We start from the raw sequence: 71,826 nt of genomic DNA, 5'->3' as shown, positions 1-71,826 counted from the left end.
TTGACCAAAAGATTTATCATTGCATGATTAGGTCACTTCTTTATCTTACCTTATCTAGGCTCGATATTATATTTAGTGTATGCATGTGCGCTCGTTTTCAAGCTAATCCTAAAAAGGTCTCATCTTAACGTGGTTAAGAGGATTCGTAGATACCTAAAGTATACGCCTAGCATAGGCGTGTTTGTCTAGAGAATGTTCCACTCATTTGTGATAGATATTTCAAACTTCATATGATGCCTTATCATATAGATGTATTTCATATATGTGCTTGCCTAACCATCTCAAGATAGTGGTGAACATAGGTTTTCCTTGAGTTGGTGGGCCCCTCATTTCATTCAAGGTATGTAGTTGGGTTCACCATGAATAAGCTTGAGAAGGGAAGTAAAATGATAAGGTAGATTTGTTTTATGTTATGCATTCACTTGTCATATAGTTTGCACTCATGCCTATCTTTATGCATTTGTTTTGCATTGCATGCGCACTCGGTAGTAAGATCACAAAGGAGGATATCACTCTTTAAGAATGTTGTTTGCTCCTAATATGAACATACAACTCTACAAATATGCTTAAATCAATGTTTGTGCTTAATGCCAATTGAGTTATGTCCTAGCGAATTTAGAGTTTTAATCTTTAAGTTCATAGGAAATATAGCTCATATATTTCCTTGGAGTTTTTCTCTCCCCTCTAGCGCCAGTTGCTTAGGTGACTTCCTATTTGGTGCTTTGGTGCAAAAGGAGGGAGAGTTAGCGGTAGTTGAATTAGGGGGAGTGGGAGTAGAGACATGGGGATCTTGGGAGTATGTTGGATATTTATGGTTTTTGATGTATGACGAGCTATTTCGTTCACTTTTGTGGTGTATTTTGCTTATCATTACATTGTGATTTAATTCATGCTTGGCTTAATTCTCTTTCAAACTAGTGTGATAGGTCATTCTAGTGCTAGGCTTTTTATTGCTTATCGTTCTATACCGTTGTATTTCTAGTATGATAGGGTGTATTTTATTCAAATTTCTCTACTCATTTGTGTTGTCATCAATCACCAAAAAAAGGAGAGATTGTAGCATCTAGGCCTCTAGGTAAGTGGTAAGTATTTCGGTGATTAATGATAACTATATCATTGTGACTAACAAGTTTATTTTGAAGGACAATTAAAAGATTAGTTCACAATGTTGTTGGGTAATCTTAGTCCCTTAATTGAATGGTTGAGCAATCAGAGGATGTGAACGCAAAGATTAAGGATTTTCTAGTTCTAAGTGTCACAAGGAGATGAATGACACTTAGAGTAGCATAAGCTCTCTTTTGTTCTTTGATTGTACTATAAAGAGAGGCTAAGTGTAATAGCTCGACCTAGTTGAGTCTAGATTTGGTTGGATGCACACTTGTGAAATTCTAGCACTCGGTAGCTTAGAGAAGCTCATGAATGAGTTAAAGTGAAGATAAGACTTAAAGAAGTTTAAATTGGATAAGTTCTAAAAACTCTATACTCGTCGGATGATCCGGTGATGAAAGCGTTGTACACGTCAGAGCTTTTATCTCATTGCTCTTGTACATGCTTGATGATCCAGTGAAGAGAAGTTGACAATGCTAGAGTAAATTCAAAAGAGGAATTTTGAGTTAAACACGTCAGATAGTCCGGCATACCATTGGAGGCATCGCTGGAGTAAAGTCCAAAGGATTTATTTGTGTTCACTAGAAGATGGACTTATACACACTGGATGGTTCGACACATATATCGAAGGTGTCACCAGAGTAAGGTCTATAGTAATTTCTTTCGGTTCAATGGAAGTTTGACTTAGACACGCATGATGGTCTGATGTATGTATCAAAGGCTTCACCAGAGGATTCAATGTTTGAAAAGGCTAGTAACAGCTAGTTTTGGGTTGACGATTCACACCGGATGGTCCGATGTTTGGAGATTGGGTATACCGGATCATCCGGCATTCACAAAAATATGGGTGGTTGGACAATGACTAGTTTTGGACCTCTAGCCTATATATACCGACTTATTTTATCTCACTGGGTAACCTAGGGATTCAGAAGACCTGAAACACTTAGTGTGTGATCAAGAGACAACGGAGTGCACTAGAGTGATTTACAAAGTTTTTAATTGAAGATTAAGGACATCATTAGTGCAATAAGAGTAGCAAGTGTGCATCTAGATGTAGTCTAGGGTTGATGTGGGTCAAGTGAAGATATTGACTTATCACTCTTGGTGGTTGGCAACATCTAGCCGGTCTTGGTGATTGGAGGTATCTTGATGAGTTCTTAGAGTTCTTGTGAGAGTCCTAAAAGGAAACTTTGTGCTTGGTTTGAAGCCCGCCAATCCAGAGATGGAGAAATGGCTATCACTAGGGAGCACTTAAGTCATGGTAACTTAAGGAGGAGCGATGCTCCACCGAGAATTAGGGGGGAGTTTTAAGTCCTCGATACCTCAAAAAATTCGGTGTCTTCTTGCCCATCTCTTTATTTTCCCGCATTTACTTTCTTGCAAGCTAATGTTCCGCAATTCTCTAGATTGCATATTTTCTTGCTTAGCATTCTATCAAATTTAGTCGTTGTAGTTACTTTACTATTCATCAAGGATAACCTTGTTTACTTGTTCTAGAGTTCGGTTGAAATAGTATTAATTAAGGCCCAATTCATCCTCCCGCTTAGACCATTCGATCCTTTCAAGATATGTTGTAGTATGAAAAAGTGCTTAAGCTGACACCACAGACAGTGCTTAAATTATTTAAGCGGTCTATGGCACTCAGGTCTTCTCTCCCGAACCACCCCTGACACCTGCTCACATCTAGTCTCCTTGTCACCCATTCATCATCCCAACTTGCCATTATTTTGAAACAGTAATTGAAAGCCCTGCAGCTCGCGAACGACGGTGACATCCACCGCTTGACTTTTACTGAGGACCTGCAAAGGCTAAAAAATTACCGTATCACTTTTAAATTAGACTATGACACATTATACCCAAGTTATATGGATCCGAATTAACAAATATGTCAAGGTAGGTACTATGAAAAAAATAGGACTTACCCACCTTGCCGACACCAACTTGCTAAAACATACATATATGGCATATAGCAATATCTAGCAAATTAACCAATAATTCACAAAAAATATAGGAGGGATATGATATATACATGCCTGGTGCTTCACAAACAGACTCGGGATCTTGTTCAACCTCAGCTAATCCTCCGTCACTTGTCGACACGTCGTTCTCTAAACAATAGAATGGTGCCGCGTTAATGACTATGAATGAATGCTATGAGGTGTTCTACTTATGTAGTGCAACATGCCATTAGTGCATCACAACAATAAATTCTTAAATTGGGTTACCGCAAAATGTTTTACAATTTTCATGAATCAATTAAACTTAAACTAAAGCTTAATCCTAACAGAAAGTAAATTATGTGTAACATGAAGGTGAGTATTTTTAATGAATAGGGAAAACTATAAAAAAAATAGCAAAATTGGTTTCACTAATTTTGGACTTGCCAATAATTAATTATGAATTATCAAAGCTTAAACACATTTCATTATCTAAAGAAAATTTCAGTACATATTTCATGGTCCTAACATTTTTAATATGGACAACATGATAATACAAAGGTAACAAAATTGGTTTCACTATCTTTGGATCAATATTTAATTTACTATAAATTTTATAATATTTAGCCAAATTAATAATTGAACAATAAATAAATTTCGTAATTTTCCAATTTAACTTAAATAAAAAAATCATCCAAAAGTCCTAAAAGCTTTTTGCATTGGGGCTAGCTTGCTTGACTTCGGTCAAGTGGACAGAGGCTATGGCCGCACAACGCGGATGCCTACGGTCGGCTTGGTGCGGGTGGTGAGGGCATGGCGGTGCTCGGCCAGGGAGGCACGGCAGAGGAACTAATGCTCACGCACAAAACTGTCTAAGTAAAGCTCGACCAACAGGCTCGAACAAAGCACAGCCGGCGGCGAGCACCATGGCATGGCTACACTCAGTCCGTGCGGACGATCGCGCCAGCAATAGGCCAAGGTCGATGCGATGCACACAACTAAACGAACGAGGTTCAGAGGAGCTCACCTTGTGCTTAAAAGGGAAGGAGGAGCTAGCAAAACGTCGGTCGATGGAGAGGACTCCTCGGCGGTGGCGGGTCAGATGGTAGATAGCGGCTCTTGCACGAGGACAGGGCAGAGGGACGAGGTTAATGGCCGGTCTAAGGTGGGTGGAGGTGTGGTGCACTAAGGGGAAACTGGCTAGGGGCTACTCAGGGTGAGGGCCTAGCTAGCGGCGTGTGGCTAGAGGTGGCGGCGGGTGGCTCACATGGATGGACACGCCGGCCACAGGCCAAGCACAAATTGGAACACGTGGAAGGTTTGGGAAGCAATGTGGAACACCTGAGACCGAACCCGAATTACCCGAAGACCGAAATTTCGGGTATGGGTCCCAGATGATCGATTTTTTTTGTTTTTTCGGGTATGTTCCTCGGGTACCCGAAATATCATTATGTTCTTTTCATTTAGTGTTTCTGTAGAGGAAAAGTGTTCTTTTTTATTTGATGTTATACTGTTTCGAGAAGAGACATATACATATATGTTCCTATAGTGCTTGTTTCCTCATTTAATGTGTGAATTGTGATACATTATACAAGATTATGAGACTCAATTTCATTGTCCATCGGTCAATATGGGTAGTTTAGGACAAACAAATTTGATAAGGTAGTAAACGACAACTTTACTAATGGCATGTGGTAAACTTTTACTTTTTTTCTTTTTCTTAATAACTGCGCATAAATCTAAAACATCGAACCAAAAATAACAAAAGAAGTGCCATATAAGAAATTTAGGTATTTTGGGTATTTCGGGTACCTGAACCAAAATTTCAGGTACCCAAATTTTTGGTACTCGAATTTTTGAACCATATTTTGGGTACTAGTTTTAGAATACCGAAATTCAAAATACTCAAAATACCTGGATCAAAAATTCGGGTATACCCGAACGCCGACCCCTATCTGAGTCCTAGGCCTAGCGGCTGTAGAAAAGGCACGAAAGAGGTAGGCTTCTCAAGTAACCTACCTCAAGGAGGGAGACGCGGGTACCCATTTCTTCCATCTAAAAATGAACGGGCGTAGGCGAAAGAATTTCATTCACTCGGTACACGCTCAACATGGAATCGCCTCGTCCCATGAAGACAAGGCAGTGGGTCTCTACCACCATTATGTGGAGCTCTTAGGCACCAAGCGATGCCAAACTCACTCCATTAACTGGAACCTCCTACAGCTCCTACGTGTTGATGACCTAGACCTTGAGGCAGCCTTCAGTGAGGAGGAAGTCTATTATGCCATTCTTGCAATGCTAGCAGAAAAGGCTCCTAGACCTGATGGTTTCACTGGGACCTTTTACGAAGCCTGCTGGACAATCATAAAGGACGATGTGATGGTGGTCTTCCAATACTTCCACAATTGCTCAGCGCGGGCCTTTGGAATTCTAAACACTGCAAGAATCTCCTTGATACCAAAGAAGGAGGCCCCCACCACTGCAAACAACTTTAGACCAATCAGCTTGATTCATTCCTTTGCCAAATTACTAGCAAAAGTACTGGCTATCAGATTGTCTAAACATATTGACTCCTTTATCTCCCGCTCGCAAAGCGCCTTCATTAAGGGTAGATGCATTCAGGATAATTTTATGCTGGTGCAAAACCGAGCTAGGGCCTATCATCGCAGCAGGACCCTCTCCTTAATGCTAAAGCTAGACATTGTAAAAGCTTTTGATTCAGTATCTTGGGAATACCTCCTAGAACTCCTGCAAGCAAGGGGATTTGGCACGCATTGGCGTGACTGGATAGTCATCACGCTAGCCTCCTCGTCTTCCTCCATTCTTCTAAATGGAGTTCCATGGTAGTTTCTGATGCACATGCATGGTCCGCGACAGGGTGCTCGCTGTCGCCTTACCTCTTCATCTTCGACTTCACTACTAAGGCCTGGAGATTGTCTTGTCTATGAGGACGCTTGGCTTGCCTCCATCTTTCCTTATATGTGGTATGACACAATCCTTTCCTTCAACCCGGTGGGACATGAGCTTGTGATCGTACTCGCTATCTTACGGGAGTTTGGAGAATCCACCAGACTACACATCGACATCTAGAAGAGATCTATCGCTGCTATTAGCTGCTAGCACATAGACTTAGATGAGATCCTCGAGATGTTTCTTGGGATAGTGGCAACATTCCCAATGCAATACCTTGGGTAGCCACTAACTTTAGGACGCTTGTGCCTTGTGCAACTGCAAATAATACTAGGTAAGGCTGCCTGCCGTCTCTTCGGTTGGAAGCCGAAACTCCTAACTACAGCTGGAGGACAGGTCTTAGTGAAGTTGGTTCTATCCTCCATGCCAACTTATCTCGTCATTGCCTTCAAGCCTCCCAAAAAATTCTACAAAGTGCTGGATAAAAATAGTCAGGGGATCTATGTGCGAGAGCTGAGGAATGCAGTGGGGGGGGGGGGCTTCAAGCCTCCCAAAAAAATCTATGAAGTGTTGGATAAAAATCGTCGGGGGTTTCTATGCGCGGGAGCTGAGGAATGCAATGGGGGGGGGGTCTTGTAAGGTTGCATGGAACAAAGTCTGCTAGCCGATAGAAAAGAGGGGTCTAGGAATTCTAGAACTTAAAATTTTAGTCGGACACTCCGACTCCGGTGGATGTTGTTTTAGTGGACCAGACCGGAGAGCCCTTTGATTGGATTCCTGATCCCCCGTGACCTGGGAGACAAGGCCTTTTTCCACTCATACACAAAGATCTCCCTTGGCAATGGGAGAAAGGCACAGTTCTAGTGCTCTAGATGGTTGGACGGGGAGGCCCAGAAAGATTTAGCCTCGACGCTATACACCCACTCAAAAAGGAAAAACCAGACGGTTGCAAACACCCTACAAGACAATAATTGGATTCATGATCTCTGCCACAACCAGACTGCACACCTCATTAAAGAATTTGTGAATCTCTGGGACAATGTCAGTGATGTGCAATTGAGTCAAGTGGAGGACACAATAACCTAGACACTAATGGCGCATGGCTCATATACAGCAAAGTTGGCATACAAAGCCCAATTTGCGGACTTGCCAAGCAAAAGCTTAAAAAAGCCCTTTTGGAAGGTTTGGGTGCCACCTAAATGCATTTTTTTTTTTTTGCATGGCTTCTAATCCAGGACCGCATTTGGACATCACAATGCTTGCAACTGTGCCATTGTAAGAACCAATACTTCTGCCAATGTGTGTCCGCAATCTGGAGACCGTGGTGCATCTATTCGTGGAATGCCTGGCCGTTAAAAGGATTTGGTCAAGTATAGCAGATTGGATACACCTACCTTTTCTACACCCAAACTCATGGACCAGTATGGGATCCATTGAGGCTTGATGGGGCGAACACACCTACAAACTGAGAAGCTTGAAGAAAGACGTCTAGACACTAATCATGTTGATCCTTTAGGAGTAGTGGAAAGAACGAAATCGTCAGATCTTTTAAGGAGATGAACTCACGGTAGACGTGTTGCTACACAGGATTAAAGAGGAGATAATGATTTAGTGTATGACGGGTGCTCATGCTTTAGCGACCATCAGGAACAGTCAAGGAAATTCTTAATTGTGGTTTTTCTCATGTCTTCCTTTTTCTCCTTGGGCATGAGCCCGGGCCAATGGTTTATATATGTAAACTGTAGATATCTTTGATGCCTTTTTCTCTTCTCTCTAATATAATCGTCCACATGGTGACTTTAAAAAAATGCTCATGATTCGGATGTAAGAAAAATCTTTATGCATGCGCGCACATTACTCATGCACGGCGCAGTAGTGTTCTTACTCCTGCTGTCGTTTCCTTTCCTATCTGGGTGTGCTTGAAATCAGTAAGTTACTGCTTAACTCCTAGTAATTCGAGTTTTCTCGAGCAGGTATAGCTATGATTGATTCTCAACAAGTTGTGCAGTTCATCTGAATGTAAAAGTGAAGAATACTAACTTATTTCCAGGTCACAACCAGTTTCCTTGCCAAACCTTGGTTTGGATAATTATATACAGTTCTAAACTTCTAATGTGAAACTAAGCACCGGTCAATGTGTGGCAGAATTCTTAATAAATTTGTAAGCCCATTCTGTGACTAGGACAATACTTGGAATGCCAACAGAAATAGGAATATGATATATCAGCATATCCAAACTGCATTTCTTAGAGCTATACATAACTCGAAGTTTCTATTACTGAATGTTTTTTAATAAGAATATTACTGAATGTTAGTTCTGGTATGGATACTGACACTAAAGACATATACAAGATTTTGTTTATAATACTAATGCAATTAGAAAAATTGTGTATCACTCGAAAGCTACCGATACATCAATGATCTGTTCACATGTTGCGTCCTTTCCTTTGCTACATATAACAGTCGATTTTACAAACCTGTAAAAGGGCTGCGAGACTCCCGAGGAGCAACGGGTATTTTCTAGTAGTAGCACACGACATGTTTTAATAGATGATTAGATGCTCCTATGTCGACTCACATATCTATTAAAAAAATTTACGAACCATCAAACTCCGCTAGCGATGGATACGTCGTTCTATTATTATGATGCATAAGCGTTCAAAGCTGACTAGAAGAATATTTTAAAGCCAAGCCCCGATGCGCGTCACAAGATCGAGCCCGGGCGGGTAGCCCAACCTAGCTCTTGGTCTTGGATGGAAGCCATTACTGCCACATCGGAACGGCATGCCCGTCCACGCGTCATCCCGTTCGGAACCTTTCGCCGATGACATAGCAGGGCCTGGCCCTTATCCGCATCACAACAATCCTGCTTTATTATAGTGTCCAAACCAGCAACTTGTTGCCTTGTCGGCCCTCCGCGCTCGCAACTGGGGAAGGCCGCAACCCCCTCCCTCCACCACCGGCAAATCACACCAGCGAGCAGCGACGTCACCGTCTCTTTACTTAACCAAGAGGGCACGCAGCATTCCCTAGACGAGACGAGATAGGTCGGCAGGGCAGAGGAGCAAGCGTGACTGCGTGAGCGGGGAAGGCTTGTTTGCTGCTGCCAAGAGCCTGCCTGCGTGCGTGCGTGCGTGTCCGGCGGCAGGATTGGGTTGGATTGGATTGGATTTGATGGGGTTCCACCTGCTGGGGATCGGGGCCTTCGCGGCGGCGAGGGTTTTCCTGCAGGTGTTCAATCTCTCGGCGCCGCTGCTGTGGCCGCTCAACCTCTGGATGCCGTCCGCGCGCCACCTGCCCGAAGCATGCGCGGTCTTCTACGGCTTGCTCGCCTCGCACGCCGCCTGGCTGCGCGCCGGCGTCGACGAGTACATCCGCCACGCGCAGCTCAGCGTCTCCTACGACTGAACCCGGACGGCCAAGCGCGTGTAAGGTCGCGGTGGCGGTTCCCCATTTCAGGCTAGTTTAATTTAGGATGCATTTTTTTGTTCTTCCTTTTTTGCGCGTTTGGTTTCTTGGTGTTCTTAGTCTGCTCTGTTGTATCAGTGATCCGCAAATATATGTGATTTCTCTCGGAAATCTTGAATTCCGATCTCCATGAGCTGGCGAAGATGCAATGCTATCTTCCTGCTGTTGTCCCGGGAAAAAAAAGTCCATTTGCTTTGCATGCATGAGTTGTACATATACTACAATTGCTGCAGTTTTTCAGGTGCGCACATGTTTAGTCGTCACCAACCAAGCGTACGAATTGCACTGAACGACAGTCAACCCGCTCGACCCAACTCACGATTTCGTTGCACTCCCTGTTTGGTTTACCAAGTTGCTTTGATTAGGACGCAAACCAAACCACAGCACGGCCAATTAGCGATTGTTGTACTTGACCAACTGTAAAATGGAGGATCAAGTTGCTGCTGTTAGCACACACGGAGACGGGGTTCACGGGAAAGTGTCCACGCTGTTAGATGCATTTAGTCAAGGGATAAGGCTAGATGTGATAAGGATATCTTTGCTTTTTAACGAGATGAGTCATATTTCTATTTGGTTGAATAGATAAGATAAGTTGATTTTTTATTTGGTCAGTGGAATTATAGTGTATAGGATAAGCTAATATTCTATTGGGTTGAATTAATTGAATGAGTTGAATTGATTGAGATAAAAATACATATAAATAGAGCATTGTAAAGAAATACACTTTTTCACCAAATAACTTAGGAATGAAAATAATTTTAGAAATTATTATGCCACATGAAATGAGTATTAGTGATTTTTTTCCAGATTTTTAGAATGTCTGACACCTTAAAATTACTAGAATTTTAGGATTAGTCCTTTTTGAAGATTTTTATTTTGAAATCTACAATGAATATGGAAGTGATTCCTTTTAAAATGAAGTCATAATGAATTATAGAACCTACAAGAAAAAAAATCATCATTTTTAGAGTACATCAACCTCACTATCCAAATAAAGAAAGAAGAAGGAACATTTTGAAAACGAAGTGATACTGTTGATCCAACACTACTGTTTCATCCTCATGCCATGAGGAGTCATGGACTAGGCAGACCGAAGCGGCCGGTCTAGTCCGGCTATTTTTTCTCCGGTTTGTTTTCCAATAGAAGGGAAATATTTTAAGAAGTTGGATGACTTCATCTACTCCTGTTTATGAACAGTCAAAGACTAAAAATTTGTATGACATCAATTCATCCACTTGATAGTACAAACCAAATGCATCCTTAGTGCAGACTGAACTCTTTCATTCTTCGGCCCTGTAGACGAGGGAATGAACGGGTGAATGAATATTAGTTAGGAGAAATGGATGGATAAGATTAGGCATACATGATCAAGTAGATGTAGAGTTGCATTACCTTTGTCCCCTGTTGCTTGCCTGTACTGCATGTTTGTAACATCCCAATTTTTAGTTAAAAATCGAATTTCAAAACTATTTTCAAAATTGTTTCAAAAGAATTAGTTCAAACCCATTTTAAATATATTTCAAATCAAAAGTTAAGCCTTTTTCCCTCTCTGTGCTCAATTCAATCCAAAACCCTTGCGACCCGGCCCATTCTTTTCTTCACTCCTTCTCTTTTCCTTCTCCCCGGCCCGCTCTCTCTTCCTTTGCTTTCTCCCTGCGGCCCAATCCACCGATCGGCCCAGCCGGCATGTCCTCTCTCCTTCTTCCAAATCTCGCCCATGCTAGCGCGCGCCTGCATGAGCTTGCCCAGCCACTGGACCCCGCCGTCGAGCCACTACACTGCTACCCGCCACATGCTAACCACCCGCTTAACTCCGCCGCCCCGTACCTAAGCCGAAGTCACCGTTCACACCACTCTTCGCCGCTCCCCTCTCACTGCCACCGCGCACGACAACCACGACCGAAGCACACCGCCGGTCGAGCACACACGAATTTAAGATGATGTGGCCTCGACTATCGAGCCCAACCTCCCCGCACCGTGTGAAGTCCAAACCTCTACACCGTCGGCCCTCGATCTCCGTTGACAATCACACACACCTTACCGCACGAGTTCCGTCGTGGACCCCCACTATCGGCCGCTGTGGCTCCTCTGCTCACCTATAAAAGCCCTGCCGACTACTCCTCCGCTCCTCACCATCGCTCACCACGCTAACCGAGGCAAGCACCGCTTCACTCCATCTATCTCTCTTTCCCACTGATCTTTTCCCCTCCACCCATGGTGCTGCCGTCGATCCACCGCTAGGAGCTACCACCAACCAAATCGACACCACATAAAGCTCCACCGCACCACACTCACCTTCTCGCCCCTTCTCCTTGGCCTTACCCCTCTTCCCCAAGCTACCACCATGGTCGCACGTCTCCATCACTATTGTCGGCCACCGTGAATGCCCCTCCAGTCGAACCGAGCCCAGAAACACATTCCCCACACCCCATACGTGCTCCCAGTATCCAAAAACCCAACTCCGAGCCACTCTCCATGAGTTTGCTCATCGGCCACCGCCTTACCCATCTCCAGCGAGAAATCGCCTATGTCCCGGCCATCACCATTGACAACACGCCCCCACCTCCACCTCCGCCATGTCGTAAGGATGGCAGTGGGCCATTTCTCGGCCCAATGCAAGGTCGGGAGCCACCGACAGTGAGCTTTCCAGTGTGCTCCCATCGCGGGTAGCCTGTGCCGCCCAATGCCGTTCCGGCCCATGTCACCGTCCACTGTTGTCCCTCTCTCTCTCTCTCTCTCTCTCTCTCTCTCTCTCTATCTGCGCGCGCGCGCATAACACTGACTTGCGGACCCGATCGCAACGGCATTGCTCATCCTTACCTCCCCTCGCCTGGGCCAGAATGGGCCGCCTCAGCCCGTAGGCTGGCCCAGTAGCCATAAAGCTTAGCCTAAGCCCACCTACGGTGCAGCCCACACGTACAGTAACCCAGGACAATAGTCCTTCACTTTTCCGAAAATCCAATTTTGAGGATTATTCCCTGGAATATTTCTCCTTTTTCTTTTTCTCGAATTAAACTCCCGACCAACTTTAGAAGCCCATATCTCCTTCTTTTAACTCTGATTTTGATGATTCTTCCATTGATATTCATCTAAATTGAAATCCTATCTATTTATACTAGTTTTATATTTATTTAAAATTTATTTATATTTTATTTGTATTTATTTGTGTGTTGTGTTGTTGTCTGTGTGCCGTGTTTTAGAAACTGTAGTGTTCGAGGAGGAGGAGCCGGGAACGCAAGATTTCGAGCAAGACGCTCTCGAGGACTTCAGCGATGGCACCATTTCCCTTTGATCATATTCCCAGTTTTATCACCACAACCCGTAGCAGCCGTTTTCCACAGATTAATTGCTTGAAGTATTACTTGTTGGCATAATTTAAACTGTTGAGCTAGTTATGTTCTATTGTAGATTAGCTAGCCTGTTTGTGATCATCCTGATTATAATCTTGGTAACCCTAAAAATTTCATCTTATTTACTTTATTTACGCTAAAACGATTACATTAATATTAGTATGCATGCTTAGGGCGGTAATCTCTACTATTATTTCATGTTTAACCAAATATAGCTTTATGAACTGTATAAAATTTGGTGCTTGGTGTTTCATGAGTTGTTGGATGAGAAAACTTGTTGGATATTGATAACAACTGAGAATTGGTTAGAGCTAGGGTAAATCAGGGTTCTGTTAGTCTTGGATCATTTAAGCACCGAGTTGATATGATATATTATCTAGTCTTCACAGTACAGTCACTCGACTCTGTATATGGCAGGGCTTAGTTTAAACCCCACCAGCTAGCCTACTAATCGTCCAGAGGCAAGTGTGCAACGGGAAACCATAGAGTAGGTGCAAGCAGATGCAGGCTTGGTGACCCGATTGGAGACCTAGTTAAATGTCAGGAACCCCTGGTTAGCTCCCGTGGGTCGCTAGTGAGATAATGATGTGGTAGGTAATAGCTTTATTGAGTCGCACTACCACGACGGTGTTATGTTACCAAACTCAGCTTGTGGGTAAGTTATCACTCTGCAGAGGTAAAACTATTTGAATAGCCATATCCATGGTCATGAACGATATATGGTTTGGTCATAAGAACTAGTTTGGGTTGTGTGTGTTTCCTTGGTGAGTGTGTGGGCAAGGTGGGTCCGTTTTTGGAGAATAAGTCTGGTTGTGTGCCGTGGGTTGTCGTGGACGGAGTATCCGATAACATTAAAACTTAGATCTTGATGACCTTTCGCCATAACTGAACCCCTCTTCAATTAAGAATACTAATATGATGTTTTCACAAAATTGCTTATTGGAAAATACACCTTTGTATGAGTAAACTTTGGGTGTGGATGCAGCTGCATCCCCATAGCTCACGTAGCTCCGCACATTGCTGCTTCCTTCGGGAATGTGGTGCTCGACTGAAGGCGATTGACACCATCAACGACAACAGAACACTTCTTTTTTTTTTTTAACGGAAGACAACAGAACACTAGTCTCGCTCTGGTATCAATTACTGTCGCTCATGCGAGCAGACCACAAGCAATGCACGGTCCGGCCTCAACCTCAAAGTAATCATCATCGCCAGCAGAAAGCTACAATCTGGTCCGTTCAAGTATTGAGACTAACCGGCAGGTGGCAGGAGAATTGCCTATTATATTAAATAGAAGAAGAACCAATGAGTCAAAAGTTAGACATTATACAGAGTTTTAAGAGACGAGGACGGAACCATATTAAGACCCGTTCCCCGATCCTCAAAATCAAAGTTCTATTCACGCGCCAAACCGGGTCCATTCGAGGATTCAATCTCCTCTCATACCCAACAGATGATACCGAACCGAAAACGGGTAAAGGATCTCCAAAAGGCCAACGAAAAACTGAAAGCGCGACTCCTCGAACTGCCAAAGGCCAAATCATCCGCTTGATGGGACCGAAAATTTGTAGAGGTGGTGATGCTTGGCGCGACTCCTCGAACGGATCAGATTGTAGGCCCGTATGGTTGCCCAAGGAAAGAGGTGGTGATGCTTGTCACGCGTTCTACAGGTTCAACATCTAATTATCGCTCCACCAACTTCTCGTGGGGCTGGAATCTCGCGCAAATATCTGACCCAACTCGTCGTGATCCTGCGGTTGTCACAAACCTATTAATGAAATATGTGAGTATACTTAATCTAAACCCTACATTATATTTTATCTTGTTGCTTAGATTTGCACACCAGCTATATTTGTGAAGAAAACATAACTTGTGTACATGGTTTGTTTGTTCCTGTACGGGCCCGGCCCCTTAATCTAATCCATCATCTGAGCTGCTACCTTATCCAATGTTGAAAAAGACGTCGTTTCGATCTGCAGAAATAGAACATTCGTTTATTTTCTTTCAGAGCTTGCTCGTTCTAGAAATAGTCAGCCACTGGGTCCGGCCGGTTGATGGCTACATGTCGGTATTGCCATTACATGCGCCAGATAATCATCCGGTTTTAACTTTTCCATGATCGCACTGATCGACATCTCCTATCCATCACGGGAGCTCATAATTTGCGTGTTTTTTTGCCGCTTGGGCAACGTCATCAGGATAGAATGGGGATCGATAGACGTTAGGTTGGTCGAGGTTGAATATCATGGAGATCGCCAGGTGAAAACTTCGATTGTGGAATGGAGAGTTAGATTCTCAAGAACTCCATCCTGTACATTTGAAACCTTAAGGTGAAACCTTAAGCTTTCGATCCTCAAGTTGCTATTTTTAGATTGACTTCAGTAGACAGTCCAGTCCCTTGTGATGTCCCAAAAATCGTACTGGTACGACAGAGCTTTCGATTGCCGGCCGAACAGATCCTATGACTTCACCTATTTAAAGTCACTGTGATTTCACTTTAAACCGAAAAATGTGATATAATTAATCAAAAAATATTGTACAACTAATCGAAAAATATTAAACAAGTTACAAAACCAAAAAATATTATATAACTAAAAAAATATATTGAACTCCAGTGAAATTAAGATTTAATTTTAGACATCGATCATATATTGCACGGCTCTTACAGTAAAGTCACGTCGTGACTTCAACGACGTGAAGTCAGAGGACCGAACTTGTATTACTTAAACAAATATGTTAACTTATATTACTTACGTCGTTGCACCAGAACGAACTCATCACAGGACCGTTCATTGCATTGTGCAGGCTGAACTCGTCAGGGAAGTAGAAATAACCATCATATGACTTCAATTGCGAGCGACCTATGTCGAAGTGCTCGTACGACCACAGGTTCAGGAGCAACGTATAATATGCGAATGATGTGGAGGCACTGCTCCTGCAGTAGGCCTTGCACAATACCCGGTACGTCTACGTTAGTACCGCGGAGCCCTAACTGTACTGAGAAACCTGTTCCAGGGGGATGTCCGTAATCTGCTATGCGAAGAAGATGAATAACGACCCGAACAGGCACAACAGGTACGCCTCCAGGTGCCATCGCACTCTCCAGTCTTCTGACTCAGGTGTGAGGTGGTCCGCCTAGAACTGCTCGACCTAGGCCTTTGATGGACCATGGTTCAAGAACTTGCTCTGGCTATTTACCCTCAGGATGACTCTATTGAACCTAACAAGCAACTCATCCCTCCACTCGATGTGCAAGTCAGGCCCGTACATCGTAGTCCTCACTACAGGCAAACCTAGTAGCATGGAGATATCCTGCAGTATGACAGTCATCTCACCTATGAGTAAGTAAAAAGTGTGTGTCACTGGTCTCTAGCGGTCATCAAGTGCAGTAAACAGTGCCCAATCAAGAGGAATCCTAGGGGCTTTGTCCCTAGTCGGGTTGAGTAGACGCACCATCAGAAGGAGACCCGATGCACTTAACCTACAAAAAATAAAAAATAAGAGTAAAATATCGAATGATTTAGAACAACAAACATATAATGAACGAACTTATTATCTCAGGATCTAACGTTGGTCAAGCCTCCATAAGTGGTCTGGAGTATGTAAACATAAGGTAGGGTACAGCTCAGTGCTCTCTAAGTGTGTTCGATGCGTCACATCGATCATTGGATTGATGAGCTTCGTACCTAGAAACAAAAAAATTGTACTGCATAATATAATGAATATGACAAGCACAACACAGAATATGCAAATAAAAATTGAATTCAAATGAAATATAACTTAAAAAATAATGCATAAATGAAACACAATATTACACGAAATGTAGTAGCTTGTTTGAAAACATCGTATTGTACAATAAATTATGTACAACAAATAATGAATAATTACAACAGTTCATAATATTACAACAAACAGTTAGAAAGTCTGAATATTATATAACACAAACGGTCCAAATATTACACAACATACTCAGGTTATTCGTTAGTCCAAATAATACATAATACAACATGATCTAAATACAATATAGTCCAAATATTACATCACATACTCAGATTATCCGATACTCCAAATAATACATAATACAACTAATCTAAATATTACAACACATACCCATATTATATGAATATTTACATAATACAACAGTGTGCCAATATTATAAAAATTGAACACATAGTCTGATAAATATTACGACTTTAGGTACAATCTAATTAGTAATACAACGTGAAAACAATCGGATCGTGTTTCAAATAAGTCTGGTTCAAAAGATATATTTTTTTACTTACGATCAACCTGCTCACCTGACACCAAAATATCCACCGGATACTGATGCGATGCCATCAGTATTATCGTTGCAGATCATTGTAACCACATGTCCTATGGTAGTGTCGCGCCCAAATGGTACGGGTATATTAGTGTTTCCGTCGAGACCGCATCATGAACATTGGCCGGACAGACGGTGACAACACAGCGAGTACAGTAACAATAGTTAATTTTTAAGTTCCGTATCTTTAGTTTTTTAATAGATATTATATAAGTATGTACATATGATAATGAGAGTGTACATGTATCTGCGAATTGCACCAATATTTCTAAATAAACAACAGCTCTGTTTACAGTCGTGTTGCGGGTTCGCATGCAGCACAAGCAATGCACGATCCAGCCTCAACCGTGAAGTAATCCCCATCACCAATAACGTAAAAAAATGTTAGCATTCTTCGTGCTATATATCCGTCATTCTTGACCTTGCTTCTCTCTTAACGGTACGAACCTTATTATATATCATCCATTCATTCTTGTGCATGATTGACCAACATAAATACTTGCACGCTGCAATTTGATCCATTTATGGGATCACCACACACTCAACAACAGATCATTTGATCCATTTATGGGATCACCACACACGCAACAACAGATCATATTGAGCCAAAACCAACAGTCAAGGGCGATTTCCGCCAAAAGGCGAGCACAAATTGAAAGACCGGCTCCTCGGACCCAGAGAGTCCAACACGTCCATCTTGATCGGGTCCCAGAAAAATGTAGGGAAACGACCATGTGGCCGCATGATAGCCCAAGGAAAACGAAGTACATGCATGTCGATTTGTGGAGTGTTCCTGATCGACTCGTTTGTTGGTGCTTCCTGCAACTACTAATTGGTGGCGCTAAAATTAATTTGGCAAATATCTGATCGAATCCTTGCTGCAGCTTTCACGAACTGACAAACCAGTTGAAATGTGAGTTAGTTTATATATAATTAGTGAGTGATAATATTATTATTTTAATTTATTAATTTGTGGATTGCACGAGCATATATATGCGTTGTAATTATGATTATGGTTAACCAAAGTTGCAGAGAGAAATGGAGTTGACATGTTTGTCTTTAAATCTAGAAAAATTATACATACTAGATAATCTGTCGTTTGGGATTTTGTATATGGCGAAAGGTCCGACGCTCAAATGAGCTTCACGTCGAAGCATTTCAGCTCAAAAGCAAAAGTTGAACTACATACCGGATGATCCGGCGATAAAATGAAGATGTATGACTAAGATAGACGACTAGAGGGGGTAAAGACGTCTTACAATTTTCTTACGAAATAGATGATCTACTCCTTGTACAGCCAACACTTCTAAAAATACATAAACGAAAGCATAAACTTTAGATAAACAAAACGAGAAAAAAATTTCTAAAACAACATTACTCCACAGATGAAATATAAACTATAGGCTCTATTTAAGACCATTCTATGTGTTTTTTTGCATAAAAGCTTGAAATTTGAATGAATAACAAAGCAAAAAAACAGTCACCGAAAGAAGCAACTCTCCAAGTTGATGGTCCAGAGGCAAGAGAATTCAAGACCCTCTTAAATACATAAGTATATGAACGTTTATGCCTCTAGCAATAAGAAAAACAACTTACTAAGGTTAAAAAATTGCAGCATAAAGGTAAAAATAAAAATCAACAAAAAATCATAACCGAAAAAAGAAAACTTGCAAACTTGTAAGAGAACTAATAGAGAGACTAGAAGAAAGAGAATTCAAGCATATGCAAAAATATAAATTTTATTACTCAAAGAGATACGCACTATTTTATGAGGATTATAAGGATTTTTCTCTCAAAAACTCTCACATATTATATAGCCTAAGCATTCATCTTCATCTTCTCTAAAACCCTAGCACTAGGCTCTCAAATGAGTAGCACAAGGAGTTCAAGTGGGTAATTCAAACTCCCTCATAGCCCTACCCCTTTATTTGTAGACCTAAAAAACTTGACCCTTAAGTTTTCTAACTTGTTAACAAAATACACCTTTTATAGTACACTCATACCTACCACCGAGGATATTTTGGTCTATTTCTTGTTCCGTCCATCGAACGGTCGTGATACCTTCATAACTTAGCTTCGCATCGACCCAAGCTTCGCGATAGTGTCACATACTCCTCAAATCATCCCATGATTTTGAGGTCCAACCATGAAACCCTCTACACGTTTCTCAAAGCATGACTCACCACTTGCTTACATCTTAAGAAAGCACTCTGATGCCGACCATGTACTCCATCTTGCGATCCTGACCGCCAGCAAGTCTCTCCTGCTCCTGATCCCTCGGGCCACCTTGTCTCGTGCACCGACATGCTTGACTTTATCATCACACCGTCTCCATCCTCCGTTTCATGCTTTGCTTGACCTTCATGTGTACAATTAGGATCACCCTTAACTCTACACAACCTCCTTAATCGTTCGGCACCAAGCACCCGCTTAGCCCTGATCACTCGTCATCGACTGCAAAGTTGCATTCGTCACTTGCACACCATGAGACAAGCAAACATATTTCTTCAACTTTAACTCCAATTAGTCTATAATTAAAATGCTCAAATCAAGATCAAGCAATCCAAAACTCAACAAACCAAATCAACAACCTTACTAATCACTTGTTACATATAAACCAAGGCACATTCGAACTTGGCTTCTTAGAAGAGAACATCGGACTATTTCTTGTATAAAGATTGCAAAATGGGTTTTGGCAAGAATGTACAAGTCAGATAGTCTGGCGATGGGAAATGTACACGCCAGAGTATTTCATCCCAGAGGCAAAGATTGAAGTATACACCGAATGGACCGAAGATGGAGTGAAGCGAACGCCTGAGCTTTTCTTGCAGAGAAATTACAAAGTGGCTCTGGTGGACGTGTACTCGCCAGAGGGTTCGACGTTCAAAGGGATGAACGTTGGATGCTTCACCGGAGCATTTCTTGCAGAGAGGTTGCGAGATGGCTGATCCGGAGAAGAGTAAACGCCGGATGGTCCAGCGCTTAGAAGCTGTGAACATCGGATCATTTGGCGTTCATGATTTTTCTAGGATGTGTCTTAAACTGAGGATTTTGATTTAGAACTAACATGAGATGGTTTGAATATATATGTGTGTGCTTATCTCATGATGTGCAAGTAATGGATGCAACTTGATGACCGATGGTGGAATGACGGGGCCAAGTGGGGTGCTTAGCATCGGGCGATCGAGGGAGCCAGATGGAGTCAAGGGTGATCCTAACTATGCACATGGGGGTCAAGCAAAACATAGAAGGAAGGATGAAGACAGTGTGTTGATGAAGTCAAGCAAAGGGGATGCCGGTGCAAGTGAGAAGGAGAGAGAGACTTGCCGATGGTCAATATTGCAAGACGGAGTACATGTGTCGACATTGGGATGCTTGCTTGAGGTGAAAGAAAATGGTAGTGAGTCACGTTTTGAGAAACGTGCAAGATGGTTTCGCAATTTGGCCTCAAAACCGTGGAAGGATGGAGTGCACGTGGTATCATCCCAAAGTTTGCGAATCTAAGTTGTGAAGGCGCCACCGTCGTTCGATGGATGGAGAAAACAGTGGACCAAAATGTCTGAATGGTAGGTAGGAGGCCATTGGAAGAGAGGTGCATTATGGGAGCAAGGAAGATTAAGGGCTAAACGACCTCCCTAGGGCTATAAATATAGGGGTAAAACTGTGTGGGAGGTTTGAGCCAACCACTTGAGTTTGTATGCTAGGATTTTAGAGGAAATGAGAGATGAGAGCTTTTGTGAGGAAAATATTTGTAATCTATCAAAAAGAGGATTGGCCTTTGCAAGAAATGAAACATATGTTTTCTCCGATGATTGTGTTCATCTCCTTCTAGTTTCCTTTTATTAGTTCCCTTACTTTGTTATGAGTTTTTTCTTCTTGGTTGATGAGATAAAAAATTTCCATCCTGAGAAGTTGTTCTTCTTATTGCTAGATGTATAAAATTTACATTCAGAATTGATCTTAAATTTCTTTGCATCTAGATTATCAACTTATAGAGTTTATTCTTATGGTGATCTTTTCATTGGTTCAAAGGTTTCTTTCTTTTAGTTACTATATTTTGTGGTGATGACCCGTGAGATGGGTTTTAATGAAACCTAAGGTTCATGTATATCTATAAAAACTGTCTGTACTGTTTCTATATCACAGACGGCTCAAAATTTGGAGCCGTCTATGATAATCTATAGTATAGACGGCTCCAGTCACAAGTCGTCTAGACAAATTTTTGTACAAATGGTTTAAAATTCATCTGTATAAGTCTTATTTGTGTAGACACTTTTTCATAGAAAATTAAAAAATATCATGTATGAGTATACGAATTATCTGTATAAATAAATTCTCTAGTAGTGAGAGGTAACCAAATACATACGCCACAATCCGAAATCACCGTTCCATCCCATGTCCTCAAATTGTGGCTATCGACCTGTTGCACGAGCACACAACCCGCGCACTGTGCAACGACTGCGGACTGAATCAAAACGGCTAAAACAGCGAACGTGCCTTCAGCACGATGGGAAGGCTCGGGAGTGAGCCAAACCAGCCCGAGCTCGATGCTTGGGTAACGCACTGGTTCCGATTTATTTCGGATATCTTCAGTTCTTTGGCGTGGCGCTACAGATAGGAATACGATGTGCTCGTCGTCTATGGAATTCTCGATGGGTTCCGGTGATCTCCAGATAGACGCTTTCTTCAAGCTGCGTGTAGGTGTAGGACTAGCATGTACGTGCGTTAGGTGTGTGGGGGGGTTGCGTGCGTGCGTGTGTGGGGGGTGAGTTCGCGTGTTCATGTTCAGATACTACAGCTGTATTCAGTGGTGAAGAATAAAAAATAAATAAAGGGCTAAAACAGACTCCTAACTATCCTAACGATCATGAACACTGAGTTTATTCAACAGTCTCCCGAGACCCTCTAGTCCGGCGACGATGAATCCCCTCTCTGAGCTAAACCCTCCTCCCCTAACCTCATCATCACATTCTTCTCCCCGTCGACTGAAAAGCTCTGAAATTTCATGCACCTGAGCAATAGGAAGTGTTTTTAGTATTTCTCTAGAATAATCCTCGTGTCCCACACAGAGCAAACGTCGAGATCTGCCGTTGGCATCGTGGACGTGGCATTGGCCCATCACGAGAATCTCCGGCCGACACAAAACAAACCTCTGCTAGGAACAACACTAATATCGCCGGCCGTCCAAATTAAGTTGTGCGCAGCATATCAGCAAGATGGTTAACGGAGTTTGAACCAGCTACTCCAAGTCCATACAGCAAGCAAGGTACCTCTCTCTCTCTCTCTCTCTCTCTCTCTCTCTCTCTCTCTCTCTCTCTCTCTCTCTCTCCATGGCTTCTCAGGTCTTTGTTAACCACCAGCGTGTCGAGCATATAACCATGGCAAGCACGGAGTGATAGGCAGGCCACTTACGTGCAGGCACATGTAGCTAGAAGTGGTGCTGCTGTTATAGGGTTCACAAAAATTGATGGCGGTTCACGTGGTGCTCCTCGCCGTGCCGGCCGTGGCGGGCGGGTTCCTGAAGGCGTTCCAGTTCGCGTTCCTGCTATGGCCGTTCAACCTCGCGCTGCCGCTCGCGCGCCACCTGCCGCGGGCGTCCATCACGCTCCGGAGCGTGGCGTCCTTCTACGCCGCCGAGCTGCGGAGCTACGTGAGCGGCGCCCGGCTCGGCGTCCAGCGGCTACCGCCGCCACGGAGCCAGCAGTACGCCTCGTTCCGAGGTGGCGAGCAGCAGAGGACACACGAGGAGGTCGTCGCGCACGCCATGATCGCCCTCATCGACATCTCCTACTGATGCATGGGTGCCCCGTGCCTTCCACTCCGCACTGCCGGGTGATCCGTTGTGTGCGCTGGTTGATTCCTCAGATTTCGCGGTGGTAGTCTTGATCGGTTAGCTCCATTTTATTTTGATCATGTAAATAGTCTTTTTCCCCATGCATTCGTCAGCTGAGGTGACTAGCAAGCACCTTCACTGTGGATTTGCTGCAAGCTTGAGAGTATTATACGAAACTGAAAAAATAAAAGTATTTCGAATTTACATATTTCAGCGACACATCTTGTGATTGAACTGTCTTTGTTTGCTTTACGCAGAGTAATTACAACTTGTTTCGCTCACGAGATATTGCGTAAGGACCAGTGATACCTAAGAGGATGGGTTAGGGTCACTTAAAATTAAGTCTCAATTTCAACAGTATAAATCTAAATTAACTGTCTAAATATACTCTAAATTTATCTAATATTTCTACTTTTAGTAACAAAATTTTGCATCATAGAAACTAATCGTACAAACTACATATGACAATTCTAGAAAAAGTAAATGAGGAATAGTAAGTATAAAAAATAAATATGGAATGAGAAAGTAGAGAGAATGCAAAATCAGTATATGTTTTTTTCCTATGGTATCAGTGAGTTGTCACTCACTCCTAATCCATATTAGAGCCTCTCCAAGGGCCAGGCTCTCCGGTCGGCTAGCTATGTGGATAGCCATTAGAACTCTCAACACATCGGTGAGTCTCCTACTAAGTCTATCTCAGAAGCTCATTTCCGTTTCCACTAAGACAGTGTTTTGCCACTCTGATAAGTGTGTTCCAACTGCTCACAAAGTTTGCAACAGCTCCATAATATCCTTAGAAGGTCTCGTAAGACACAAATACTGCCAAGCTATCTAGATATCAGCAAATACCAAGAGTAACAAGTGTAAATCACTTATTTAATCCAACTCTAGACTAATTAACTAGCTAGATGCATATTAGATCTAAACTAGCACTAATCAATTCATTAATATTGTGTTAATTGTTGTGATATCCACTATCTTCACTTTGGTGTAAATAGCTCTCAAATATTAATAGCAACAGCCTTTTCAGCTCCAACACACTTCAAATGACAAAGTGGTAGAGTATTTATAACCCCCCAAAAAAAAAAACTAATCGTAGAAAGAACTGTCCAGAAATTGTGAATATAGGATGACACGGTGAATACTCCGGTAAGTACAACTCTAACGATCTTAAAACTAGCTGTTACTTATACAGCCTTCTCATCGAATGTTCCATTGATTCTTTAGCCTTTAGCACCGGAATATTTGATGTGTAAACTTATTTGACAATCTCTCTGGAAATAATGAAATCATCATTTGATCACCGGAACATCCGGTGCAATTTTTCTTATGAACATGGGAATATCTGTTGTGATTCTCTCATGTGAACAAATTATTTTCTTTTAACAAAAGATAAATGAACAAATCATTTGCCTTTAACCTCAGTGTTCAGCTATTCTTTCCATGATTCTGCAGGACATCTGGTGCCATATACATTCCCTGAGCTCCCCGTTCTGTCTGTGTATCTCTGATATGGCTTGAACTGATTCACGATAAGCAACAGATGGAGGCTCTGAGCAGCTAGCTAGATGGATTTAGGGACAGTTCTTTGCTTTCCTTGATTGAATGCGCGATGCTTATTATATAGAGCTGGCCCTAACACACAATGCTAATAAACTAACAACCCAATCCTATCTCTAGCTAACAGAATCGGATCTCAATCTTGGAGGCTAATCAACTAACAAACTTATTTAAAAAGATACTTGGCTTATCTCTAAGCCGTGGACGCCGAACTGGCTGCCGCCGGGCTGGCGCTGGTCTGGTCCTTGGCCTGCTTATTCCTGCGCCTGTAGGCTGTAGCCCTTCCCCACAAAGGCGCCCACACCAACCTCGCACATTTCTACGTTGTTGGAGATGCCACCCCAACTCCCCAAGTTCACCTTCACTGAGGAAACTCTACGGTTGAAACAAAATGCACATCAAATGAGTGATATAGCAAGGGCTTTCACTAGCAGAGTTGGCCACATTCTGAAAAATCACTCAGGCGTCGGTGTGAAGACACTCAAGCTTGTAATCCGTGATCATTACAATGTCAACACTTGTCCTCTCAATAGTTGACTTCAGAATGTTATCACACCAGGCATTGAAGCAGTCGCCATTTTGCTGCCTAGAAAGTATAGGTTAGTGTACAACTTCCATGCTCAATTTTACTTAATGGGTGTGGAACTTGATTCGGTATCTTCACCTCACCTATTGTGCCTTCCGGCCCACGGTTGGATTTGATTGCTTGAGAAGCCTGACAAAACTGCATCTGTATCAAGTGTGTATTACGGGAGATGAATTAGGGTGTCTTATTTCTAATTCTTTTGCTTTGGAGCAATTGAGACTCAGTTTATGCAATGAGCTAATCTGCCTGAAGATACCATTCTGGCTGGAGCGGCTGCCTGCATGTGACTTGGTGCAAAAAGCTGCAAGTGATAGAAAGCACAGCTCCAAACCTCTCCGCTTTTGACTTACTTGGTGACCCGGTACAACTCTCACTTGGAAAATCATCACAAATGAAGAACCTAATAAATGTGGGCTTTTCATATGAGCCCAACATTGTCAGTTATGCTATTACCAAGCTTCCTTCGATTCTGCCACATCTTAAAACTCTTACCATATCTTCGACTAGTGAGGTATGCTCTGAAACCTCACTTCATTAGATACCAGTGTTGCGACATATAACTGTAGTCATGCTCAGGAACATAACTAATTTGAGATATCTTTATGCAGAGAATTAATACACCAATGATAGCTGATAAATTCCTCCACCTCAAGTACTTGATTTTTCTTGCTGGTGATTACGAGGACTTTTCCCCAGCCTATGATTATATCTTTGGTTTCGTTTCAGGATGCTTCTCTCTTGGAGATTTTCATCTTGAGTGTAAGCTACTGTTCATCTTGCAGATATATCTAGTATCTGATGTGGAGCCATTTAATTTAAGTGATATTAATATGGATCCTATGTAGATTAAACATCTGGATGATATGAAGCATGATTCGGTTTTTGGGGATGCCTCACACATGAGGCAGATTTCTGAACACAAGCATGACAGGCTCAAGAAGGTGCAGATCAATGGCTTCTGCTCTGCAAAGAGAATGGTTGGGCTAACATGTCATATTCTCGAGAATGCAACATCACTTGAAAGTCCTACAGTGGACACCGTATATAATGCGAAGGCGGATGCTAATATTAGTAGGTGTTCTGTTGAAAAAGCCAGTGAATGCAGGCCCATACGCAGGGATAGGATCTTGGAAACGCATAAAACGCTCCAGGTCGTCAAAAGGTACATTCTGGGAAGAGTTCTCTCTGCAGTTAAAGTTAAATGTTGGGGAGCCTTGCAGCCGGTGCCATGCTGTATATGTCAAATTACCGTAATTATCCAATATTTAACTATGCGATGTTGCATATGTTGTTGTCATGACTGTTCGTTGTTGAGGTCCTGTGATATTACACTCACGTGCTGTGTTTCTTAAGTTATCATAATTTTTCAATGTTGTGCGCTTTATTGGTGTCTCTGTAACACTGCAAGTTGATGTGTACTTTCAAGATCAGTTCAGTTTACCGCCAAAGTTAAAAGTATGTCCTGTTAGTTTGCTTGAACCAAAAGTTCACTGGGCATGCGTCTTTCTCGTCTCATAACAAATGCGGAATATATGTTATGTTGTGATGTTGCTGCCATTGCGCTAGCTGCTATGTTGCACTTCTTTTTGTGCTATTCAGAATTATTCAGCAAGCAATTTCTATGGACTATGCGCTACTGGTCTTGAACGCCCTTCTCTTAATTCGTAAACATTTTTTACACGTGTGATGGGTAGAGTTTTCCCTCGTGGAGTTGTTGAGCATTGAGATACTATGTGATGTACTCCAAACAGACAACAGCACACGGCAATGTTCACAGCCAAATTTGGTTCCCAGTTTATAGAAAGTCCGTTGTGCTCATAGCCATGGCAAAGCAGGGAGGGATAGATAGGTGGGTACATGCAGGCGCATGTTGCAGTGGTGTCGTTGCTAGAGTTCACAAAGATTGATGGCGGTTCACATGGCGCTTCTCGTCGTGCAGGCCGTGGCAGACGGGTTCCCGCAGGCGTTACTGTTCGCGTTTCAGCTGTGACTGTTCACCTGGCGCTGCCAAAGGTCGCGTCCTTCTAAGCCAATCTCTGCGGCGCTACGTGAGCAGCGGCCGGCGCGGGGTGCAGCCGCCGCCGCCGCGGAACCACCAGTACTCCTCCCTCCGAGGTGGCGTGCGGCAGGGGACGCACGAGGAAGAAGACGTGCACCACATCTCCTACATTTAGCTGTGTGATTCATTGCATCCTTGGGTTGATTCCTCATGTTTTCGCTATGGTCGTTTTGGATCTGTTAGTTTGCCATTTTCTTTTGATAGCATAACTAGCACTGCTTCCGTATTCGCCGGCTGAGGTGTTCGTTTAGCTCTTCCATTGTGAATTTGCTGTAAGGAATTATACAAAACTGAAACCAAAGTATTTTAAAGTTTACCATTTCAGTGGGTGCTTCCTTTAATTTAACGTCGATGAGTGCTTTCCTCAGAGTAGTCCTGTGCAACAGCGTATTATTCGAGACTATCTATTATCTTAATATTTAATGTGTAAAAGAAGTCTTCACATTTGTTCTCAAGATCACAAAATTATCATATTAATTTGAAAAAAACAAAAGAATCTAGACTATTCATTATTACTGGAGATCGTCGACGCGCTCGCGACAACTGACGTGCTGCTGGATGAACTGATCGACCACATTGACGTCGCTGCCACCACTGACGAACTGTTGCGGATGTTGGCATGACGCTGCTGCTCTTCACGTTGATCTGCATCGGGCGAGGGACCAACTGGCTGCGGTATGGGGTGGGGAAGTTCGTATCAAGGATCTAGTTGGATCAGAGTTCTGATAATCTATGGTTGTAGAGAACTTCTGAAATCGACTTCTTGTTAAGTACAATACTGTCGTAGTCTACAAGTTGTAGAGAAGTTTGAAAATCGAGTTGATGTTAGGTAGAGGGGAATATGTGTTGATGATTGAGTTTGTATCGAGTCGCTGTGAACTGCTCTAAAATCGAGATCAAACAACTCTGCCATTTTCCTAAACTCCTGTTTTGATTTCGTTTCTGGATGCTTAGAGACTTTCGTTGTTTTCTTTTTGATGCTTGGAGACTACCAGGGCCGAAATTGTCACAAAAGTACTTGGGTCGGCCCGCAAAAATGCGGTCCAAAGGAGACCTGAACTGTCGCGCTGTGTTCCCTTCTCAAAGTGCTGAGCCCTGCGTCCATCCCTGGTGGCCAACGGCGGGGACCGGAACCGGAGGCGCGAAAGATCCCAGCGGCGCCTTCCTTCGCATCCACTTGCGGCGACTTGGGGTGAAGACGATGGTGCTATACTTTTAGTTGTTAAATCTAGTATTGATGACATCACATTCTCATATTAACTTAAAGCATATTTCTCTACTATTCTCCGTTTAAAGATTACTTTTTCTTACATTTTAGATTCTTTTGCTTGGTGGGGTTAGGAGCGTTGAGAGAAGGAAATTGACTGGATGGTTAGGAACTGATCGGGCAAACTCTAAGAGTGGAGCGAACCTATCAGGAATCGATCCCTGTCCCTGCAGGTCTTAAAGGAATCAATTTGCCTCTTGCTTTCACTGGGCTAGAGGCTATATGGCAGAGGGTTTTGTAGATATGTTGGTGCGTTCTTTTTTTTTTAAAAAAAGCACTCTGTGCCATTGATAATTTAAGTATGTGTTTTTTATTAAGTCGTTGAAATAATGCACAAAGGCAACCTTTAATCTTATATAGAGATTGAAGTTGATAGGCTGATGCATGACGGTAAATGCTAGTTAATAGTGTTGACCGAGTGGTAGAGAGGAGTAAAGCAATCTTTGCATTTCCATGTGTGGTACAATGTTGCGATGGGAAGGAGATCGCTAACATATGAGCTAATTTTCAATGGGCCTCATATGTGAGTTAGAGGAACCGCTTCCGTTGCTATGTTTGCGTTGACAAAATGATTAATGTTGGTTTTTGGTGGTGGAATGACTGGACCCCTTATAGAATAGATGTTATTGAGAAACCTACAAATCAATGCGTGTATTTATTTAAATATGTAGTTCACTAGTTATCCTGATCGAGTCCAGGGAACAGTCGTAAACCAAGCACCTCTTCAGATTTCAATACTGGTTCTTTTATATGAAAAAACATCATACTGATTTCGTCACTAGAGAGCCACTATTCAATTATATGCAAATGACGTCACATACTCACATCACCCTTGACCCACTCGTACTCCTGTATTCCTGCCATACAAGTTTAATGTTGTAATTTCGATGGTACTGTCGAACTAACAAATATTATGATGTCAACAAGTAATTTGGTGAAACTGACAGTTTGATCGATTTTATTGATGACCATGGAACATACATAGCTTTGGTGAAACTTGCGTTTTTTAACTTCAATTATTCGACCACGCAACAGACAAGTTCAATGAAACGGCCGTGCCAAATCCATGGGAGCAGCCCAAAATATGGTGACCGTACTATTCTTGGGTCAGGGTAACTGCATCCTAAACAAGTTCACATCGGCCAGTTATGGCTGGTCTGGCTAAACCAGGCCGAATACTGGCCACCCCTCACCCCTACATCATTTTTTTTTCTTTAGTATTTTGTGCGTGCAGCTTCTATATATTACTAGAGAATATATACCATAACTATGAAATGTTGCATATGTTGTTATCACAACTGTTAATTGTTTTGGTCATGTTTCCACGGGCATCCATTTTTAATGTCAGAAAAACTTCTGAAAGAAATTGATTGTTCCTGTTTGCACTTAGCAGTGCCAAAAAAAAGAAAAAGAAAATACGAGCACGATGGTTCACACAAGTTGCTCCAGAATGCATACAGTTGGAAACATGGATGGTAACCCGCTAGTGTAAAATCCCGGAACCGAGAGTCCAATATCAACCACGGGTCCGTGGCCATCTCTGTCGCGGGCTCACCTCGACTTCTGCCGTGGCGAGCCACCGGCAGACGCTTCTTGTTTGCACCCGCTCGGCGGAGACGCGCCTACTCTTCGCTCCGCGGCGCCGTGCCGGTTCCAGCCGAACGAACGACGTCTGCGCTGCATCCATATCCTCAATTATTCCTCCAGAGAGAACTAAGTGCTCGATCTCTTCGTTCTTTCCTTTCAGTCCTTCCAGCGAGTACAACTGGGTATGGTCGATCTCCATTTGCTGCTCCTGGTGTTTCTGCAAAAGTAAGAAACCAAGTCGTAACGTGTATCGATTTTTTTTTACGAGAGATTGATATTGTCATTTATTTGATTTGACGATCTTCGGTTTTGCATGAGTTTTGATGTGATTCGAATTTGTTTGAGATTTTATTTGAGCATATTGATTATGGACTAATTGGAATTGGAGTTGGAGATATGTGTTTGCTTGTCTTATGGTGTGCAGATGATGGATGCAACTTGGCGGTCAACGGTGGGATGATCAGGGCCAAGCAGAATGCTTGGTGCCAGACGATCAAGAAGGCCGGGTGGAGTCAAGTGTGATACTAGCTGAACATGTGGAGGTCAAGCAAAGTATTAAAGGCGGATGGAGACGGCGTATTAACAAAGTCAAGCGAAGGGGATGTCGGTGCAAGTGACAAGACGGCCCGAGGGATCGGGAGCGGGAGAGACTTGCCAGCGGTCAGGATCGCATGACGGAGTACACGCACTTGCTTAAGGTGTAAGCAAGGCGGTGAGTAACGCTTTGAGAAGCGTGCAGGCGGTTTCGCGGTTTAGCCTCAAAATCGTGGGAGGACTGGAGGAGTATGTGGCACCATCGCGAAGTTTGCGTCGAGATGAAGCTAAGTCGTGAAGGCGTCGCGGCTGTCTGATGAATGGAGAAGAAGATGGACAAAAATACCCTCGGTGGTAGGTAGGAGTGCACTACAAGAGAGAGGTGTTTTGGAAAAAAAATCTAGAAAAATTAAGAGTCAAGTTTTCTAGGCCTATAAATAGAGGGGTAGGACTAGAGAGAGCTTAGAAACAGCCACTTGAGCCCCCTTGTACTACTCATTTGAGAGCCTTAGAGTTAGGTTTTTAAATGAGAGAAGGATGAGTGCTTAGCCTATGTAATAGGTGAGAATTTTGAGAGATAAATCTTTGTAATCCATTTAAAATAGGGCTGATCTCTTTGAGTAATTAAGTTTATGTTTTTCCATATGCTTGAATTCTCCTCCTTCTAGTTTCCCTCTATTAATTCCCTTGCAAGTTTACAAGTTTTTCAATTTTCGGTTTTGATTTTCGTTTTGGTTTTTGGGTTGAAATTTCAGCACCTTGTGAGATCATTCTTCTTGTTGCTAGAAGCATAAAAACTCACATACGAGTGTATGCTCATGGGTCTTGAATACCTTTGTCTCTAGATCATCAATTTAGAGAGGTTTCTTGTCCGGTAATCTTTTTCTTTGAGCTGCAATATTTCACCTTTGTAGGGTTATTTTTCTTGATGCTAGTGGCTTAAACACTCACATACTCATGTATTTGAGCGGATCTTGAGTCCTCTTACCACCAGACTATCATCTTGAAGGATAACCTTGTCTGGTATCCATCTTCTCCAGTTTCTTTGATAATTACGAGTTTTTTTGCATAAAGATACATGGAACGATCTTGAATAGAACCTATAGTTCATATTTCATTCGTGGAGTCATGTTGTCATAAAACTAATCTTATTACTTTGTCTCTTTGATTTCTTTGCTTTCGCTTGAACGTTTTGAGATGCGTTAAATGAGGAATAAAAAAAGATCATATATTTTAAAAAAAATTTATTGAGACGTCTATTCACCCTTATAGTCACCGTTCTCGGTCTAAAAAAGTCACGGTCAAAGAGCAAAGGTCTAACCATGAATGGGGACCCGAATCGAATAGATTTGACGAGTAAGTCTGGGGTATCTAATACTTTATTCCTGGTCGAATAGGCGTGTTCTCAGCCTGGCCACGTCATTCGTTTTTTTTTAATCGTTGGATCGTTAATTAGCGGCTCCGGTTGTTTGGCTCAGCTGAAGCTTCTCGCACCTGCCCAGCGCTACGCCGCGCGCGTGCTGATTTTGGCCAGCGCCTTTAGTGCGGTACACGTGCCTGCTCTTCATTAGTTAGTCAATGTTTGTGGTGGTTGCGCTGTCCGTAGGGAAGGGTAAATACTCATCGAGCATTGGAGGCTCCGGCGTCGGTCTTCACTGCTTTGCTCTTTGGTTTCCTCGTTTCTGTCGTGAGCTCAGCGCAGCGTTGTGTTCTTGCTTGCTTCGGTGAGATCCGGTGTCTGCATTGTTTATTTTGCTTATCCTTCTCGCTCCGCTCCCTCTCCGGTTGGTGAGATCTGGTGTCCCAGTATTTGATTATTTCTTGAATGGTGTGATTCTTCTTATGGTGTGCCTGGTCTTCGCGTTCGTGCGGATGGGGATTTGGTATGTGGAGGTGTCTCTTTGTTTTTGCGCTTTTTGTCTGGTCTTCGTGTTCATGCGGATAGCGATTTGGTATCTGTAGCTGTCTTTTTCTTTTTGCGCTTTTCGCCTGCGTGTTAATTTTGTTCGTTCTTTCCGGGTTCTTTTTCCCCGTTGGTCCGAGGGGCCCGATGTTTCCGGTTTTGGTGTTGCGTAGGGTTTGCAAAGTTCTGTTCAGGTCACTTTCATTTTTTGCTTCCTTCGATTTCGGTTCTTAGGTTATCTCTGCGGGTGGTTGTCCCTACCTTTTTTTTAAAAAAAAACCGAAGAAAACAGAGGTTCCTTTCTTCGCTGTGATATTTTTTTTATTTGTTTTGCCTCTTCTTTTTTAGGTGTTGCAGGTTTATAGTGTAGCGCTCATTTGGCTCTGGCTATGGACATATTGTGTTGCAAAGGTAATATTTATTCTCTTATCTCATTGCAGTTATTTATGCTCAATGTTTAAGCTTTTAGTGTTTGGTAAAGGATGGTGCTGTTCGTTGCATATGTGAAAGAAATGTGCTGCTTATTTACAGATATACTTATTGTTAGATAGCTTGTATTACTTGTGTTACTGTTGGTACTATGAGCTTGTAGCATGGTAAGCTTTATAGAATATGTCTGCTTTTGTTGATTCTTTACACATCAGTAAAGCTACCTAGGATGCGTTGTTCACCTTTCTTAGTGTAATTCTTATATACTTTTTATGATCACGGTTAATGTATTGTGCCTTGGAGTTTGGTTCTTCCAGTTAACCTCATTATTTCGGTATTATTACTTTTGAGTTGGTGGTCACTTTGTTTATTCATGTACATGGTTTTTTAATTTGATATTATTTTTAAAAATCCTTGTTATAGCTACGGTTACTTATTATTATTTTTTCTTATGTGTTGGAGGGCTGCGACGTTCTGCTTCGTGATCGGTTCATTTGCCTATAGACTGTCTGGAAGTTTGGTTTACTGGTTTTCTTGCTCATTGTTGAAGCTGAGGTGTCTGGGTTCATCAGGTTATGTGCCTTTATTGAAGGTGAGGTTTTCCATAAATATGATTACTCATTTATTCATTCTATTTTTATATTAGTACATCCTACATGTCTGTAGTTACTTATTTTATTGGAAGAGGGCTGTTAGATGAATGTCAGAGATGTATATCAAGGATTGGTTGTTGCTTGGTTGCTGGTGGTTTTCAAATAGAATTGTTATTTGATAGTTTATGGTGTTTATATGCCTACTAGAATTATAAGATAATAGTATATTAGGCTCTATAGGATATGTACATCTTTGTTCATTTCTTGCGTACGAGTGAAATCACACTAGATTGATTGTTATGATCCTTTATGAAAGTGTTTTCTTTTTCTTTTTCTTTTTTTGTTTGTTTTTTGTTACTGCACTATGTTTTGTCCCTTGTTTGCTGGAGCGGAATTCATGTCGTGTTGTTGTCATCTATGAATTGGTGGTTGTTTCATTTAGACGTCTACATTTTCCCCTATTTGTAAGTATCCTTTTATGTTTGGTATATAGATAGTTACTTATTTTTAGATTGATGTGTTTTGCAGGTGTGCGAGTTTCACCTTTGTCATTGGTATCATCTGTCTCCAGCTTCTTGGCTCATTACTGATCTTTATATCTTACGTGTTCAGGCTATCTTTTCGTATTTAAGGTAACGCTTTATATAAGTACTGTTATTTATTTATTTATTACATTTTTTTGTATATTATTATTTCTTGTATTCAATTTGTGTGATACATCGTATATCCTACATGTCTGTAGTTACTTATTTTATTGCAAGAGGGCTGTTAGATGAATGTCAGAGATGTATATCAAGGATTGGTTGTTGCTTGGTTGGTGATGGTTTTCAAATAGAATTGTTATTTGATAGTTTATGGTGTTTATATGCCTACTAGAATTATAAGATAGTAGTATATTAGGCTCTATAGGATATGTACCTCTTTGTTCATTTCTTGCGTATGAGCGAAATCACATTAGATTGATTGTTATGATCCTTTATGAAAGTGTTTTCTTTTTCTTTTTCTTTTTTTTTTGTTTGTTTTTTGTTACTGCACTATGTTTTGTTCCTTGTTTGTTGGAGCGGAATTCATGTCGTGTTGTTGTCATCTATGAATTGATGGTTGTTTCATTTAGACGTCTACATTTTCCCCTATTTTTTTGTTTGTTTTTTGTTACTGCACTATGTTTTGTTCCTTGTTTGTTGGAGCGGAATTCATGTCGTGTTGTTGTCATCTATGAATTCATGGTTGTTTCATTTAGACGTCTACATTTTCCCCTATTTGTAAGTATCCTTTTATGTTTGGTATATAAATCGTTACTTATTTTTAGACTGATGTGTTTTGCAGGTGTGAGAGTTTCACCTTTGTCATTGGTATCATCTGTCTGTAGCTTCTTGGCTCGTTGCTGATCTTTATATCTTACGTGTTCAGGCTATCTTTTCGTATTTAAGGTAACGCTTTATATAAGTACTGTTATTTATTTATTGATTACATTTTTTTGTATATTGTTATTTCTTGTATTCAATTTGTGTGATACATCGTTGCTGATCCTTTGGTTTTTTTTTTTTACTTTTTTATTTGCTTTTTGTTTTCTATTCTAGGATGTTTGTCGTGGGTGCGTCCTATGTTTCTTTATTACAGGCTGTGGTCAGTCGGTGCCAATCGGTATCTACTTATTATTTGTGTGAGGTCGCTGATGATGGATCTGTTCTAGCTGGTGTAGAGATAGAATTGCCGCCTTTGCACACAGATGTTACTGGTCGTCGTGTGTTTTTTTGGAATTGTCCTCATATAACTTATATGGCTCCTTATGAGCAGGCAGCATTCCAGGCTGTAAGTTACCTGCAAGGTCTTTATGGGTTTTTGGTACTTGATTACAGCTATCAAGCTTTGTTGTACTATAGGAGAGTGGCATACTCGGCTATCCAACTTGCGGCTGGTGCTGTGAGTTGGGCCGGTGTTGTTGATCGATTTGTCTGTTTTCAGGATATGTTTCCTGAGAGTATGAGTGAACCTTGCCGATTTCCCCTTGCCGACATCCTTTCCGATCGTCCATGGTTCTAAACGTATGCCTTCTTTTTATGCTTGTTCATAGCAGTTTATAAGCATTATATATCATGTAATCTTTTTTTTGTTTGTTCACATGTCTATTAATAAGATAATTCTTTCGTTTCCTGTCATTGTTCTTTCCTTCGTTAGGCTTTGTTGTGGTAAGTGCTATACCTATGTACACAGCATAGCTGCTCTGTGCTTTTATATGTTGTGCATCATTATTGGTGCAGCTTGTTCACTTCTAGGTTACTTTAACTGTTTTACAATATGTTGTTTATTTGCGCACTTGCTTTATCGTTGTCTGTTTGTTTTTTTCCCGGCCATTCAAGTTAATAGTCGTTTCAGCAATGCCTCGAGTTTCACGTAGCAACCCAAGTATGTGCACTGCCTCGTATTTCCTTACTTATGTTTTGTATTATCTTTTTCGGTGCATAAATTCTTATTTATGTCTCTCCCCGCTCCCCCCCTGTCTTTGTGTTGTTGGGATCGAGTATAAATAGGACCCGTTAAGTATCCATCTTTGCCTCCTGATATGGCAACAGACAACCGTCATAAGCGTCGAAGGTTAGATAATCATCGGCGATTGAAATTGCCAGGTAGTTTTTGTATAGATTTCATAACGTTAAGGTTGGTTTGATTATCTATTAGGAGTTCTTAATGCAATGAGTTGCCTTGTTTTCTCGATAGGACCAAGCGATGGTTGTGTTGTGACTACCCTATATGCGCGCTTCACACAGGAGTATATAGATTATTTAAAAGGTATAGGCACATACATAGGATTGCCCTTAGCGTTTCTAAATGTCGACATATGGCACTATTTCTTATTATGTTTGCCTGTGTGTTGCTTTCAATACACAGAAACTTATCGCGGGAGGTCATATTTTGGATCTCCAGATTTTCAATGTGATCATTGCCATGCTTTATTCTGGTATATAGAATCTGTACGAGGATCGTCTACTGCCAGGGGACGAGGACCAGTTTATAACCTATGTTGTAAAGGTGGGAAAGTTCAAATTCCACCGTTTAGAGAACGTCCACCCTTTCTACGAGACCTCTTAAAATACGATGACGAACCTCGATGCAAGAAATTTCTGAAACAAATCCGACAATATAATTGTTTATTTGCTTTTAGCTCAATGGGTGCTAGAATAGACAATGCTATAAATAGAGGTCGAGGTCCATACGTATTTCGTATTAATGGACAAATCCATCATCGTATTGGATCTTTGCTTCCAACAGATGGTGAGGCGCCACGGTTCGTTGAGCTTTATATCTATGATACTGAAAACGAAATGACAAATAGGATCCATGCGTTAGATCCAGCTGAAACACTAGATGGTGAGTTAGATAAAGAGATCATCAAAGGTTTGTTACAGATGTTGGATCAATATAATCCTTTAGTGAAAAAATTTAGAATGGCAAGAGATCGATTAAAAGAGTATCCTGACGAAAATTTGGCCATCAGAATCATTGGTGCCCGTGATGGTGACCCCGTGCAATATAACCTCCCAACATGTGATGAACTTGCTTTATTAGTGGTTGCGGATTTCTCGCTTGATACTTTTAAACGTGACATAATAGTCGATTGTCTTGATGGTGGTCTTCGCCAAATATCAATACTTCATCCTGCTCTCATGGCCTTGCAATATCCACTATTATTCCCATATGGTGAACGTGGTTTCCAAGTAGGTGTTCCGTATGTCGGTGCTGATTTGACAAGGTCAAATGCTCGAAATAAAATGACAATGCAAGATTACTACCGATATTGCTTTCACTATAGAAGAAACCAACCAAATCCCTATCTATGCTGTGGTAGATTATCTTCGCAGGCTAAGGTTGACGCCCGAGCTTGTATTGATGAGAATAGATTACAATGGATTATTGACAATCAGGACAAGCTTAGAGTAGAACAATTCCAAGGAATCGTTGATGCTGTAACAAATGGTTCTATAGATGGCAATGCTGTAGGTAAACGCATGTATCTTCCTGCAAGCCATACCGGAGGTAGACGCTACATGATTCAAAACTTCCATGATGCAATTGCAATAACTAGAGTCTATGGTGTTACAGATATATTTTTGACATTCACATGTAACCCAAAATGGCCTGAAATTGCTGAAGCCCTTAGATTTGAACGTGGTCAAAAACACACTGATAGAGCCGATATTGTTGTTAGGGTATATCACATGAAATTACAAGAGATGCTTGGAGATATCAAAAGTGATATGCCCTTTGGCCCTATTAATGCAGGTGTGTTGCCTGTTCACTTGCTACACTTCTGTCTTTAGTTCTCATCTATTTATTTTGCTTCGTTTTACCATTCTTATTTGGTTTGCTTCTGTTTCCCATGTCTTACCTTTTGTTGCATTTGTTCCCATTCAACAGTGCTTCACACTGTTAATATACACTAGAGCTCGTGTTAGCGCGTAGCGCGTTACTTTATCGAACACCACGAAAAACTTTGTCCAACAAACCAAATCGTTATCCGAGATACGTGATCTTAGATAGCAGTGTTGCCCGAGGCGAGAGGGGCATCAAGGCATGGCGATGATTACCGCGAGGTAACACATATCTGTGCACGCCAAATCGTCCCGGCCGACAAGCGCGTGTCGTGATATACTCAAACCCCAAAAGCAAGTCCCGACGACGCCGGTGTATCACGCCACGCATGATTGGACCGGTGGTTCAACCCCAACCCCAACCCCATCCAGCCACCGTGACATCAGAAAGAGCGAGATGCCAGCGCCGTGCCGTGCATACGCGAGCTTTGCATGGGCCACCCGGCTGCCCCCGGCGGGCCGACGAGTGAGAGTGCGTGACCAGCGTGTGACCCACGGCACGTACACAGTGTTCGCCATGAAGTGCAAGTACGCAGCTTTTCGCCTACCGCTTTGCTCTCGTCTTCCCCACCACCACTACCACGGCGCGTCCCCTCCATTCGAGCGGCACGCCGCGCGTCTCGCTCGTCCGTCCGGCCGGCCGGCTTGACGTTGCTGCTAGCTTTTCTCTTTTCCGGGCAAGCTTTTGGCCATTCACCGCTTTATTGGGATTGGCACGATCTTTTTCACTATCCCACCACGCATACATACACAGACGCATGCGTTAATCCCCATGTTCTTACTCATCCCCTGCCTAAGTTCACCGAGAAGTCAGGCGGGGAGACGGGGGCCGGCCTCGGCCTCCCTCTCGTTATATCATTACTGAAGAGTAAAAGACCGACAGATTTGACGACCCCCGACATTGCATGCTGTATTGGTGTGTCACTCGCTGCAAGCATTGCTGGCTAGCTCAGTGAGACTACAAAGCTTAGCCCGACTGATCGGGCTAGGACCAGTCCATGCATGCATATGTAAGATCAACCAGTTGTACGTATGAAACCTGCAAAATATGATATTTCACATGGAAGCATGCGCCTCGTTTTCCTGCTAGTACCCGGCAACTTTTGCACAAGAATGGGCTTCCCTCACCTGTTGCTCCTGCTGGCGCCTGGCCGGGGCCTCTTTTAGCAGGGTCGATCAGGAGAGGAATATTTTTCGGTGGAGCTATATGGCAGGCTAGCTGTTCATGTGCAGTATCCTGTTCCATGTTCAACGGTAGATGGGAGCGCTAACTCCGAGGTCAACCTCAGCTTCCATCATTCTAGTTCTCGCTTTCGTTTGCATGCATGCTTTTCCAATCATATATTAGCATGTTGCCGCTTCATTCATGGCTGATATGGAGTTTTTTTTATGGTCTCCTCAATAGGCTAGGCCTCTGCGGCTAGCTACATGTAGGCATGGCAAACCAATCTTAGGGCATCACTACATATAGGTGTGGCGAGATATGTATCTCTTTGCCTTTATCTGGACTAATCATGCAGATGGAGTGTAGGTTTACACAGACTTATCAGAGAGCTAACGCACGACATCATGCATGCATGCAGATAGAGTAGACAGTAAGCTAGAGAGGTTACAGTAAGTAAGCTAGAGAGGTTAATTGTCAGATGAAGATAAGCGAACTGGTACAATTTGCTAAATATATACTTTTTTGAACGAAAATGCTAAATATATACTAGATCAACTCAAGCATGACTATTCATGCGGAACAAATTAAACGCCCAGAGATCAGGGCATCACAAGATCAGTACTTTGCTACTCCGATCTGGTACATAAAACTTAATTAGTAGCCGTGCTCGTTAAGTGTCTATTTTAATTTTAGCGGAAAGCTGCAGTAGCATCTAATAACACTGCAAATACATGCACTAGGTGAAGCCTAACTGATCTAGGCTGGCTTCAAACGTGCTTTAACAGCATGCAAACGTACAGAGAGGAAAAATCAATATTTCCCCATATATTCCTTGTCAATCGTCATGAATTTCGACAAGAAAGGTGAAAAGAGAGCTCCATGCGAGAATTTACCTTTGTTACTGCGCCTTCTTTTCGTGGCTCTGATGATTACGATTCACCAATGCTGACGCCCTCCATCAGCAATCTCCACATTCCCTGTCGCCCCCCATGAAAGCACACCTTTCGACTGTTACCTCGATCTCGCACAACACTCAAACCCTCACCGGCCTTTATCCATCGATCGTCTCCGGTCTCCCCATATATAAACACGCAAGGACGACGTCGTTCTACCTCCCTAGCCCTAGCCCCCCAAAACCTTCCTTTTACATATAGGCAACAAGCTTTGAGACTGCAAGCTTACTTAATATAAACATGAGACTTCACCATTTCCATATGGCTTACTTTGAGAAAGCGACATCATCGTCGTCTCCATCATCCATCTCCCCGTCTCTCCCTTCCTCTGCCATTCCTCTCTGTCTGCGTCCACTTGCACCGAAAATCTCATTCCCTGAGGCGAGGAAGATGGTCGTCCTTCCTGAGTTTGCTCGCGTCAGACATGCTTCAAGGCTTCTGAACTGCACGGTTAGAAAACCATCAAATCCTCATTGGGGCATGCTAATTCGCGCGCGACTTCGGTACCCGCAAATTCCTACAGCTAAACGACAAGCCTCCGTCGCCGTCTCCGCCTACCTCCGCCTCTGCCTCTCTCGACGTGCCCGCCTCTACCTTTAGCTCCGGCTCCCTCGACGTGCTCCCCACCACCAATCCCTCCTTCTTTCTCGCCTCTCGTGATCCTCAACATGCTCGCCCTTGCCCCACCTTCCTCAACCATCTCCAACGGCTCCCTGCCGTCGGATCCGCCACCACCGCCTACCGCCACGCTAACCCGGCGTTGTCGCCCACCGACGATCCTCCACCGCTCGGCTAGCAGCACCCCGCCGCTCGGCCTCAGCCACCCCCTCTCCTCGCCACCTCTGCCTCGCCTGCGCCCCCCCCCCCCCAACCCTAACCCCGAGTGGGCCACGCTTGAATTGTCGGGTGGGCCGTGACTTCCAAGTCGGGGCACCCGTGAAACAGAAATTTCGATCCTCATTACTTATTCTACCAATAGAAGCTGGTCGCGTATGATAGCTTGATCTAACAGATGATCTTGCTGCAAGCTGCAGGTGCAGGTGCCGACGGCTGGCACGACACGGTGGAACCCGTCGTCGGAGCAGATAAAGGTGCTGGAGACGCTGTACCGCGGCGGGATGCGCACGCCGAACTCATTCCAGATCGAGCGCATCACGGAGGAGCTCGGCAAGTACGGCCGGATCGAGGGCAAGAACGTCTTCTACTGGTTCCAGAACCACAAGGCCCGCGAGCGGCAGAAGCAGAAGCGCGCCGCCCTCCTCACCCTCAAAGTAAGCGACTAGCTAATCCATGCTTGCATGCATATAGGTACAGTGAGCAGTATCCATGCACGCATGTGCTTGAGATACTTAACGTCCGTCAGTGGATGTATATATGCGCAGGATGGGGCAGAGAAGAAGGAAGCGAGCGCGGATGCAACGAGCTGCAAGCGAAGGTGCAAGACCTGGGCCGATGGCCATGGCGATGCGGCTACGACGGAGGTAGACGACTGCACCGACGATGTGACCCTGGAGCTCTTTCCGTTGCGTCCTCAGGGGAAATCGAATTAATTAATAAGCTTGCTCTGCGTATATGCATGCATGCTCCGTCGTCTTGCATGGTCTCGATCCTGGATTGGGTTGTTCATTGTGAAAACTTAGACGCATTCACGTGTGCTTTGTATGGTAGTCTAGACTTGTTTGGACTGCTTAATTAAACGTCTGCTTTGTTGTGGCTTGTGAGTGGTCAAAAGTTATCAGCTGTTACCTACTATTTAATCTGTTCAGAGTTCAGACTGCTGCATGAGACAAAGGCTAGTTAGGTACTTCCTCCTTTTATAAATAGTATGTGTATTTTTTTAGTTTTAATTTTTGAAGTTATATTTTGATCAAGATTTTATCATAAAATATATTATTTTTAACTATAAAACCTATATAATGTGAAATTATTTTAGATTGTGAACCTAGTTGTATAATTTTTATACACTAGACATTCATATAATTTTATTAAATGTTAGTTAAAGTACATAAATTTTGATTTTTTAAAAAAATATACCTACTATTTTTAAACGGAGGGAGTAGTACCTTCTAGCATTCCATCAGTGATAATATATTTCAATTAGCTGCAAATGTATAAGCCAGCTAAAAGGTCATCAATTCACTGACTTGGGTTCCTATAATAGTACATAAGGCATATAGGAGACAAAAGAACCTGTTAAGTCCATTACAATATGTTTTCACTGTGATTGTTAAGCTGTGCCAATTATCAAGCATCAACACGTGGAAGAAAGTGTGTATAATTAATCCGGCCGCGTGTTACATAAACAGCAGAACTGAACGCTCCATATTAGCAGGGTTTGTGCTTTGTAGATCATGCATGGTAGCGGGTATGTCGTTTTATCTGAGAGTAGTCTGTTACGCTTCATGGCAGTTCTTTACCGTCTAGCGGCGTGTGCGGCACCACGCGTTGTGTAGTATTCAAACAATATTATTCTCTTTTTTAATATAATGATACGTAGTACTCCTACTTATTCGTGGAAAGAAAAAAAAACTGATGATAAGCGTTTACACGACAACAAACAAAACTTTTGTCAAGAAAATAAATGTTGAAACCTGTAACCAGGCCAAAAAAATGAACAAAGTGTCTTGCAAATCAATTGCTTACACGAACATTTCCATTCTACTAGGGCTTAAGGAAACCACGTATCCTAGAGCAAGAACTTTAGAGCTTGATCCATCTTTTCTGCAGTGTCCAAATGATCTCTGTATATGCTTGTAGCCTACGCAAGTTCAGGCTTTACGAGCCAATTATACCACGGCCTGATCGAGCAAGCCTTCTGCACCAGCTTTATACATTCCTCTCTTCGCTTTAAACATGTACCAGTGACTTCACAGTCATAATTGCATAAAACATACTCTGACGCCAATAAGGCAATAATACTGAGTTCGTCAGAGCTTGTATGGTGTACTACTACTAGTGGTAAACTGGGAATGTTCAGATGAGCATACGTACGTACGGGTGTCTGCGCACCTTTCCCAACATTAAAAAAGTGTTCTGCTGAGAGTGCCCTGCGCCAATACAGGAGTACCGTGCACCGCTTAGTATCTCTTCAGTACTGTACTTGAAGAACAAAATACCCAGGAAAAATGGTATGCTAGATTCCTAGGAACGAAAGAGCTCAGGTTTCGGTCATGAAACGCACTCGTGGGCATGCAGAATTCTTTCCCAGCTAGCTGGTGGAGAAATTAACGGCCGACGCCGACGAGGGAAAGGTGGGAGCCGTTGAAAGACACGGCATCAGGCCAAGTCATTGCACGCTGAGAAAAAGGCGATCGACTGAGGTAAAGCCTCAGACGCGGCATGCATGGCAGGCATGGCGTCATTGGCTGGGGCCGTCCAACCGGAGGGGGCCGCGCGGGGAGCCCACGCTCCGGCCAGCGGGTCACCGTCAGCCAGCCGCGATGCAGCTCGAAGCGTCAAAGGGAGAGAGACGGCACGAGAAGAGGAGCGCGTGCGTGCGAATGCGGTGCCGGAGCGTGCGCTTTTGTCGCTCTTTTCCGAGACTCTCCCACAGTCCGGCCGCGCCCCGCCCTACCTTTTGCAAAGGCACGGATGGACTGGACGTGCGCTTGGAAAACTGTCGCGCGCAGGCCAGGCGGGCCGAGCGGTCATGAGATGGCCGGACCGGACTGCGGCTTGCGGTGGTGCCGTGTGTCGTGGGTGGGGGTGCCGCCCACGGGCCACCGCGCAGGCGGCAGGTCCCGTCGTGTTCTGTACCGCTGGACAGGCCCGGCCCTACTCGGCCAGGGCCCAGGCGCTACCGTGTGAATCTTTTTTATTTTTTATTTTTTAGTATTTACAAAAGTACATGTCTATTTCAAAATATTGCATATCTAGACTACTGTCATCTGTTGGTTAGATGATAGTTAAAAAATAAAAATAAAAATATTGTGTTCTATTTCTCTCAAAATTCAAAATACTATCAAAATAGTAATGAAAAATTATAAAAAAATATGTTGTAGAAGATACTAGGATCTAGCTCTCACAAAAAAAAAAAAGAATTAGACAAAAATACGATTAAACTGTATACAATGAAATTTATTTTTTTATTTCTCATTGTAAAAATATTGGTTTGAGTTAAATTTTTTTGAGAGATAGATTATAGCATCATCTACAACATATTTTTTTTAGAATTTTTCAAGACTATTTTGCATTTTGAGAGCAATGAAATACAATGTTTTTATTTTTTAAGTTGTCACCAGTTGGAAGGGCGACATCTTACTATCACCCTTCCAACGGGCGATGGTACCTTAGATGTATAATGTTTTTAAATGGGCATGCACTTTTGCAAATATTGAAAAAAAATACATGTGTTTACTTTTTACTGCAACGAATGTAGGCAGGCTGGTCTCTCACTCCCAGTAATGTCGTGTGTTGGTGAAAGAACCTATCTTTTACGAACAAGATGCGGCGAAAACCAGCTCGTTGGAGCGCCTCAAGCTTAGGGAAGAAAAAGAAGAGCAAAAGAATACCCAGAGTGATTGTAGAAATCCGTCCTGGTGCACCATGTGCCCTTGATCGGTATTTATATTGCCTTTCACGACGTAGGGATACAGACATGCCCCTGACAGGAGGTAGAGATACAAGCTATCCAATACAATTGGGATACAGGGCCAGTATAATAATACTTCGTCCAGATTGGTCAACCACCGTGATGATATCACCTAGTTGTGGCGGTCACTATGATGGCAAGTGGCCATAGTGCCTAGTCGATCGCTGACTATGGCGCCGATCTTGTCCAGCGTGTCAGGCAACCACCACTTGCATCGGTGTGTCACGCGGACACCACTTGCACCAGTGTGTCAGGCAAACACCAATTACACCGATATTAAATACAGGTTGCATCAAGACAGACAACACGTGGCATGAGTGGGCCTCACTAGTGCCATTGCCCCTCCTCCTCATCAGGGGATCTGCGGCCTCCAATGATCAGCAGCCTTCGAGGGTCTGGAGGACATCGAAGGCTTGGGCTCCCAGGGTTGCTACTGAGCCCAATAGTTTTGGAGGGGTCCTAGGCCCAACGGTCTCCGTGCTTAGACTACCGCAACCAAGGGGTGACGGGGTCCTTAATGGTTACACCCTAACAGCAGGCCCTCGTGTGGATGGCCAGCAGAGCGGTTGTCCCCGTGGTCTCCGGAGCTAGACCTCTGACCATCCTTGGTGAAGGTGATATGCTTTAGGGCAATCATAGAGATGATTGTATCACATGTCTATGTTCATATACTACCGAATAATATGTTATTCCAAGAATGACTATCATTTGCATTGATTAATAAGTATGTGACTTGTTTATGAAACTCTTTGTTTATACCATGATGTTATTCTCGACCCTTGGTCATATATCATTGTGATGATACATAAGATCAGCACATGTATTGATTGATGACCACGTTTTATGGATCATAGGTATCAGGTCAATAATGTAGACATTTATGTTAGAGAACATGATGTTGGATAGAGCCACTTTGAGATACTGTTGGGATTGTTATTTATGATGTCATCAGTTGTGATCTCAAATGGTATACCTGTAGGATCCTTAGACCTGAGATCTTCATTGATCCCAGAATATGTAGTGGCATATTTTGAGGCTGTCAAACGCTATTCCGTAACTGGGTAGTCATAAAGGTAGTTTTCAGGTTTGTCATAAAATATGTCGTGGGGTATGAGTGATCAAGATGTAATTTGCCCCTCCTTGATAATGGAAGAGATATCTCTAGGGCCCTTGAGGTAGTTGGATTGAGAAAGTGCATGGCTATGACAATATGATTGAAAAGTTAATTATGATGAATCCACTACTTGATCGAGTGAATGGTCGAACTATCACAAGAGTGGCACGTATCTCATCTTGAGCTTGACTGGTATCGTGAGGCGAAGGGATCGGTGCATGTGTATATCAAGGTTCAGTCGATATGATCATTTATGTATACTCGGGAGTCAACATGTCCTGCTAGGGACTGCTATTGATTTTGGTTTGGAAAAGAGTTCCCGAGTCGTAGTCATTTGTACATGAACCTAACGGGTCGCACACTTAATGGGTTGGAACAAAACATGCGAATTGGATTCGTATATGGGTTTTTGATTTGATTGTGATCCATGAGAAGTTAGATTTCTAAAGGGCTTCCAACATGGGAACCCATTAGCGAGCTCTATATAAGGAGAGAAGTGGGTAGGGCGTGTTGAGGTTGAGCCACTCCGAAACTCTAGACACAGCCTTCCACACGGTCTCTCAAAACCCTAGCCGTGCGTGCGGTGCTAGCACATCGACGCTCGGTGTTTCTGCCCAGTACGTGTGGATACCATAAAGGTGTTGCTGCTATTGTGGCGCTGATCCTCTTGGCGAGTTGAACGCGATCTGCTCAAAGTTGGTCAAAGAGCATGACACCTGCTCGGAGTTGATCGAGGAGCATGAACATCTGCTCGGAGTTGATCGAGGAGCACTACCATCTGGTCGGAGTTGGTCGAGGAGCACGACCATCTGCTCGGAGTTAGTCGAGGAGCGCGACCACCTATGTCCACCTGTGAGGAATAGTGACATTCTAAGAGAGGGGTGAATTATGATACTTAGAAACTAATGACTCCGAAAACTTTACAAAATAAATTTATCTCAATTTCTATCTAAATGTGCTCTAGGTTTATCTAGTGTGTCTACTCTACCCTTAAGAGGATTGCAATATATTCTAGCAAGGTAAATTGCAAGTATGTAAATAGGAAAACGTTAATAAGATAGAAAGACAAATTCGGCATAGGGGATTTTTATCCCGTGGCATCTGTGGCATACAAGCCACCCTTAGTCTATGTTGGAGCTCCACAAAATATATGCTCTCGATCGTCAAGTCTCATCCGATCACAGCTCTTGAGTTACCAAGTCACCAAGACAAGGCCTCAAGCACGATGAGCCATCAAGACGAGGTCTCACCACTAACCTCTCTTCCGGTCAATTATACGCCGTCTTCACTTCGGAGCTTTAGTCATAAAGACAAGGGCATCCATGCCTTTGCACAATCTTCTTGCCATCGCTCCACACCAAGTGTCAAAAAGTTACCAGCGAGTCACCAAGACTCCAAGGCGCCAGCGAACCTCTCGGTACACGGTTGGATCACTCCTTGATCCACTCTCTAGGTTGCAGCACCTAGCAGTACTTTTCTCTAGATCTATAAGCACTAATCACTCTCTAATGGTGTGCTTAATCGCATAGGATGAACACTTTAAGCACTTGGATGACTTGGATATTTTCTTATGTGTGTATGTGATTCTCTGGACTCCAGCTCCTTCGAATGATCTAGTGGGTGGGTACTTATAGCCTCAAACCCATCAACTAGTCGTTGATCTAATAGCTCAACTTTACTGTGAACATCGGATGGCCCAGTATAGATAGTTTATACTCACCGGACCATCCTGTGTGTACACTATCATAAACTAGTCATTGGAACTCCACTCAGCAACTCTTTTGAACACTGGACTACCCGGTGTGTTGACTTGAGCCTGACTGTGCCACTTCTTTATGCAAAAAGCTCTGACGTTCACAATCTTCATCGTTGGAACTTCTGGTGTGTACAACACTATCTTTTCGGGATTTTTCACACACTCTACTAAATGCTCCGGTGAAGCCTTCGGTGTGCATATTTTCATCGTTGGATCTTTCGGCGTGTTGATCTCCAGTCTTCCATTGTTGCACCCTCTCTACAACAAATGCTCCGGTGTAAGCATCCGGTGTGTTCAACTTCGAGCACCGGACCTTCTGGTGTATGGAAACTTCTCTAGCTTCTTTTGACAAAAATACTCCGATGTGTATAGCCATCTGAGCACCGAATTATCCGGTGTAGTCAATTTTCCTAGGACTTCTTCTAATTCAATCAAACATTGTCCCGGCTATGGTGCCTTCTTCATGTATTGCATCCATGAGACCTACTAACATATATTTTTGTTAGTCCTAAAAACTATGTTGTCATTAATCACCAAAAATCACAATCATGGTCTATTAGGACCATTTTCGCTACACCATCGTCGTCGACACAAGTGCGCCAGTGATGGACGGGATTGTTGACGTGCGCGTACCGACGGGGACCCTAGCAGAATTGGTTCATCTGCCGCTAGGGATGGAAACGAGGCTTGGCTCAGCTCATGAAAGCTCAGTGTATTGATGGCATAGCTCAGCTCGGCTTGGTTTGCAAACCGAGCTAAAATGTTGGCTCGTCTCAGCTCGAACCCCGGCTCGAACCAGCTCGCAAGGGCACGCGAGCTTACCTACGGTGACGGCGCGTGGGCGACAGCAACGAGGGCGCATGGGCGGCGAAGGCCTGCAAGGTGCTGACGGTGACGGTGATGGCCTCCAGGGCGTGGGTGATAGTGGCGATGGCCTCCATAGTGCGACACTAAACCCCAGCGACCGCCAGATCTGCACAACCTTCCTGAGGCCACGGTGATGAGCACGCTGTCAGGGCTTAACCGGACGACGGAGGGCGCGCCCTTAAAGGAGACGCGATGGAGGACCACGCGGCGGCGGAGGTTTACATAGAGCGCCCAGCTGTGGTCGTACGCAGCAAGGAGAAAGTTGCCCGAGGGGGAGGCGGCGAGGCGGGTGATGTTGGAGGAGGACTCGAAGGGGAGGGTGAAGGAGGAGGAGGCGGCCGAGGAAGTTCTAGAAGCAATAGTTCATGGCAGGAGAGGAGGGAAAGCGGGGTGGAAGACAAGGGTTTTCAGGGAGGAGGACGGTCTCGTCGACGATGAAAGGATTTTAGTGGATTTTGACTTGGGCTTGTGACTTCTGATTGGCCCAATGGCTTCGTTGGGTTGTGGATCAGAGTGGGCTGGTTTAGGATACCACTCGATTGCAGCCCATCCGGCGAGCTAGAGGTGGCACTAAAGGAGGCTTGTGAGCAGCTCGCAAGCTAGCTCGGCTCGGCTCGGCTCAGTTTGGACAACGAGCCAATAAGGTGGCTCAGGCTCGGCTCATTTGGACAACGAGCCGAGCTGAGCTGAGCCAAGCCTCCACAAGCTCAAGCTAGCTGGTGAGCCTCGAGCTTTTTGTCCAGCCCTATCTGCCGCTGCCCGGCCATCGCCAGGAGTGGAGCTCCACCGTGCTAGCAAGAAGTATCCCTAGCAGACCAATGCGCTAGGGGCATCCACCATCACTGAGGCCAAGCTCGATCAGATGGTTGAGGGGAAGATCTTCTCAAGATTTGTCTCCCAGGCCCCACAGGCGGAAGCGATTCCGGCACCTCAGGGCCACAAAGACCGTCGTCTTTGAGGCCTTTTTTGACTCGGGACTCGGCTTCCCAGCCATGCTACTCCTCGAAGGGGTGCTTCGTCACTTTTACGTGGAGCTCCCCAACTCTCGGCCAACATCATCACCCGCCTGGCCATCTTCTTGTGGGCCATGCAAATGGAGGGCCATCTTCCAGTGGGCCATTCATGAAGCCAGCTGCCAGTCGAAGACCCAGACTGAGGACGAAGAGATGAAGACCCTCAGCTTCGGGAGCATGAACTTCTAGCTTCAGCAGAAGTACCAGGATGTGTTCCCATCAAAGGCAATCAACGAATGGTGGTACACCAAGTGGTCGAAGGGGTGGTTCTACTATGATGCTAGCTTCGGGTCCCCCCTGTGCTCCACTAACCAGGATATCCACTACGTTTGGACCCTAGTGGCGGATGTCTCCGGGGATTAGTTGGCTTCGAGGGCGATGCTCCTTTGGAGGGTGGCCCGGAACATAAGCACGCATGATCTCATAGAAGAGTTCACGATGCTACGCATCCAACCTTTTCGGGTAGATTGGGACCATGCCTTCGAGGAAGGTGAGGAGGGTGAGCCCAACACATACTCCAGGCCTATCATCAGCTCAGGTGAGTCATCTTCGCTGTCTAACTTCGAACTCGCAGACATGAGACATCTTTTATTTTCAGAGAATTGCCTCCCGCTGGACCAAGCCACCGAGATCGTGGAGAATTCTTGAGCCAACCTTCCTTCGCGGAGTGAGACAAGTGTTTGGAGCTGGGAGCGGCACAACCGCATCTGCTCCCACCTTGGGATGGAGGCTCCCGTGTGGTCGAATCTGGTGGATCTTCGGGTCACCAAGAAATGAGGACGTGTGGCCCCGGGAGCCATTGTAGCGAAAATAGTTCTATTACGTCATGATTGTAATTTTAGTGATTAATGACAATATAGTCATTGAGACTAACATATTTGTCAAGAATATATGTTAATAGATCTCATGGATGCAATACATCAAGAAGCCACCGCAGTCGGGACAAAGTTTAATTGAATTGGAGAAGTCTCAGAAGAATTGACCTCACCGGAAGGTCCAGTGCAGAAGAGTTTGCACTCATCGGAGTATTGTACACAAAGGCTGATAGCCTCACTGGATAGTCTGGTGCTCCGTGTGTTGAACTCACTGGAGTATTTGTGATAAAGGGGGAGAAGGCTGAGAACCTTACCGGATAGTCCGATGATCTGCACTGGATAGCACTGGAGCATTTCTTGCAGAGAAATATGCAAGTGCAAAGACTGAAGATCAACCCAAGCTTGGTTTATGCTCACTAGATTATAGGACTGGAGCATTTCTTGCAAAAGCGACTACAAATGTTGAAGAATGAAGAACAATCCACCGGAAGGTCCGATGCTCTAAAGATCAATGCACCGAAGCATTTTACAGAGAGAAGAAGTGGCACGGTCTGATTCAAGATAACTCACTGGAAGGTCCGATGATGGATTTGAAGGCACATCGGAATGTTCGGTATCCACAGAGCCTTTGAGTGGAGTTCCAACGGCTAGTTTCAGAGTTTGTACTCACCAGATGATCCGATGTTAATACTACTGTTATCACTGGATCATCCGGTGTTAAAGTTTTTCTGAGCCGTTGAAAAAACATCTAGTTGGCAGGTTTGAGGCTATAAATACTTCTCCACTCAGTCATTTGACGTGTGACATGATGCTGGACTCTAGAGCAAATTCTTATATACTTGAGAAGACATCCAAGCTACCCAAGTTCTTAAAGTGATCATCCAAAGCGATTAAGCACAAGATTAGAGAGTGTTTAGTAATTATAAGCCTAGAGTGAGTTGTAGCTAGGTGATGTAGCTTGAAGAAGGGATAAAGGAGTGATCCTAACTTGTACCGAGTGGTACGTTGGCGTCTTGGAGTCTTGATGACTCGTCGGCATCTTGAGCCTTTGTGGCTCAAGCTTATTGACCCTTTGACATGGTGTGGAGCGGCGGCAAGACATGTATACATGGACACGAAGGTCCTTACCTTGGTGGCTCAAACTCCGAAGTGATCACGATGGCAAGTGACCAGAAGAAAGGCTAGTGGTGAGCCTTGCTTTGGTGGCTTGGTAACTCATCGTGCTTGAGATATTGTCTTGGTAACTTGGTAGCTTAAGAGCTATGACCGGAAGAGACTTGGAGACCGAGAGTATATCCTTTGTGGAGCTCCAATGTGGACTAGGGGTGACATTCATGCTATCGATACCACGGGATAAAAATCCTTTTTGTCGAGTTAGTCTCTCTACCTTATTTACGTTTTCGTATTTATATACTTGCAATTTAACTTACTAGAGTATATTGAAATTCTCTTGAGCGATAAAGCAGATACACTAGATAAATATAGAGCACATTTAGATAGAAATTGAGATAGTTTTATCTTATGAAGTTTTTGGAGCAAATTTTTTTAGGTTTGTAAGTGTCCTAATTCATCACCCTCTTATAATGTTATTGTTCCTTACAATTGGTATCATAACCTCGTGCTCTTGGTAAGCTTAACATCGTAGAGTTGTGATGTTCGAGGTTGTGATGGATACCCATACTGCTCTTTTTTTGATGGCATAAATTTCCCCCGTTGGAAAATTCTAATGACTTGTTATTTATAAACCAAGGGTCTAGATGTTTGGAGTGTCACCGAGGAAGGGATGAGGCAACACATCACCAATAAGGATAGGCAATTAGATGCATTAGCAAAGTATCCTTTTATCATCTTTAAATGTTGATGCATTTAATCGTGTTTATTCTCTTACTAATGCACATGATATTTGGACTAGTCTTATAGAAATTAATGAAGGCACATAAGATGTGCGCAATGAGAAATATGATGTGCTTATGACTAAACCCAATGGTATTAAGTAACTACCCCATGAAAATGCTAATAACATGTACTCATGTTTAAATATTATTGTCAATGAAATCAATGGGTTAGGTTTGACATCAATTGAAAATAATCAAGTGGTGAGAAAAATACTTCAAGCTCTTCTTCTAAAGTAAAAGTTGATAGTCTCCATCATTTATGACAACAATGACATTAAGAAAATGACTCTAAATCAAGTGCTCGACAAGATCACCACCCATGAGATGACAATAAATATGGAGGTGGAACCTCCTACCTCATCCAACACCAAGAATCTTGCCCTCACAAGCAAGCAAGATCAATGCTCGCACATGAAGGCGAACATGAGGGTGCAATAGCAAGAGTCAAGCTCAAGTGAATATTATGTTGATCAAGATGAAGAGAGAGATGAAGAGGATGATCAAAGCACATCAAATAATAAAGAAATTGATCATAAAATGGCCAAGTTATTCTCAAAGATAATGAAGAATATAAAGAGAATCAATGCCAAGATTGATCATCCTATTTCTATTGAAGATTTGATCAACATAATTGATCATATCAAGAAGTAGAATAAGACCAAGAACAAGAGTGAGACAAGTGGAAGAGCCAAAGCATTTGCAAGTATTGGAAGATGGGTGAGTGAAGATAAGGATTTAAGCTCAGGTGATGAGAGTTTTGCCACCCACTCCTCCAAAATAAGCTCTTCCTCAAGGTCATCATCACGCAAGTTGTCATCGTCCAAGTCATCACATAAGTGTCTTATGGCCAAAGGTATGGATAGCGATGTAAATGATGATGAATTCAATGAGGATTATCTCTCCTATGATGAACTCCTTAATTTGATCAATGAGCAAAAAATGGCCTATAAGAAACAATTTAAGGAACTCAAGAAATTCAATGTTCTCAATGACATTCATGCTATTTTTGTTTCTAATTATGAGCAATTATTGAGTAAATTTAATTTGCTAAACAAGGAGAATAAAGAGCTTAAGGCAAACTTTGAGTGCATTGAATCTCAAACTAAAGCCCATTTAGAGCAATCTATATCTCTATTTAATTTCAATCCTAAGGTAGATGCTTGCATTTCTTGTGGTGATTTAATTGATTTATCTAGCTCACCCCTTTGTATGAGATATGTGTTGAGAATATTCTTGTAGAACCATATAATAACCTTATTACGAAAGAAAATGATGAGCTCAAGCAAGAAATCAAAAAGCTCAAGATGGACTTGACAAGATTAAAGGGCAAGAACCGTGTCCAATCTCCTCGAGATAACCATACTATCATAGTGAAGAAGCTTATGGGGGGTCTACCGTGACATTCTTCAAATACCATCTAAAAGGCCACAAGTCATTCCAGTACAAGCAAGTCAAGAAGGAGACCAAGGAGAAGAAGAAAATAATGATCCTCTCCAACAAGACCTTCAGCATCTACACCAAGCCCAATTACAAAATCAAGACCAAGAGCATCCACTACAAGCTTAAGAAGAAGAACAATGACAAGGTGATTGCACTTATGGTTAAGAGAAAGAATTAAGGGTGGAACCAACCCATTTGAGTGCCCAAAAAAGTCATCACCAACATGAAGGGGCCTAATTAATTTGGGTTCCAAAGAAGACTTGAAGCCCGATGTGGCTATAGGATTTGGAGACTTGGCTTACAAAATAAAATGAAGGTTCAAGCAAAAAAATAAAGTGTATAAGATTGGGCGTTTTAATGAAGATCATGATTATTATATACCCAAATCTCCATCCAAAGGTAAAAAAATAATGAAGCTAGATTTAAAATCTTTCAATTGTTGTAGCACATTTACCTTGTCTAGGATTGCATGTACTTATTTCAATTTATTGCAATATCTAGTATAGGTTTTCATATGGTAGGTTGCTTGTGTTTTTCTCTTCCTTATGAGCAACCTATATGGTTTATTAGTTATAGGTTTTTTTCATAACATTAGTTTTACAATTGATATCTTTTATGTGTCATTCTCATTGTTATTATTAACAAGTGCATATGTCTTGTAAGTATTCAAAACTTGTATGCATACATTTAAGAGAAGTATATCCTATGGGTTGTGATTTTGAAACTAACATGTGTTGCTAGATGTATCTTTTGTAGTTTCATGGAGAAATAAACACGTCCCAGAGGTATGCAATGCTTAAATACTTCAACTGATATCATTGTCAATTCATTTCTACATTTAAGCTATCTACATGCATGATACGACTTAAACTTCCTACCTCTAATTACTGTCTAGATGTGCATATATTACTGCAATTCTACAAATGGTATTCACAAGTGGATCTCATTATATGTATGCACACATAAAGAGGTGGGTTAGATTATATCATGTGAGTTTCATAAATTATGATCATTGTTTGTCTTTTTCAATTGATATCAATGCTTCATATCCTTACAATTAGTATATCTTTTCAATTTTTACTCTCTGATCGGGGCTTTAGTGAGCCATGATACTCGAGGTACATCGAAAGGGGGTCCTCGAGGGGTCCTTCGGCCACATTATGCACATGGCGACCGTTGAGATCGTCGTGAACAAAGATCAGCCCATGGGGTCCATGCATCTTTATGCAGAGGTAGTTATGATGGGGACCGCTCCAAACTTGTTTAGGATGCCCCGACCTAGGATGACGTTGTATGTATAGGGTACATCTACCACGTCAAAGGTGATCATCTCGGTCCTAGCGACGAAACCCTTGCCGAAGGTGGTCGAGAGTTCTATCTGGCCCAGGGCATCGAGGGGGTGTCATTGAACCCCTGAAGAGGCTTCTATGCCGGAGAGAATCGGCCCCACGAAATGCGGAGCTGGTCAAAGGCTTGTACAAAAAGAAGATCCACGGAACTTTCTCCATCGACCAAAACCCTCTGGATCCCAACATCGGTAATACCGATGGTGATGACAAGGGTGTCAGTGTGAGGGAAGTTCACCCCCACAGCGTCGTCAAAGGCGAAGGTCACTGGGGCTTCGCCCCACCCGGGGACCTAGTGGTGGGTGCTGGTTGCCCCGACATGGTTGACTCCACGCGCATAGTCCCACCGTTACCGCTTCTAGGACCCACCGAAGGTTCCTCCTCCTATTATGCTTAGGACCACCTGCTTGGCACGGTCTCCATCGTTGATGTGCTGCACTGTTGATGGTGGAGGCAGAGGGGGTAGAGCTAGTTGAGGAGGGTTTAGTAAGGCATGATGATCCACCTAGGGGCCCACCGTAGGCTTTCGGCTTTCAAGCCACTCACCACCGGCTCTATCCACTACTGCACGCATGACATGCCTCCTGCAGTACTCCTCTCGGGAGATTACGAGGGTCCGACAATCTTCGGTATTATGGACCTGTCCAGCTCTATGCATGGTGCACCAATATCCTTCTCCTAGTTACTAGCCCGTCGCACGCTGTTACTGGGGAAGGAGCCGGAGTACCCCTGGTCGCGCCCCTTACGAGGTGGGTTCGGAGCCCCCCGCATGCTCGATGTTGTTGATGCCCTGTTGTTGGTGTTGTCGGGATTTGCACGCTCCAAAGCCCGTGGCCTCCTAGGAGCCCCTTTTTTGCCGACGGGGGCGGCATAACGTGTTAGGATCTAGTTTGCGAGGCCGGCCTAGCGGGTTTGATGCAGGGGGCTGCCGAAATGTTCATGGCCTCCCATCGGAGCTTCTCTTCCTCTGCGTGGGCATATTCTTCAAATTTTCTCATAAGGACGCTCACCGTGCGCACCGAGCGCTGATGTAGTCGATCAAAGAGGGGCCTAGAGGCCAGACCATGAGTGGCTACATCGATTACTGATGATTGTAAGATGCCCAGAGGCCAGACCTTGAGAAAGGTCGGTAGAGATCAGGGGCTGCTCCCCTCGCACATGATCTAGATGAAATGGTACACGGAGGCATGCGTGCGCGGAGGCAAAAACAGGCCAAGCAACACACGTTCACATTGATCTATTTCACGTGAGCGGTTCGGTCCATGCGACATGTTTGTTAGGCTGAGCCGAGCAAGCTTTCCCCGACCCAAGCACAACAACTAGCCGTAGGGTCAACTTGCCCTTCGAACGGACGACAATAAAGATGTCATTATTGGTTAAACGATATGTTGATGTGAACGTCACGTCAATCAAGATATAATTTCTGACCGTTATGCCGTAAGCCCCATAAGGTGTCATCGATTAGATGGTGCCGCGCTTCCAACTGACGAGCATAAATGTACAATATTTTAAAATTACCATGTATTTTTACAAATATATATATATATATATATATAGGAAAACTAGTATGTACTCCTGGGTGTATGTACTCCCACCTCTCATATACCACTTTTACACATGAGTTATACTTCTTTATCACTTTAAATATACTTCATTAGTAATTATAAGATACTACAATACAAATACCACGAAAATTTTTATGAAATTCCATGATTTTTATCTTAATTTGCGTATATACTTCTTTTATGTATAAAAAAGAGTATATAGCAAAAATGAAAGGCTAACATTGAATTTTTTTTCATACAACTCATATTGGAGTATCTTAGAATTAGTATTAGAGTATACTAAAAATGATAAAAGAGTATAAAGTGTTTGTTTACATGGTATATTGTATGTGGGAGTACATACTCCTAGGAGTATAGAATAGGTGTCCTATATATATATATATATATATATATATATATATATATATATATATATATATATATATATACATGCCCTAACCCACCAAACCGCTCAAAACCCAAATCAAGGGCAAAAATCCAAAATTAGACAATATACATGAGCGTATTTGCCAAAATAGATAACATGTTGCCGTATTTACAAATTTAGCATCCGTATTCTGCGCATTATTTATCGAAAATAAATTTTCGGTACACCGTACGCCGAAAAACCTATATTCGGCACATCGTGTGCCGAATACGACATTGTAGCATATATATTCGACACATGGTGTGTTGAATATGGGCTACAGTGCCATATTCGGTACACAGTGTGCCGAATATAATCGGGCTCACGGTTTTTGGGCGTACGAAGTACCAAAATTCTATTTTCAGTAAATAATATATTGAATACGAATGTTAACATTGTAATACGATAATATATTATCTATTTTAGCAAATAAGCTCATATATGTTGTCTAATTTTGGATTTTGCTCCAAATCGAGCAAACCTCAGCGCCCAAGGCCAAACCAATGGCGTCCTCCCACGTCATCGTCGTCGACATCACCGACGACGACGACGTTTCCCCTCCCTCCTCCCGCAAGCGCTCCGCCGCCACCTCCTCCGAGGACTTCCTCGGCGCCTTCTCGCCGTCTCCGCCCCTCCTCAAGCGGCTGCTGCTCGCGACGAGGCCACCCATCGTCCTCGACGACACCCCCTCCCCGCCGAGGTGACGGATCTCCTCGGCTCGCAAGCCGTCTGTTCACGTGGTGGACGACGACACTGACCCCTCTTCCATCCCGTGCTCGCTCGCCCCCGGCGATAGTGTTACTGAGACTCCCGATTCTGTCCTCCCGTGCTCGCCCCGCTTCCGTTCCGCTTTCTCCGCGACGCCGGGGTCGGCTGAACCCTGCTCTATCGACCCTGACATTGTTGTTGCTGAGACCCCGGGCTTCACCTCCCCGCGCTTGGTTGGGCTTGGGCTACCAGCAGCCGATGGCCTGTCGTCAGCTGTCCCAGCGCAGAAATTGTCGGGTAAAGTGTCCTGACTTCTAGTTGCCTTCTGTTTGAGTCTTCAGAAATTTAGTGATCTTGTTGAGTACAACGGCTCCATCCATTGAAGATGTTTTTTTGGCAAGACATATACAGGAATAGGTTCTAGTTATATTTCGGCTTGCAATTCATTTAGCTTTCTTCATTTTCTTAGTTTGTATTGAGAGAGAGAGAGAGAAACAGAAAGAAAGATTCGGGTAACAGCAGGTGATTTGTGAAAAATAATCTTGGTCATCGATACCAGTAGTTTCCATGCAAATTTGGTAATAGCTAGCTTGTCCTGTTGCATATTCTTAGCTCATTTCTTGGGCCATATTTTGTCTTTTACATCACTTGTACTCAGGCCTAATATTTGCAAGTTCCTTGGATGATTAATCAAAAATTGGAATTGGCAATCATGAATGTGTATTCGATTGATTTCCAAGCACCATTTCGTGAACTATGCTACATATATCAAGACAAGGGAGTCCTTAATTAGAAGTTCAAATCTTGAAAGTAACCAGCAATGCCAAGAATCTACTTATGTAACATAGATGCCTCAAGACTATCTCTGTTATGTCTTTTAATAATTTATTGGTTCATGGATAACACTGTATGTCCAATTGTAATGATATCCAATTTATCGTTAGAGGTTTTCACTCCATAACCAAGAATTCCAACTCCTAGAAATGATTTGTTACGAACGAGGCAATATGCCATTCAATATGTATCTGGATGACAGCATGTTCTTGACTCATCACAGTTTGTGCAGTATAAGTGAATAGCACTCTTTCCTATTTTGCAGGAGTTACTTCTCTGATATCCCTGGACAGTGATGATGAGTCGGATGACACCATGCACGCGGACTCGTTGACCAAGTTGCCTAGCAATACAGCAGGTATAAATGGTGGTAAGAAAAGTTTGTACTGTAGAGAGTGAAAATAAGGCACATGAATTTTGTACTGATAATGATATTCTGCGCAATATGCTTGGAACATATTTCCGATTCGGATCAGTGTAGATCACAAGTGATACCCTGGCACATTGATTGTCTATGCTATTAGTAGGCACAACCAGCTATGGCCAACCCCTTCATGCTGATTTTCCTTGTGAAGATTCTACTCTGCCCAGTGTTGATGTTTGTACTGAGATGTGCAGTCCTCGGGTATGTTAAAGTCTGTAATTTATGATTTGATTTGATATAAATGTAAAATTATTGACACATTAGATGCTAGATGTATTTGGTTGACTGGACTGCTAAGGGAAGAATGTCCCTTATTTTGCAAACCTAATGAAATACTTATGAATTATGTGAAGTATTAACAAAAATGTTGAGGTTTTGGTGTCCAATCAACACATAAAATAGCTAATTGTACTTCCTGTTTATGCATAAAAGTTGATATCTGACATGCCTGATAACAAGCAAGTGACAGCCCACCATTTTTATGTAGGAAGTGAAGAAACGGCAGAAGGAAGAGAAAAAGAAAAAACAACAGGTATGGCTGAGAAAGCATGCAAAGAAAAAAACTTGTAATTTCAGGTTACAAACTAGGAAGTTTAAGTGAAGGGGCATTTGCGCATTACATAGGAAGTGAAGAGACTAAAAAAGGAAGAGAAAGCCAAACTGGTTGAAGAAAGAAAGCAAAAACAACAAGTTTGCCTCATAAATTGTTTTACAGAATAATGTTTTTATTCATGCGCATGATTGATAGTTTGAGAGCATACTGTTTTCTAGGAATGCAAAATGCAGAAGGAAGCTATGTGCTCAACTTGCAGAGGAGAGGAAGGAGAAAGAAGTTAGGAAGTGGGAATCAGGAAAATTTGCTTTGAAATGTATTACCGCTGAGATTGACCCAAGTATTGTTGAAAGTGGCTTAATTGGAGGTTCGTTAGACTATGGTAAATCAAGTAGTCATCATGGTTTTTAAGGCAGTAAGGCGAGGTTCGGCGACCCACCCCCTTCTAGCCGCCTAGGCGCTTATGGCACACAGTGAGGCAACGCTATACTCACATCCTAACTTATAATTATTCTAGATTTTAGTAGCAGTTTAACATATATACTTACATTTGTGCTGCCAATGATCTGACCTCTCTCCTCTCCTCTTCTGTTCTCTTGTTGCTTCTCTTCTCTTGTCCCACGCAACAAGCTACACAAAAATGGAGCTCAATAGTTAGCACAACACGAGTCTGAAATCTGATAATAACATGTAATGATGTTTTCAATGCTCAAGTGCAGAACAGAGCTAAACAGTCAAATGTCCACAGGAAGACTAGTTCAATGCTCAGTGCTCTGTGTCCATAATTTAGAGACTAGTTCTGATGGTGGCAGCAGAAAGTCTGGCTTAGCATGTACAAACGTCCACCTTTTATGGACACATAGCTTAATCTGTACCTCCAGCAATTGAACTATTGCATATTTCAAAAAGTGTTGCTAATGATTTGTGAAAACTGACTCGTACAGAGGTTGTGTTCCATCTTCCATGTTAGTACTTACCTCCTCTGTCGTCCAGCCGCCGCCGAGAAGAGCAGAAAGCCAGAACCGGAACACTTGAGTCTTGAGCAGAGAAGGCCGAAGAAGATTCTGATTCTCGGGCTACCGTCGCTGAGCAGAGAAGGCCGAAGAAGATCTTCAATTCCTAGGCTCCCGACGCTGAGTAGAGAAAGCCAAAGACCAGGGGAGTTCCTCACTTCTGTTGTTGAGCCGTTGCCGCCTCTTTTTGGTGTCGCGCGCCGCCTCCTCCTTTTGGTGTCACCCGCTGAGGAGATCCGTTGTCGAGTCTCCGCCGCCAAGCTTCTGAAGGCACGCTGCTGCCACCTCCTTTGGAGTCGCCTGCCGCCTCTTTCAATCCCTCCCTCTATCTCTAATTCTAGTTCCCTCTAATCCCCGCCGCCTATCCGTGTCCGACTCCGGGTCCGAGAAAAAATGTAGGGTAGGATACATGATGATTGATATTCATCCAAAGTATCCGAATGATAGATATTACGAGAAGATCTATTGTGATTTCACTTAAAAACATGATAATATATAGGTAGGTTGTCATACATCCGTAGACAGATAATACCAAATGCTCTTGTTTTCACATCTCACCGTTCACTCTCTCTGTCCTAACTTTGATTGCACCCCTATATTGTTTAATGTGTTGTATGGGGATGCAAATAAAGTGAAAATTTTCCATCTATCCGATAACCGACATCTAGCTAACTATCCACTCCGACTCCGACTCCGAGAAAAAAAATGTAGGATATGATACAAGATGAAGAAATAATAATCCGGTATTATTCGTGTCCGACTCCGACTCCGAGAAAAAATATGGGATAGGATACAAGATGAGCTATATCCGTTCGTATCCGATCCGCTTTCACCCCTAGTCTAGGCGTACATACAAACCCTCAACTAACTGAGCTAGACTCAACTACTCTTTCTAGTCTTATGGACGGCTAGATATTGTGGTGCATGTTTCCTTTGTTCACCTTTAGCCTTTAGGGATTGTCTCTCTCTGTCCTAAAGTAACCACATAATTATTTCCTAAAGTGGCATGTCTTTCTACATAATCAAGCTTCGGTCTCAGAAGAAGTTCCATACATTGTAATTGTTCTTCAAGCTGAGGAATTATGTGATCTTGTAAGCGGAGGATTGTTCTTCAATCACATTCAAAATGCCCGTAAGGACTATCCGACATTCACTATTTGCTACGCCACTAACAAACTGATGAGCTACATCAATAAGCGGTTAACTCCCTAAATCTGAATTACCATGTTTAACTGTTCTTTTGTTTTATCTTTGCATTTTGTGTCGACTGTCTACAAAGTCTCATGAATTTTAATGCATCAAAAGATTTGTAGCTGGCAAGCTATATATAGTTTTTTCTTTCTTACTCTTTATTTGTTGGTGCTCACCTTAATTTTACAGAGTACAGAGTTTACGACTACTGCTACATGCCGCTAACAGCTTGCGTTCTAGTGTTTTTCCCTATTTATATATCTTTTGCTGAACATTTGCACTGCATAGTTCCAACACAACTAATATGCACACTGAACTAGTATGCTGGCTGATTCAGTTCATATCATGCAGCTAATTATTTGTGGAGATGGGAGGAAGACTGGTGCAAGTAAGATGCTTGCGTTGTGGCGCAGAACCAAGCAAAAGTAGTGCCTTTCTAGGTTCCCTATGCTTTTGTTTGGCCCAATCTTTGCCCTCCTTCCCCAACAAGGAGAAAATGTGTGAGAGTAGCAAGGAAACGAAGAAAAACTTAATTCCATTGTCATGTACTAAAACGCTGTGGAGGAAGGTTGGACGAATGAATCTATAACAGTCAGCCAAGGAGGAGCACGTCAGGGTCTTTAGGTACTTGAGTATTTTGTCCAATCCATCTTTGTTTGATGACAAAGGATGAGAATTCGGTGCTTATAGCCGGTCCCTAACAATGCAATCTTAATCCTCCTACTACTTAAGATAAAATAATATTCTGTCTTAAAGATAATATTTCAGTAATCAAATTTATTATTATTCCTAATCCTATTCGGGTAGCCCACCCTCACGTTGGGCTCTAATGTGTTGCAAGGGACATGCATGGCAACTTCTAAGTAGTAGACAGTGTAACCAACCTTTTCCACCTAACCTGCTAAAATTAAAATGTTCTCTTCTTTTCATGTCAGTGAGCAAAGTCAATTCAAGAACAAACCAAGTTTTAGTACTTGGAGACGTCCACCAGTGGAAAGGGTCTGTTTTCAACTCTATCAATTTTTTCATGAACTTCTCTTTTCCTGGAATGTGTAACATATGTTCTTTTATAGGTTTTATGCAAGCTGGCAACGCACTATGTTAACGTTCACTCAAGGCAATGCATAGATGAAGCTGAAGTGGCAGAGCATCTTGTTGGCTTGACGGCGAATCTTGCAAAATGCAAATTCTGGCAAGTTACATTTACTTAGATGGCAATCGGTAACTTTGTTGATTATTTTTACTGAATTCAGAAAAATTATGGTGCATCTGTAGTTTTTGCCCCTTCCTATGTTTGATCGGGATGTGTGGTTTCTGCTATCATTTTATTTAATACGAGGCTATTACTAACGTAATTAGAAAGATTAAGTGCTGTTCTGATTTTGTTGTATAAAGCAAACTAGCAAAGTCTGAATTCACTATTTTATTTGTAAGTGATCTATTTTATATCATAAAACAAAATTTATATACACTGATGCACTGAAATCTTATTGAGGCGGATCTATAAGAATTATGTTCATCATTGGTGTCAGAAGTAAAAAAGAGAACTGATGCTTGCATATGGGGTTACCAATTTCTCTTAATACAACTGATGCTTGCATGTCTGGTAGACTGATGTACTTGAATATTAGAACTGTTTTGGTGCATATATCATTTGATTTCTGTACTGCCCAAGCATTCAGAAACCTAATAGGGGGAGAAAACAGGTTTACTGGTACCAGAATCCAGATACTGGTTGTATATTGGATGAACATCCCCATCTTAAATACTGAATCTATGGCTGGTAACAAGCTGATCATTGCTGAACAGGACAAACAGGTTTATTTGAAAATGTATCTCATTCAACATTTCTACAAATCTGTTCTACAATTTTTCTGTGTAGATGAACACCATTTATTTGGTTGTCATTGGCTTGAACTACCGTACATGTATTACATGTGTCAGGTTAAAAGCTTTAATAGCGATTCCCGATATCTAACCAAGATATGCTCTTGCAATCTGGAAGAAGTACCGCTGTATGAGATCCCTTCTGAATGTATACATGGATCCCAGTAAAACTGTGAGTGCTGTCCTTTGGTTCATAAGGACAACCGCAATGTAAGAAAAACTGGTTCATGTGATATCATAAAATCACCCATAACTATTGCAAGAGCAGTCCATATAGCAGTTTATAGCATGAGCTACCCATATGTATACGGGCAGCTCATAAGAAATAAAATATTATTATTCTCTCTTCCATTGTGTATTTCTTTCTCTGATTTTTTAATACAAAGTAGGCTCCACCTTATTTACTACCCTGAACATAAACATTGTGCTCTTTACCATAACTACTACCACCTGCAGTGAGTTCCACCCATATGGATCACTTGGTCCATATGCATTGATGTTGCCCTAAGAGCACAAAAGTTTCTCACCCGTCTTTTTGTGTTGTTAACTTGTCCCTGCAACAGGTTCTCGAGAAGGAACTTTTACTTAGCGACTTGAAGTGGGAAGATCGCCTGGGCAATGAAGGCAAAAGGTTGGGAGCAAAATTCTCTAGAAGAGTGTACAAAATCCTCATGGCACAAAATGGAGACTTGGAAACAGATTCTTCCGAAGCTGGTGCTTAGTGCTTACTCATCTGGTCCTTAACCATCAATGGTTACATGTCCTCTTGATGGCCGACATTTGTATATCATCCTTTTGACCTCAGTAGGCTATTATGCGTGTATTCACTGGTGCACAATCAGGATGAAGATTCACATTCGCTCATGTGATCTTTAGTCACAGCATTACCTGCTGTGTTACACAATGGCACGTGTTGTTTTGTTTAGCTGTGAGAAGCATATGGTTGTATGCTGAAGAGATGAAATGCCCGGCTAGGAAATTGGCTGATCAACCATATGTATTCTATTCGGTGGGCATACAGCACCTTTAAGCTATGTGGACAGTAAGGAAGCCCAACAAACTTGCAATTTTGTGAAGTCTCAGATACTGGATGATCAGAACCAGTAAATGTTTGGTACTGAAATCTAAGTTTTCATAGTATATGGGGCCTCCTGCGATCGTCCTGCATTTGTCCGTGTCGGCAATGTCATATAAAGCACCTTCGGGTGCAGCCGTGCAGTGTACGATTACCCGCATTAATCCACTGAAAGATGCTATTGCTCTTTATGGAGACAGAGAGTACATGTTCCAGTTAAACGAGTGCCTTGTGCATCCAGTTTTTCAGTAATTTCGTTCGTCAGAATATATCCGATTCTTGGAAAGTTGATTGATGGTTGCTGTTCCAAACTATTGAGAGATTATTTTGTGTATTATCACCCTAATAAAATGCTCGAAAGCACATGGCATCTTATGTAGGGTGGTCGAATTTGAGCTCAGAATTGGCTGTCGTTTGCAGAAGAAAGACTTTGCTGGGACGCTCCAGGTATTCCTTGGGACAAACATCATTTTCGTTTTAAACGAGCCTTGCCCGTGTAGTCTGCAGGGTAAGCCGGAGGTTGTGATGGATTGATCGGGCGAAGGAGTACTGAGATGATGAAGGGCAGCATGTGCCTTCGACAAATAGACGTCCACTCCTAGCAGCTGCAGCCTGAGCCTGCCGGCCGGGTGGGAGGAACGCCGCGTGCGCAAAGCACGGGCGCGTAGGCTCGTCAGCTCATGCGTGAGACGCAGGCTCCACGTGCTCTGCTCGGGCTCTCGCTTCGCTCTTCCAAGTTCCAAGTTCCAATCCAAGGCGATGTTATCAGGCGTGCATGCAATCGATCAGATTCAGAGCCGTGGTTCCAGTTTCCAAATAAATCTCCAAGAGGAGGCGTGATTCTGCCACACCGAGAATGTATACGAATTAATGAACTATCGGTGCCGAAAAGGAGGGGAGATTGTCTAAAAGAAACGCCAGAAAGAAGGGACGAGATCACGAGATACTACATACATTTTCTTTTACTCGTCGTTTAAGGAACTGATACGATATTTAATAAACACGTTTAATTATTACTTTTGATAATTATTTTTTAGTAAAAATTGATAAAAATTAGATGATATTAAAATATTTTTTATAATAAATTTATTACTATCATTTTTATATATTAAATCTTAATAATTTTATGTATATTAATAGTTAAAGTTTGACTACATGTATTTTATAAAGACATCTATTTATTTGAGAACGGTAGTACAATAGAAATGGATCCATGGGCATTGCAACTATTCATGATGGAATCCTGATATCTTAGCAATCCTTTTGGATTTGTGCGTAAGATTAACAGATGGGTACGTCCAAAAAATCGACATCAAACGGAATTTCCCAAACATTGCAATGACTTTAGCACCAGAGGTACAGGGCATGTTTGATTGGCAAACTAATTTTGCCACACATTCTTGATTTAGATGGCTAACTTTAATTTGTCACACTTTTGTGGCTAGAAAATGGTCACTAACTTCAGACGAAGTTAGAAAAAAAAAAAACAAGTCTATCACAAATGGACCAAGGCTAAATAATTAGACAAACTGAGTGTGATACAAACCAAACGATAACTATTAAAACTATAGCGGTCCAAAGTTAGACTTGGCAACCTCGTGTTACAATCCAAACAAAAGCTCTTAATCTTTTTTTTTTCAATGCTACCTATCTGTACAATCTTCATTAAAAATCTATGACTAGATACGAGACGAGAATAAACTATACCGGACTCGAACTCCACTGTAGAGTCGAGCCTCATGCTCCATACATATCTGCGAATGGTGCGAAAGCCGATCCTTCGACCCGCGGTTGGCTCTCCACCGAGCTTACCGCACGAGCCTTTGCTCGTTCGCAACAAGCCCTTAATCTTGCCAATCATCATTTCCCTCGTGAGAAAGGGTCCCTCTAATCTAATCTTTGCCGGTGCCTTGCATTCGAACCCGACATGTGCGCGCCTTGCCGTGAGGCCGTGACTGAGTCGACACGTCGGAAAGGGTGGCATGGGCGCGCCGGTACGCGATTGTCCGGAGACCCATTATGATCACATGCAACATTTGTGAGGCCATCGGAACCACGAGATTTTATGTTCCATATAAGCAATGACAAGTTCTTGTCTAAGTATCTCGGCAATCCGCCCGCTGGGCCATCACGCACACACCCGATTTCTTACTTTGGTCGGCATGATGAGGTCATGATGCAATTTTCACAAAGGGGATGGAGAAGTTTACATTATCCCCAGACCCAGCTGCGTGTAGCTTTAGCTTGTGATGTCCTCCATGTTCCATTCTTAATTATAGTAAGACGGTAGCTTCACCTATAGCTATTTGTATCCTCTTGGATGCGTGTTGGTTCTCTATTGGCAGGCTGTGTGCTTATTGTTTCTTGAGAAGAACATTTAGGCACAGATTCTTCTTCCTATCGCTTTCTCTCCCTGTACTGATAAAAAAAAAAAAATCCAATAGTCACTTCACTGCACGTCGCAAGACGGAAGGAAAAATGAATGGAGAGAGGGGGGAAATCTCAGAGAATTGAATATATTCACATGGATATACGGCATCACTGGCAGACGGTAGTGATTGGTGAGCATTCGGGCATCACTTGGCGCATGGCCACCTGTGATCCTGTACGAGACGAGACGAGGAAGTCACCGTCTCAACGAAACGAATCTCCAAGGCATGGCCACCTGCACATGCCCTTGTGGCCATATCCTGCTTGCTTGAGCTATGGGAACGAGAGAGAAAGCCGGTCACTCACTAGTCACCTTCACATGCTTTGCTAAGAACCGTATACCTACTCCAAATACACATGGAGTATACGTAGCCTTGTTACATGGCCATGTTTTTGGTAAGAGCAGCTATAGCCTACGGCCGGCAGTAGCCTTCAACTTTTCCATGTGCCTTTGCTTACACCAGGAGCCTCCTCTCATTGTCACTTGTCACAGGTAAAGAGGAAGAAAGGCACAGTTGAGCCCATGCCTGTTTGCCAACCGTTGGATAGTTGAGAGGAGTGGAGTACTATATCTTTGACTAGTATAAATGCTGTCTCTGTAAACCATCACAAATTTATCAACTGCTTCTTTCAATATCACGTTTGAACTTTGAACGTTCTAGGTTGCCCGATTTCTCCGTAGTCCGTCTGGGTCTGTGTCACACTCTATCTGCTTGGCCTGCTTAAATGGCAAGTGCAAGTGTGCGACGCAACTTGAATTAACATTTTCTTGGTCGCTGTTGCGTCATGGATGTGCATGCATCAATGCGTGCCCGTCCGGGTGTCGCCATGTCAGGGGCGCGCTGACAAGGGGGCAGGGGGTCGTCACGATGTCACGCAAAGCCAAAGACGATTAGTTGCCTCTGGACTGTGTTACCTGCGGGGTTACCGCGAGCATAGCCGGGTGGGCAAAAGCTAGCTAGGTTTACAAGACTAGTCTGAATTAAAATGCAGCGATGTACAACGGGCAGTAAGGCCGCTCTCAATGCTGTGTTTTTTAATGATATTTTAGATGAGAGATAATAAAAAATTAATTAAGAAATAAGTTTTCAAATAGTATATATGTTACTTATTTTTCAATCTTTTAAATAATTTATTATCTTGCAATCATTTAGGATTAAAAAATTTAGTTTATTTCATAAGAACAACTCAAGAGGTTGTAGATAGTAGTTAGCTCTTATATTGTAGCATATAGAGAGAAGATAAGTGGATGTAAGTGGAGATAAAGTTGATATGAAGGAAAATCTTATTCACATGGAGAGGAACCTTAAAAAACTAACTCTTAAAAGAGAGAAAATAAAAGATAAATCTAATTATTGTGAGGTATGAGTAATTAGTATCAAAATTTTTAAGGAGTGTGCTAAGAGAAATAGGAGATAACAACCGGAGATAAACACTAAGATGCCCTAAGAAACATGTTCAATCTCTCTTATTTTTAAATAGTTTATCACATCAATTTTTTACTTACTTAAATACCTAATTAATATTTAAGAAACCAATCATATTAGAGTATTAGGAAAGATCTAGACCCTATTTCTTTCGGATTATAAAAGTTGGATTGTAGTCATAATCAGTAAGCTAAAACAAACAATTGTATTATAAAAGCTCAATTGTTATTACAATCTGCAAGCTAAAACAAATAGCTAGATTATAAAAGCTGGATTGTTATAATATAGATTATTACAATCTCGCTCCTAAATTGTAATAATCCAATAATTTATCTTCCACTAGCTTTTACAGTTCACAAATCTATTTTTTTACAATCCAATATAATCCATTATCTATAAGCTATTTTTCACAATATTTGACTAAAACAAATATGTTCTTAATAGAATGAAATCCTCTAACTTCACAATCTAGCGAATTTAGGGCGTGTTTGGCATGTTGAAACGTTTCACTTTCTTGCGTGAATCGATAGAATCAGTTCCAAACGGTGTTACGCGCGAGCTATTCTCGTGAGAAACGGCTGAAAAGTTTCACCGATTTTAGCTTGCGCGTGAGAAATGGCTTGAGGCCAGTTCTGCTAAAGAAACGGACCAAGATTTAATCCTTTTCAAGTTCTACAAGTTAAAATGGGTCGCATTTGAATTGTTCTTCATCTATAAAAAATTTATATGAACTATATCTATCTCTGTGAATTTTTCAAAAAAATAACTTAATTTTGATGTTTGTTTTAAAAATCTGAATTCATACAGCTAGCTAAATAGTTTTAACAAGTAATTTTGATTCACCATAAAAACGCTTTTAGAGAGAATCAGAATCTAAAATATTTCTAAAAAAAATCTGTATCACTACCAAACGGGTCATTAGATGACTTCAAATCGACGCGGGTCGTTAGATTAGAGCCAATTCAGAGAGCTGAAGTCAGAAGATTTGATCCGTCCCTAATGCAGCAGGTGCACCGTGATTAAACGCAACAAGTACGTGAGGAACGGTGATCCGTCCCTAATACCGTGATTGGCGCTGCTGCTGCTGCGCTTTTGTGTGTGGATTGGGTGGCGCGTGGCCGGAAAACGAGCCGAGCAACCGACGAGGACGGTGAGGTGAGGCAGAGACAGGCAGCGGTTTCGCGATGCGGAAGGCAGGCAAAAGTACGTGAGGAACGGGGTCGCAGCGCGTGCCGGTGACAAGCAAGGCCGTATCGTTGCGGTTACTGACTGTGACACGCAGAGTGAGTCTCGTGTTGCAATTAACGTTGGTCCACGCTCGGGACAGTCAAAGATCTTTGGCGTACCGCGCCGCAATTACATGACATTCCAAGGTCTACACGGAAGATTGCATGCCAAAGTTTAGCAAGGAAGAAGGCAAGGGAAGAGACAAGCAGCTTCGGGAGCACAAACGCGCACTGTGAAAAACGCCTGTTCCCGGTAATCGCCCGCCAGCTGGCACGTTGCGTCATTAATTTATCCATTAACCCATACGTGCCGTCGCATCGGGACCGACGCGACAGGACCGTGAATCGGAGAGCCGCAGCTCGAGCCGTTCGCCCTGCCCTGCCCTGCGCACGACACATTGCCACAGTAAAGCCAGCCGGAAATTATGACGACGTGCTCGCTCGCCCCTCTCCTATCACACCCACCCCAACCCAACCTGTCAAAAGAAGGAACGGCAGCTGCTGCGGCAACAAATCACAGTTACCGATGCCCCCCAACCAAACCGTAGATAAACCCCACCCCATGATGGCCGACGCTCGAAAAGGAGGGCAAATCAGCGAGAAACCACGGCGAATTCAGGCACTATCGTCGTCATGATCGCCAGCGTTGATCGATCGTGCACGCACTGTGCGGAGATGGGAAATCCCAGTCAATCCGGTTCGCGATGGTCCAAGGGGCAAGGCGTGCAGTGCTGTGACTAGTGTGCGTGGCCGTGTCCCGTGTGGGTGTTGTGCTGCTAATGTGGCCGCTGATTTTGCCCCTGACCCCCGTTTGGACTAGCGTGTCCAGGGGAACTAGCATTGTGGCCTGGGAATAAAAGGCACTTTGAAGAACCACCATTGCAGGAACAGAACAGCACAGTACTGGTAGCTTAGATAGATCTGATGTTCATGTACGGGCATTGAAGATTGATTATGCTCGGCGTTGGCGTGTGGGTTAAAGCTGAATGACTTCAGGAGTTCAGGTCATATGCAGGCCCCTCTCTGAATTTCCCTGTCTCTGCTAGTACTCTTTTCGTCCACAGGATGGTCTTTGATCCCCTCTGGTGGCTGTAATTGTTTGGTCCACTCGTTGTGCATGCATGGAAGATAATGCATTACAAATGAGCTCACACAGGACATATATACAGAGAAAGGTAAAGCAAGATTCCGGGCCAATTCATGTTACTGTAGAGGCTCACGGAGTCACGGGTGCAGCTATGCAGTCACTTATATAGTTTTTTTCTTTGAAGAGAAAAGCAGTCACTTGCACCGTACTTTCAGGCTACGAATCTTAATTGCTGCGATGACCTTGCAGCCAAAAAAAAAAAAAAAAACCGTAGTACCAGTGTACCACCACCTTGATAGTCAATGGCTCAAACAGTCCAACGATGAGAAACCAAAATGGCCCCTACCGTCTGTGTCCACTGTAGGCGCACACTTGGCAGCTTTTACGCAGCGTCCATATCGTCTCGCCCTCTTCTCCTACTGCAGCAGGTAGTTGGCCATGGAAAAGGAGAGAAAATACAAAACCTAGCAATGATGCTGATGAAAAAGATGCTTAGAAAAAGGGCCAAGTAAAGACGTGTAAAGCCATGCATCACCTAAACAGCTGCGACTGGTAAACTAAAGCACCAATTAAGGTGATAAATAAATATGTTTATAGTATTGGGGACGCTTGCCTTTCAATGGCACCAACTTTGCATTCACCAGCTCATCTATGAGTGCCTGCTCGCCCACTCACTCACCTTCTTTACGTTTCCGCTAGGGAGATGGCAGATTGGCAGCACCGTGCTTGTCCCCGGTTGTCACCTGACTTTCTCACGCAGTAATTGTTCAGCATGTTGTTTCTGTCAGGTTTCGTTGCTTTGGTTGACCCGTAAACTGCTTGGATGAATAATCTATGCATATGCCTCTCGTTGTGCCTGCCTTGTGAGCATTTGCTTTCAAGAAGATAATATATGAGCTGCTAATGGTAGAAAATTTAAAGTACTAGATTCCTTTATCCTCTCAAATCTTGGCCCATCGAAAAAACAGTAACAATTATTGAGACAATCTTCCAATTTAAAGTGGTCAAAACACACATATGGAATGCCAGAAGATAACACTACTATTTTGGTACTTGAGAGGAATCTTTTCATCTGAATTTCTGAAGAAAGAATTCAGTGATGAGGTGAACGAAGAGAGAGAAGCTGGCAGCGCATTTAGGTGAGGTTCTTTACGTAATTTTGCCCAAAGTGGCAAGGGGAAAGATAAAGAACAGGGGAATCCTACCCAAACGGAGAGAAACTAGGGAAGGA

At 42.9% G+C, this 71,826-nt stretch overlaps 4 protein-coding genes, 1 long non-coding RNA gene and 1 pseudogene across 6 annotated transcripts; all 6 read left to right on the top strand.

Annotated features, from left to right (window-relative positions):
• Window positions 1-22,020: 22,020 nt before the first annotated feature.
• LOC133888825 (uncharacterized) lies at window positions 22,021-23,145 on the top strand. The gene is made up of 2 exons (XM_062329197.1): window positions 22,021-22,359; window positions 22,512-23,145. The coding sequence occupies exon 2, from the start codon at window positions 22,561-22,563 to the stop codon at window positions 22,885-22,887; it is 327 nt and encodes a 108-aa protein (XP_062185181.1). The 5' UTR covers window positions 22,021-22,359; window positions 22,512-22,560; the 3' UTR covers window positions 22,888-23,145.
• Window positions 23,146-25,292: 2,147 nt separating this feature from the next.
• LOC133889611 (uncharacterized) lies at window positions 25,293-27,246 on the top strand. Its single transcript, XM_062330065.1, has 4 exons — window positions 25,293-25,583; window positions 25,799-25,831; window positions 25,918-26,350; window positions 27,086-27,246. The coding sequence occupies exons 1-4, from the start codon at window positions 25,464-25,466 to the stop codon at window positions 27,244-27,246; spliced, it is 747 nt and encodes a 248-aa protein (XP_062186049.1). The 5' UTR covers window positions 25,293-25,463.
• A 4,868-nt stretch (window positions 27,247-32,114) lies between these two features.
• On the top strand, window positions 32,115-34,097 carry LOC133889082 (uncharacterized). Its single transcript, XR_009903859.1, has 4 exons — window positions 32,115-32,243; window positions 32,771-32,833; window positions 33,314-33,443; window positions 33,973-34,097. It is a non-coding gene; the product is annotated as an uncharacterized LOC133889082 (long non-coding RNA).
• Window positions 34,098-34,761: 664 nt separating this feature from the next.
• LOC133888787 (uncharacterized) lies at window positions 34,762-37,763 on the top strand. Of its 2 annotated transcripts, none has more exons than XM_062329151.1 (2): window positions 34,762-34,874; window positions 35,025-37,763. In XM_062329151.1, the coding sequence occupies exon 2, from the start codon at window positions 36,138-36,140 to the stop codon at window positions 37,761-37,763; it is 1,626 nt and encodes a 541-aa protein (XP_062185135.1). In that variant the 5' UTR covers window positions 34,762-34,874; window positions 35,025-36,137. The 2 variants fall into 2 exon arrangements, with proteins under 2 accessions (XP_062185135.1, XP_062185134.1); XM_062329150.1 differs by having other exon boundaries at window positions 34,785-34,874; window positions 35,410-37,763.
• A 2,289-nt stretch (window positions 37,764-40,052) lies between these two features.
• Window positions 40,053-41,624, top strand: LOC133889201 (WUSCHEL-related homeobox 4-like). The gene is made up of 3 exons (XM_062329681.1): window positions 40,053-40,382; window positions 40,967-41,203; window positions 41,315-41,624. The coding sequence occupies exons 1-3, from the start codon at window positions 40,173-40,175 to the stop codon at window positions 41,480-41,482; spliced, it is 615 nt and encodes a 204-aa protein (XP_062185665.1). The 5' UTR covers window positions 40,053-40,172; the 3' UTR covers window positions 41,483-41,624.
• A 15,591-nt stretch (window positions 41,625-57,215) lies between these two features.
• On the top strand, window positions 57,216-64,254 carry LOC133888519 (crossover junction endonuclease EME1-like; annotated as a pseudogene).
• Window positions 64,255-71,826: the final 7,572 nt, after the last annotated feature.

Source organism: Phragmites australis, chromosome 13, assembly GCF_958298935.1.
Source record: "Phragmites australis chromosome 13, lpPhrAust1.1, whole genome shotgun sequence".
NCBI classification, from domain to species: Eukaryota; Viridiplantae; Streptophyta; class Magnoliopsida; order Poales; family Poaceae; genus Phragmites; species Phragmites australis.
This window is presented reverse-complemented; position numbering and strand designations above follow the sequence as displayed.

Bases quoted from the DNA above. Each gene is read 5' to 3' on its own strand.
- LOC133888825 (XM_062329197.1), top strand. From the start codon at position 22,561: ATGGCGGTTCACGTGGTGCTCCTCGCCGTGCCGGCCGTGGCGGGCGGG.
- LOC133889611 (XM_062330065.1), top strand. From the start codon at position 25,464: ATGAAGAACCTAATAAATGTGGGCTTTTCATATGAGCCCAACATTGTC. The intron at 25,832-25,917 runs GTAAGCTACTGT...GATCCTATGTAG, and splicing joins TGGAGATTTTCATCTTGAGT to ATTAAACATCTGGATGATAT. The intron at 26,351-27,085 runs GTTGCATATGTT...GCGCTGCCAAAG, and splicing joins CCAATATTTAACTATGCGAT to GTCGCGTCCTTCTAAGCCAA.
- LOC133889201 (XM_062329681.1), top strand. From the start codon at position 40,173: ATGAGACTTCACCATTTCCATATGGCTTACTTTGAGAAAGCGACATCA. The intron at 40,383-40,966 runs GTTAGAAAACCA...TGCAAGCTGCAG, and splicing joins CAAGGCTTCTGAACTGCACG to GTGCAGGTGCCGACGGCTGG. The intron at 41,204-41,314 runs GTAAGCGACTAG...ATATATGCGCAG, and splicing joins CCGCCCTCCTCACCCTCAAA to GATGGGGCAGAGAAGAAGGA.
- LOC133888787 (XM_062329151.1), top strand. From the start codon at position 36,138: ATGAGTTGCCTTGTTTTCTCGATAGGACCAAGCGATGGTTGTGTTGTG.